This window comes from Plecotus auritus (genome assembly GCF_963455305.1).
Source record: "Plecotus auritus genome assembly, chromosome: 4".
NCBI classification, from domain to species: domain Eukaryota; kingdom Metazoa; phylum Chordata; class Mammalia; order Chiroptera; family Vespertilionidae; genus Plecotus; species Plecotus auritus.
The window spans coordinates 103,277,806-103,338,753 of record NC_137775.1 but is presented as its reverse complement, the minus strand read 5'-3'; the positions used below and the strand labels follow the sequence as shown (position 1 = coordinate 103,338,753).

The 60,948-nt window shown below is 50.6% G+C and overlaps 4 protein-coding genes and 3 long non-coding RNA genes across 10 annotated transcripts; 4 read left to right on the top strand and 3 right to left on the bottom strand.

The window, feature by feature from the left end:
- Positions 1–7,145: 7,145 nt before the first annotated feature.
- LOC308246756 (uncharacterized protein ZNRD1-AS1) lies at positions 7,146–14,447 on the bottom strand (the record flags this gene model as incomplete). The annotated part of the gene is made up of 3 exons (XM_080665135.1): positions 7,146–10,961; positions 11,355–11,430; positions 14,443–14,447. The coding sequence occupies 3 exons, from the start codon at positions 14,445–14,447 to the stop codon at positions 10,206–10,208; spliced, it is 837 nt and encodes a 278-aa protein (XP_080521261.1). The 3' UTR covers positions 7,146–10,205.
- A 455-nt stretch (positions 14,448–14,902) lies between these two features.
- On the top strand, positions 14,903–17,848 carry POLR1H (RNA polymerase I subunit H). 2 transcript variants are annotated; one of them, XM_080666263.1, is made up of 5 exons: positions 14,903–15,135; positions 15,263–15,418; positions 15,592–15,692; positions 15,822–15,931; positions 17,537–17,848. In XM_080666263.1, exons 2-5 carry the CDS (start codon positions 15,283–15,285, stop codon positions 17,559–17,561), a joined length of 372 nt encoding a protein of 123 aa, XP_080522389.1. In that variant the 5' UTR covers positions 14,903–15,135; positions 15,263–15,282; the 3' UTR covers positions 17,562–17,848. The 2 variants fall into 2 exon arrangements, with proteins under 2 accessions (XP_080522389.1, XP_080522388.1); XM_080666262.1 differs by having other exon boundaries at positions 14,908–15,418; positions 17,537–17,846.
- Positions 17,849–19,641: 1,793 nt separating this feature from the next.
- Positions 19,642–20,921, bottom strand: LOC308247309. Its single transcript, XR_013960484.1, has 2 exons — positions 20,752–20,921; positions 19,642–20,201 (listed from the first exon to the last, which is right to left on the bottom strand). It is a non-coding gene; the product is annotated as an uncharacterized lncRNA (long non-coding RNA).
- Positions 20,922–21,006: 85 nt separating this feature from the next.
- Positions 21,007–23,940, top strand: PPP1R11 (protein phosphatase 1 regulatory inhibitor subunit 11). The gene is made up of 3 exons (XM_080666261.1): positions 21,007–21,239; positions 22,173–22,281; positions 22,713–23,940. The coding sequence occupies exons 1-3, from the start codon at positions 21,171–21,173 to the stop codon at positions 22,913–22,915; spliced, it is 381 nt and encodes a 126-aa protein (XP_080522387.1). The 5' UTR covers positions 21,007–21,170; the 3' UTR covers positions 22,916–23,940.
- Positions 23,875–29,099, bottom strand: RNF39 (ring finger protein 39). Its single transcript, XM_080666260.1, has 4 exons — positions 28,449–29,099; positions 26,964–26,986; positions 26,663–26,754; positions 23,875–25,417 (listed from the first exon to the last, which is right to left on the bottom strand). The coding sequence occupies exons 1-4, from the start codon at positions 28,797–28,799 to the stop codon at positions 24,840–24,842; spliced, it is 1,044 nt and encodes a 347-aa protein (XP_080522386.1). The 5' UTR covers positions 28,800–29,099; the 3' UTR covers positions 23,875–24,839.
- A 7,694-nt stretch (positions 29,100–36,793) lies between these two features.
- On the top strand, positions 36,794–38,876 carry LOC308247311. Of its 2 annotated transcripts, XR_013960487.1 has the most exons (4): positions 36,794–36,975; positions 37,238–37,319; positions 38,204–38,318; positions 38,532–38,876. It is a non-coding gene; the product is annotated as an uncharacterized lncRNA (long non-coding RNA). The 2 variants fall into 2 exon arrangements; XR_013960488.1 differs by having other exon boundaries at positions 36,794–37,319.
- A 103-nt stretch (positions 38,877–38,979) lies between these two features.
- LOC308247310 lies at positions 38,980–43,461 on the top strand. 2 transcript variants are annotated; one of them, XR_013960485.1, is made up of 3 exons: positions 38,980–40,617; positions 40,951–41,065; positions 41,194–43,461. It is a non-coding gene; the product is annotated as an uncharacterized lncRNA (long non-coding RNA). The 2 variants fall into 2 exon arrangements; XR_013960486.1 differs by having other exon boundaries at positions 40,921–41,065.
- The last annotated feature ends 17,487 nt before the right edge of the window (positions 43,462–60,948 follow it).

The window sequence follows — 60,948 nt, the reverse complement described above, 5'->3', positions numbered from 1 at the left end:
AAGGAGATATATGTACTACTATTTATAATACTTTAAACAATTTAAAAAATCCTTAAAAAAAAAGATAAGAAAAACATCCATGTGAGAGCGAAACATCTATCAACCACCTCTTGACTTCCTGTATCAGGGAGGGGATGGAGCCACAACCTTTCTGTGCACAGAATGACACACAACTTAGCCTCAGGGGCGAGGGCCCTGTGTACCTTTTATTAAAATGTTCTTGGTCCCTCCTGTTGCGACAGGGAAGGATTCTGATTGGTGCCATTAGGGTCATATCCCAATCCCTGTAGCCAACCACTGGCTACACTGATGTTAATCATTATAGCTAAGAGAATAGGTGTTATGATTGGGTGGGACTTGCAGGGGGCAGGGAAGCAGTTCTCTAAAAGGAGGGTGAGGTTTGGTTTACCTGAAGAAGGGACTCTGGACAAGAACTATGGAATAAAACCACACTTACCGAGCACAGCTTTATGTATATAAAACACAAAAGAATATCCAGATACTTCACATCCATATCCCAGAAATTTTGAGAAATCCATTGGCTAAATTTCTTAATCCTTTCAATAGAATTTTCTGTCTGTATGGGAGACTTTAGACAATTCATTCTCAACTAAGTCAGGATATATTAATTTCCCTGGAACAAGATGTGTTGACGATTAAATGAGAAAATAAATGTCTTGACACATGGCAGACACTTATTTTACTTTCTTCCTCTATACCACTTCCTTTCTTTCTGCTACTGGGTCACCAACAAAAACGTGAATCATGCCCTGACTGGTTTGGCTCAGTGGATAGAGTGTCAACCCTTGGACTGAAGGGTCCCAGGTTCGATTCCTGGTCAGGGCACATGCCCAGGTTGCAGGCTCCATTCCTAGGAGGTAGCCAATCCATGATTCTCTCTCATCATGGATGTTTCTCTCTCTTCCTCTCCCTTCTTCTCTGGAATCAATAAAACATATATTAAAAACAAACAAAGAAAATGTGAGTCTTGACAGATGAGGTATGATTTATTCTCTATTTAAATTGACAGTAGGTAACAGGTAAATTTTATTTTAAATTTTAAATTATTTTTTATTGATGAGAGAGAGAGAGAGAGATGTGTTGTTCCACTTATTTATGCATCATTGGTTGGTTCTTATATGTGCCCTGACTGGAGATGGAACCCGCAGCCTTGGTGTATGGGGACGGGGCTCTAACCCACTGAGCTACCCAACCAGAGCCCCATAACTGGTGAACTTTAGAAAGCCTATACTATCATAGCATTGCAGACCTGCTTACCACCTACCTCCAGGGATAACATGTACTCTTGTTCAGCCTTATTGTATCATTTGTGATGCTAACATAATGAGGGACTTCATAATAGCGACTTTAAACAAAACACCAATCTTGTGCACCTTACATCCTGAGGCTGTTCTCAAGCACTTCAACTTTCATGGTTAAAATAATATCAGGCATGTCTTGATGACTTCAGTATTATCTTACACTAGACGCCCGTTGCACGAAGAGATTCGTGCAATAGGCCTTCCTTCCCTTGGCTTCCAGCACCGGTTTTCCTCCGGCACCGGGGACCCAGGCCTTCACTCCGACCGGAGTCTGCCGCCTTCGTCTTCGCTGTGGCCAGAGTGCCGCTCCTGTAGATCCCTTCCCCCCGCCCTTCCCCGTCCTCCCTCTCATAGCAGGCATCCTGCACCGCCCGGCCACTCCGCACCTGGAGCAGCTGGGCGGCTGCCATCTTTGTCCTTCTAATTTGTATATTCCCTCCTGATTGGCTGGTGAGTGTAGCGGAGATATGGTCAATTTACATGTTTGTCTATTATTAGGTAAGATACTTGATTTAGTACAAGGGTTATAGTAATTATCTTTGTCTCCTGTCCCTATAACCTGATAATGTTCCTGTTTTGGGCTTTCTTAACCCTCAACTGTTGGAACAGCTCAACCTAAGACTAAAACTTGTTCCATCCCTAGTGGAACCCAATTCAATAGCTCTATGGCCTGGTTTTGCCAGCATTTCTATTCCTAGTCTGGCTTTTCACCCTGAGTCCTATTGCTGCTTGCTCATCTTGTCTCCTTGGTACCTATTCCAGTTCCTTAAATGGGCTCCATGGTCCCCTCCTGACCTCCAGCTCTGCAGGACTATTGATTTCCTTGCCTTCTTGTTGTCCACGGACTGGGTGCTTATCCTTGAATCACATGTGATCCCTCTCCCATGCTGCCTTTGCTGACAATGCCTGACAGGTCTCCGGCCTGGCCTTCTTTCCCAGCCAACCCTAACTGTCCATTGGATTTAGCTACATGGAGCTCTTTGATGACTCAGTGAAAGGGGATTTGGTGAATTGATGGGCACTGAAGCCAGAATGCAGGCAGCTAGTAGAATTTCTAAGATACTTAACTTTGAAGGGATGCAAAGAAATAGCATGGTAGCTTATTTAAATGGGGAAAACTGCCCCAACTGGTTTGTTCAGTGGTTAGAGCGTCAGCCCGCAGACTAAAGGGTCCAGGGTTCAATTCCAATCAAGGGCACATACCTTGGTTGCAGGCTCAATCTCCAGCCCCAGTTGGGGCATGTGTGAGAGGCAGCCAATCGATGTTTCTCTCTCTCTCTCTCTCTGTTTCTCCCCTCCTTTCCACTTTCTCTAAAGAAAATCAATGGAAAAAAATATCCTCCGGTGAGCATTAAAAATAAAAATTAGTTGCAATGTGAAATCTAAAAAAAATAAAAATAAATAAATGGGAAAAACATGAGCATATTTATAGGTCAATAGGAATGATCCAGTTGAGAGGGAGCAGTGGCTATACTGCCGAGGGGGAAAGAACAGCCCATAGCACAAGGTTATGAGAAAGCAGAGAGGCTCCCATCCCCTGCCATGAGAACAAAGAGGCGGGGACGAGGGGGGAGCAGAAACAGAGAATGAGCAACACAAGGACAGCTGCAGAAAAGAACTGGGAGGAGTACTTACTGCTGGGTTCCAATCTCATGTGGGGCCCAACCATGTGCAATAGCGTAAGATACTGCCTCCTGATTTCCCCTTTTCTTTATGCTAGCCCAAGGCTTGCAAACAAGAAAAAATTTTTTAAATGTATTTTTATTGATTTCAGAGAGGAAGGGAGAGGAAGAGAGAGATAGAAACATCAATGATAAGAATCATGGATTGGCTGCCTCCTGCACACCCCCCACTGGGGATCAAGCCCACAACCCAGGAATGTGCCCCTGATTGGAATCGAACCCGGGCCTATGCTATATTCACTGAGCCAAGCCAGCCAGGGCAAGAAATTTTGACCATGATGTTACTGTATTTTAACTCATTGAACTTTTCAATGTTATTTTTAAAGGACAGGCTCTTGACTATACTATAAGAAATTCTAGCATCCTTAGAACATTTGGAACTGACCACTCAAGACTTGTTTTCCTCTCTCTAAACAGATGATACTAAAAAAGTAATAATAATAAGCCACTTCCTTCAAGATATACATAATCTTACTTCATGGGGATTTCTGCTACATTCCCATGGAAAAGTTTTCTGAGGATATATCAGCTGGGTGTGCGCCTCAAAGAACATGTTTCCTGGTTTTCTTAATCTTCCTAAGTTGTAACTACCAATCCATTTAATAGTTTGTAGGGCCTCTTTCATTTTGGATCAGGGTAGGGATCATCATGGTAAAAACATATTCAAATGGAAAAATCCCAGCAGTTTGCAACTGTGTAGATTTTGTACACAACCACGGAGATTGCTACCTGGGCTAAAGTTACCAAAATATTTGAAAACGCCAAACTCACAAATTACTTAGCAGCTCTCTCTGCAATTGCTTATAAAATCAGAAATCATTGAGCACATCTATTATAAGCTGCCTTAATATTTAAATCTATCAGTCTTCCTTGTTCCCCAAACAAAATATTTTAATTGAAATCGAGTTCAAATGAACATAAAAGTTATCCCTAAGGGACACCTCACAATGGCAGCAGGGTGGGGCATGTGAAGGGGACTGGTTATGAAACCAGACAACCAAGGGGTCCGGGCTGCCTGTCACTACCTGAGCCAATTCAGCAGAGACAGGGTCGAATCATATCTGAGGGTTTATTCCAATGTTGCTGGCAGCATGGAGAGCAGCAGGTCATCCACAAACATCTGCTCTGCCCTCCCTACCCCTCCCCCCCATAAGCCAGCTGCTTATATTGAGGACAAAGATCAGTAGGAAAGTAGGAATTACAGGCAGGGGAAGTGGACATGGGGTAATGGTTACAAGCAATGCGGCTGGGGGGAGTGGGGGTCACAAAGGCTGGGCAAAGGGCAGGGACTCCGGGACTAGATTATTTCAACAACAAGGTTGTTAATCTTGCCATGATGATAGGCAGCTCTCAGAAAAGGAGGATGCCCTCACCGGTTTGGCTCAGTGGATAGAGCATCAGCCTGCGGACTGAAGGGTCCCAGGTTCGATTCCGGTCAAGGGCATGTACCTGGGTTGCGGGCACATCCCCAGTAGGGGACGTGCAGGAGGCAGCTGATTGATGTCTCTCTCTCTCATCGATGTTTCTAACTATCCCTCTCCCTTCCTCTCTCTAAAAAATCAATAAAATATATTAAAAAAAAAAAAAAGAGGAGGATGGACTGACTACATTCCTAGGATAACTCCTCTGTCCTGGGCATGCTGGGGGGGGGGGGGGGAGGAGGGGGGGGGAGGAGGAGGGGGGGGCGTGCAGCTCCCAGCAAGGTGAGAATGTGCTTTCTCTATCAGAACAGAGCCATCACGGTTGACACAGCATGAGTAATCCTAATATATATAAAAACCCAGGGTCCACAATGACCGACCGAAGACTCGACTGAACACCGGAAGTCAGTCCTGCAGTCAGTGCTGGGTTGCCGTGGTGACCCAGCACTGACTGCCTCGGGTGCGGGCACAGCGACCCAGCACTGACTGCCGAGGGGGCTGCGGATCAGGCCCGGAGAGAGGCTCGAAGAGAGAGGCAGGGTCTGATCCACAGCCTCCGTAGCAGCTGTTGATCAGCCATTGCCTCTTTCTCTCCAGGCTTTGCCAGCAGCCACACCTCTGTTTCTCTCTGGGCCTCCACAGGGGCTGCTGATCAGCCCTGCCTCTCTGATCAGACCTGGAGATAGGCCCGGAGATGCTGACTGGCATAAAAACCGACCTATCAGAACCAAATCTAGGTGAACAGTGAGGAGCCAATGGCTGCCTAGGAGGCAGAGCTTTTGATGCTGCCTGGCATATAAACCAACCAATTAGAACCAAATTGGCCGGCAGAGGAGGGCAGTTGGGGGCGAGATCAGGCCTGCAGGGGAGGGCAGTTGGGGGGAGATCAGGCCTGCAGGGAGGGCAGTTAGGGGTGATCAGGCAGGCAGGCAGGTGAGTGGTTAGGAGCCAGTGGTCCCAGATTGCGAGAGGGCAGTCAGACATCCCCCAAGGGGTCCCCGACTGGAGAGGGTGCAGGCTGGGCTGAGGGAACCCCCCCTCTGTACATGAATTTCGTGCACCGGGCCACTAGTATTTCTTACAATTGTGGCTGGTCCCCAGTATTCTATTTCGGCCCCTAACAGGTAGGCTTCTCACATTAGATCCAGTTGCAGTGGGTTAGTGTCAGATATTTTGGTACTTATCCCTATAGGCTTGGGGGGAGGGGTGTGTGTGGCTATTTTCATCTTTTAAAAACTCAACTTTTTAGAATTCAGTTTCCAAACCTATTTTAATAGAGTTGATGCCAATGGTATGACAACAAACATTGAATTTTTACCTAAATGGAAGCTTCTAAATGCTATTTCATTAATCCAATAATTTCCATGTCCTTTTACCCACCAGTCTAACTCTCTGTCACTTGCAATAGCCTGAGTCAAACTGCTGCCACACAGGATTCCATTGGTTCTGACCCTGATAACTTTTCAGGGCTTCATCTACTGCCACTCCCTAGCCTTGACCCTCTGGGCCTGCTGTTCCCCAGGCCCAATTGTCCTTTCTCATCTGCTTATCAAATGCTCCACCCTTCAGTTTAAAAAGTGTCCATCTCTTCTCCAATGTTTCTCTGAGTTCTTTTTTTTTTTAAAATATATTTTATTGAATTTTTACAGAGAGGAAGGGAGAGGGATAGAGAGTTAGAAACATCGATGAGAGAGAAACATCGACCAGCCACCTCCTGCACAACCCCCACTGGGGATGTGCCCGCAACCAAGGTACATGCCCCTGACCGGAATTGAACCTGGGACCCTTCAGTCCGCAGGCCGACGCTCCATCCACTGAGCCAAACCGGTTTCGGCTTCTCTGAGTTCTTTAGCTTTATTCCAAAGGGTTGTGCATTCTTTCTCCATTGTTTCTGTAGCACTTAGATCATTTCTATTAGCTTTTCCTTCCTGTAATATATGTTTCTACTATATTTTGCTCTCATATATTTCCTTCCTGTAATATATGTTTCTACTAGATCCTGCCTTACCCCCGATGTTCCTGGCAAACAGCAGAGTGCCTAAGAGGATTCTGTATCTATGGAATGAATGAACAAACAGGCTTTATGTCTAAATACAATGTCTTCACCTCCTGGGTAAACACTTGCCATGGTCTCTATTTTGCCTACTCTGCCAGATTCTGCTTGCTATGGTATCTGGTGTCCAGGTATTTCAAACAAGTTTACATAATAAACACTTGACAAAACTTGCTTTATTATCAGCCTACATTTTCCACTCTGCTGTTTTTCCTTGTCTACAAACTGGCCTCTTTTCATTCATATCCTTATTTGTTTATTTTCAAATTTTATTAAATGTATTGGGTGACACTGGTTTATAAGATTACATAGGTTCCAAGTGCACAATTCTGTAACACATCACCTGTATATCGCATTGTGTTTACCACCCAGAGTTGTCTCCTCCCGTCATCACATATTTGATCTGAAACAATAAATTACATAGAAGAAAGCATAACTACTGAACCTATGGACTTTGCTCTTAAATAGGCTTTTGTTAACTTGACCCTGGATAACTTTTCATGGCTTCATCTACTACTACTCCCCAGCCCTGACCCTCTGGGCCTGCTGCTCCCCAGGTAAGTAACAGCAAAAATAAGTGAATGGGACTATATCAAACTAAAAAAATGCTGCACAGCCCAAGAAACCATCAATAAAACAAATAGCGACCAACCAAATAGAAAATATTTACAAACAACACCTCTGATAAGGGGCTAATATCCAAAATATATAAAGAACTCACACAACTCAACAACAAAAAACCGAACGTTTATTTTTCTTTAGCATTTTAAACTTGAATTATGGGGTTTCCATGCTTCTATTTGGGGAGGAATGTAGAGCACAGCATGAAAGTAGGGAAAGAAACCCGACAGTAGGGCAGCAATTCATATTGTGGCACTTTATGCGTATAAAGCACTATTTCTTACCTCATGGGAACAACTGGGTGAGGAAGGGTTTATTATCCCAATTGTGATTCTAGGGGTAAGGGCTTCCTCATAGCAGCCAGCCAATATAGGGCCCAAAACCAATCTCCCAATTCCAAGCTCAGCACTCCTCTGGGGCTGCCATAGCATGCTTGAGGGCTAAGAATGCCATGCGGCACCAATTAGGGGTTTGTTACCAAGTCCCTGAATCTCCAGGGACTTGAGCATTCTGGTATTAAATGGGGACTCCTGCCCTAGCCAGCTTGGCTCAGTGGATAGAGCGTCAGCCTGCGGACTGAAGGGTCCCAGGTTCGATTCCAGCCAGGGGCACATGCCTGGGTTGCGGGCTCGATTCCCAGTGGGGGGCGTGCAGGAGGCAGCCAACCAATGATTCTCTCTCATCACTGATGTTTCTCTCTCCTTCTCCCTTTCTCTCTGAAATCAATAAATATATTAAAAAAAATAAATAAATAAATGGGGACTCCCAGTACTCCCTCTCAGGGAACCCTTTTGTTCAGACTTGAATGAAGCTGTATGCTGCTGCCAGTGTCTTAAGAGGACATGTGGGTGACCTTGTCTAGAAGGCAGAGAAGAAAGACTCCTGGAAGAGGGGACAGAGGAAGAAACAAACCCTGAGTTTATTGGGTGAGTATTAAAAAACAAATTAAGTAAATATATTTTAGTGACTCAACTAAAATATAAAAACAACAGGAAAGGTTGACTATGACTGTGCACAGAAAAGGCTGTAAGAAGGAGGAAAGGTGTGTTGTCAACTGTTTCGTATTCTGGGCCTGGCTCTCTAGGGCGCAACCCTGCTTCCAGCATTTAACAAATATCCTTTTCTCCCCCAACAAATATTTACTAAGTGTAACATGTGCCAGACTCTACAGAACAAACCTATAGGTATAAAACCACAATGCAATAAAAATCTAACAAACTCCAGGACCAAGGCTGTAATAACAGATATACCACAACATGCATCCCCTGGAGAAACACTTGCACACCTGCACCGAAACATGTAAGAAGGAATGTTTACAGAAGTGCCATTTGTAGAAGAAAACAAAAACAAAAGCTGGAAACAACCCAGAAGACAGCAATAGCAGAAAAGGTCATGAAGCTGCAGCAGCATACTTTATGTCATGAAATGAACACCACCAGAAATATGCCTGTGGGTTATTGGTGGATCAGTGTATAGGTGATGGTAAAGGCAAAAGGCTCAGTGAGATGAATGAGAGCACGTGCAGAGAAGAGCTCTAAAGACAGCTCTGGAGCACTCCAACAGGCTGGGAAGAGAAGAAGGAAAAAGAACTACAGTGCCACACATCAATCAACATGAATGAACTAAAAGATGTTAACAAGCGAAGAAAGCAAATCAGATATAGTATATTTCCATTTATATAAAGTCCATAAACAGGCAACTATTAACCGTTATGTCAGTTAGGAATACAGTTGACCCATGAACAATATGGTTTTGAAGTGCATGGTCAACTTTTATGAGGATTTCTTTTCAATTAATACATACAGTACTGTAAATGTATTTTCCTTATGCTTTTAATAACATTTTCTTTTCTTTAGCTTGCTTTATTTTAAGAATAGAGTTTATACTACAAATAACATACAAAATACATGTGAATCAACTGTTTATGCTATTGGTGAGGCTTCTGGTCAACAATACACTATTAGAAGTTTTTGGGGAGTCAACAGTTAATGCAAATGTTCAACAGCTTGGGGGCGGGGGTCAGGACCCCAACCTCTGCATTAAGGGGCAACTGTACATGCCGAGGTGGTAAAGACTAAAAAGGTGACGTTACTACAAATTTCCGAATAGTGAGTGCCTCCAGGGATGAGGAGCGGCCGGGGAGGGGAGCACACAGGCTCCAGGCCTGAGCAGTGGGAACCTGGACATCTTCTACTGTCCTTCCAAGTGCACAGGTACATTTCCATTTGTATATTATATTTCACATGGAAAAGAAAGAAGAATATAGGACAAAAGAAAAGCATTTGTAAGTGCTATCATTTATAAATAGTACCTTGGAAAGGTCCTGCATACATGGGGGAAGTGACAAAATGTGGAGCTGGGAGAAAACTGAGAGACTACCACACTCCCTTCTCCGCCTCCCTGCTCACCCTGCTCACCTAGACCTGGGTGGGGCCCTCTTTTGTGCAACTCCTCTGCACACCTCCACCATAGCCTCACCACCTCACCATTCGCGTAGAGAGAGACCAATGCCACCAAGAGCAGGGACTTCTCTTTATTCACTCCCAGGAATGAGCACTGCTAGCACAAAAGAGGTTCTCAAAACTAAGTGTCTCATACAAGTGAAGTGCATGGTGCCAGCTAGGTTCTCAGGGCATGGCCACTGCTTCCCTGATAGAAGTACAACTGGGAAGTGAGAGGCCATCCACTTCCCTCTCGCAATCCAAGATAAACTCCCGGGGGTGGGAGCAGGGGGATGGGAGAAGCAGATCAGTACAGTTCTTTTTTCACCGTCACTGCCCAACCCAGGTCTCCCCATTGGGGAAACTAACATTTATGAAGTATCTAACATATGTTAGTGCTTCACAGAAATCACAATCTACCCATAAACACTGTAAAATATTAATCCCACTTCACAGATGAAAAAATTGAACATCAAAGAGAATAAAAGCAACTTGAATAAACTAAAAATAGCTAGGCTAGTTTTTAAGGCCAGAGCTCTCTGGCACTTCTGTAGCTGACACCCCTGGGACGTGATTCACCGAACTCTGGGATGGATGAGCTGGCATTAAAAACAAAAAGGTTCATTTAAGAGACATGATTTTACCAGAAAAGCATTGAAACTTGACTAATCTTTTATTTTTCTTATTTGACTTCTCAAAAAGGGTGGTAGAGTTAAAAATTTTCTTTGATAAGTTTTTAGAATTGTATCCTCTTCTTCTCTATTCTGAGACTTTTCCATAAGAACATTCACTTTAATCCGACTTCTGCGCGGCTGGAAAAGTGGATATGCAATAACACTTTCAAACTCTTTTATCTCTTTCTGTATTCTCTTGCGCTTCTCTGTGGTAGGCAGCTGGTTCTGGCTTTTTCTCAAGACTCTTGCCCTGAGCCTTTGTTCTATAAGTTCCCTCCCTTTAGTCATGCGTTCCTGGTGATCTTTAATTTGCATCTGTTCCCTCTCGTTTACCTGTTTTCTTCTCTGTGCATTCTGGACACCAGGCCCCTCGAACACAATTTTTGGGAGTGCTATTTCCGAAGGGGATTGCAGTAACTGTCGAAATGTTTTCTCTGTGAGTTCTCTGGCCTGTGCTGCCTGGTGCATTTGCCTCTCGATGTGTCTCATCTCTCTCTCAGGTACCAAGCACCACTGTTTCTGTCTCTCTGTGCTTTGCGTTGTCTTCCCCTCCCATTTCTTCTCGATCCCATTGCCTGTCTCTTGTTCTTTCATCATTCCCACCAATCCTTTACTATAATAAGACTCCACTCGGGCGAGCCAGTAGTCAAGGGAAAGGTCTTGCTCCCTATAGAGTGTTTGATACTCTTCTTGATTTTTTTGAGTTCTCAGTTGTCTTGCTGCTTTTGTATGCACACCACCTAAATTCTATCAGAGGGAAGGACAGAATTGTATAGGGTGACCATTTTTTACATTCAACGTAATTAAACAGGAGTTTACCCTAACTACTGACCCCAAGAAAAGATGAGTGGTTTATGATTTACTTTAGTTTAAGAACTTTGTTACTCCCATCATTTCTAGGTGAGCCTGTGAGCTCTGAAAGTTGAAGTACCTACCACCAAAATCAATAACTAGCTTTTTAAAAATATAGTGTTGGGAGTTTCCAAAATAATACTTTGTTTTTCAAGTATGGATATAGCTAGAAAACAGTTGCCAGTGTACACACACTACTTGAGGTGTCACTTCAGCAGAAAGGTTTTAAACCTAAGGTTCTTTCTCTTAGTAGTTCCAACCTGTATGATGTAAAGATAACTTATTTACCAATATTTTTTTCTCCAGTGGGGACTGCTGACCTGAAGCAATCCTAGGGTCTCTAGATGCTTTAACCCAGGCCAACCTGAAACACAAGAAAAGCAAAGGTAGATTAGAATGTGGGAGGTGTCAGAACATATCTCCCATACTGACTAAATCAAAACCCAACTGCCTTGGCCAAGGCCAAGGATATTCCACTTAGAAAGAGTAAACCTGCTAACAGACAAGACTGCACAGGGCCATTTCCCCCTGGAAACCACCACATTCCTAGGGTGGACAATAATAACATGAATGCTCTTTTAATAAGAGCATGTCATCCTTTCCTGTAAATTAAAAGCATACTTCTCTTGTGGACTCAACGCAAACCATTCTGAATCTTGTATCAGGGACTGGGAGAGGGGAGAGACAGATTCCTTGGTGAAGCGTGGCCCAAGCACATCTATGTCAGACTGCTCAGTCCCCCAGCCTCCCCTGTCTTCTGAGATAACTCTAGAATGAAGTGGTATGAGTTCATTCTCATTCTGCAGTTTCTTGATTCTGGCCCTCTCTGCCTCTATCAGCAAATATAGCATCTCTGCCCTCTAACCTTTTGTTGTGAAATTCTGTTCTTCCTTATACTGCCATTCATCCTTCACCTTAAATCCATTATGACACCATTCCCTGTTTATCCCTTATGATGGGAATTTGTGCTTACTCTGGTTTATTTATAGGACAGCCTGATGGCAACACAACTGGTGACTACCAACTTTCTATGCCATCCTTGGCCTCACCTAAGTTTACTGTGAGGTCACATTTAAGCCACCAAAGATGCCTGACATCTCATCTCTAAGCCCTTTTTAAAGAATATTACTGATGGCTAAGAGCATGGGCTCTGAAGCCTGACAGGGCTATGTGTGTGACACAAGGCAAGCAACTTCATCTCTCTCAACATCAGTTTCCACATCTATAGAATAGAGATACACAATAAAAACCTGTCTCTTGAGATAAGAAAGAACAAATGTGAACTAGATTGCAGAGCTTGGCATAATGCCTGAAATGTGCTAAGTTCTCCATTAAATACCAGGTGTCTACCCTCCACAAGGCAAGCCCCTAATTCTCTAAAGTCTTCCTGTTTTACTCTACCTAACAGTGATTCTGCCTTCTTCTGAACACTTACCATTTTTACTTTGACAACTCATTTGAAAATCAACCATGGTTTACATTATGGTATCTGTATTCATATATCACGTAAAAATTGACTGAAATTTAGACTCATAAAGGGTGGGAATTATATCTACAACTACAGTGATGTGTCTATATTATCAGAAAGTATCTTGATATCAAATATTGGACCTCGCTGACCTCTTAGGTACATTCATATCTCTTACTATGTGTATCTATTTTGAGATTTTAAAAAATGACCATCTTTTATTTAGTATATAGCATCTAGCACAATACTTAACATTAGAGTCTGTGATTCCAAGTTCTCATAATTAATGACTTGTTGATTGATGATTATCCGTATCATATATCTGAGCATCCTTCTCTCATGTTCCCCATAATACTATCTTTTAAAATATATATATATTTCTTTATTGATTTCAGAGAGGAAGGGGAAGGAGAGATAGAAACATCAATGATGAGAGAGAATCATTGATCAGCTGCCTCCTGCACACCCCTTACTGGGGATCAAGCCCACAACCCAGGCATGTGCCCTTGGCCGGAATCGAACCTGGGACCCTTCAGTTTGCAGGCTGACACTCTATCCACTGAGCCAAGCCGACTAGGGCTATATCTACTTTTTATTAAAACATTTACCAGTCTTTCTTGAAGTATATAGGCATATTTGTGTTATATGCCCGTCCTGGGTTCTCACATTTTGTCCTACCAGTATACTTTCATTGTATTTGAATTATTCATTTGTACTTTTTAAGGTCAGAGAACACAGTTTTCAACTTGGCAGCCCAGCCTCAGCTCAAAGACTGGCAAAGGTGCTAAATAAATACTAACTAAACAGATTGTGTGTTTCCATTGGGAAAAGGCCATCCTTATACACTCGTGTTCCTTTACTGCGTTAGGACAGTATTCCACGCATGGTGGACCTCCAATGAAAAGGGAAAGTTGCTCTAGCTGATTTGACTCAGTGGACAGCATTGACACCATTCCCTGTTTACCCCTTATGATGGGAATTTGTGCTTACTCAAATGTCAGCCTGCGGACTGAAGGGTCCCAGGTTCAATTCCAGTCAAGGCAATTCCAGGTTGCCGGCTCGATCCCCAATAGAGAGTGTGCAGGAGACAGCAGATCAATGATTCTCTCTCATCATTGATGTTTCTATCTCTCTCTCTCTCTCCCTCTCCCTTCCTCTATGAAATCAATAAAAATATATTTAAAAAAAAAGAAAAGGGAAAGTTGATGAGGGAAGAGCACTAATTTCAATTTCCATTTTCAAAGGACACACAGAGAGAAGTGAGAATAGAAATTGCCTACCATCATGGGTTCAGCAACAAACCTCCTTTTGTAAGACAGGAAACATGACACCCAGGTGCGTGAAATGACAGGGCCTGTCACTCTCGGATGGCTTGCTCCGTCTTAACCCCTCACTATTGTGTCTTTCCATTATAGCAGAGAAAGGAAGGCCAGAGTCTCCTCAAGAAGAGGCCACAGCTTGTCTCTTTCAGAGGAGAAATGAGGGATGGCTCCAGAACTTCTATATGTAGAGCTTAACACAGCTACCTGGTTGGGTGGGGATGGAAGAGCCGAGAGGGAACTAAAACTTCAGAAGCTGTCCCTTCAGGACAAGTTTCTACTTTAGATCGCACTTAACGGATGATTGCAAGTAGCAAGATTTTCTAAAACTATTTGTTCTCATGTTTTAGAAAAGATTTGGGAAATGTCAACTGTCTACCTAATGGATGATAATGATGATTTAGATAGAGTTGGTTGGACAGGAGGCGAGGGACGCGGTAAATGGAGGTAGGTGTGCAAATGAACACCAAACTTAACCTAAGTCTTAGTGAAATCCTACCCAAGGCTGCCCCCTTGCCTAGTGCTAGCGTCTAAGGAGGGGTGGTCAGCCGCAGGTTTCACCGCCTACAAAGTGCCGGGTCGTGCTCACGGCATCACTGCGTCCTTCCATTCCCAGGGACTAAGCATTCCTCCTCCGCTTCCACCCTCACCGCCCTCACCACTCGCTGCCTCGGGAGAAGCCGACTCACTCTTCCCGGAGGCCAGAAATAGCCCCCAAACCGCCCAGGTTGGGCTCTACAGAAAGCTCTTATTTGGCCCGGGAGGCCCAAGGAGCGCTAAAACTCTAACTCCCAACATGCTTAGCTTTGTTTATCTACCGCGCAGCCGCAGACGGGAAATACAGGCTCAAGAATGGCGGGAGTTGTAGTTCTCTATCCCTAAAATATTCGGTGAAGTTAGGATTTTCGCCCCGCACTGGGTTCCCTGTAAGACGCGAGACCAAGAAAATAAACATCCGAGATTTGAGTCCGAAGAGGAAAAGTAGCGGAGGCGCATCAATTACCCGTTTCCTTAGCCGAAGTCGCAGAACCAGGCTGGAGGCGACGCTGCACTCTCTTTTCCGAGAGGTTCCACTCCGCAGTCCTGCGATCGCCTTTGAGATGGTTATGACGTCACAGCCAATCGGGAGCCGGCAGCGGCGACGCTCTGGCCCGCTGCGTGCTTCCTGCCCCGCCGCCCGCGCCCAGCGGACGCTCTAGCCGGCGGCGTCGGCGGCTCTTTCGCCGGCCCGGGAAGCCCGCAAGCCCCGTGGGACCCGTGCTCGGGCTCCGCGGTCGCAGAGGCACGACACACGCGTGGGAGGGGGCTCGAGTTCCGTTTGCTGAGATCCAGGAACAGAATAGGAATGGCCCCTGAGTGGGGAAGAGTGCTCTCTGTCTTTTGTTAGTAACCTTCTCCTCCTTTCGCAGCCCTCGCCCACCCGTCCATCATGGACCTCGCCGGCAACTGCTCCAGCTTCCAGTCGGACCTGGATTTCTGTCCAGATTGCGGCTCAGTCCTGCCTCTGCCAGGGACTCAGGATGCAGTCACCTGTACTCGCTGTGGCTTCTCCATCCACGTGCGAGGTGAGGGCTCCAGGGCAGGATCCCGGCGGGGAAGGGTTGGAGGCACGAGGTCAGGCACGAGACTTGGTCTCGGGACGAAACCTGAGGGGGAGTCGGGCCGCCAGGTCTACCCGGGAGGGCTCGCGCGCGCCAGCTCCCCGCGCGTCGGCCCGAACCGTGCTCCTTCTGCGCAGACTTCGAGGGGAAGGTGGTGAGGACCGCAGTCGTGTTCCACAAGCTGGGCACAGCCATGCCCCTGTCGATGGAGGACGGCCCCGAGTTCCAAGGGCCCGTGGTGAGTGAATGACGTCAAGGACGGGCCCCACAGGGAGGGCGCGAAAGAAACGGAGGGCGATTGCGAAGATCTGGAGAGTTTTGTACCCAATTCCGATACAAAAGCCCCCTCACCCACCGTGGCTTCCAGGTGGACAGGCGCTGCGCCCGCTGCGGTCACGAGGGGATGGCTTATCGCACCCGGCAGATGCGCTCCGCCGACGAGGGCCAGACCGTCTTCTATACCTGCACCCGCTGCAAGTGCGTATCCTCTCCCTGGCCTCTGCCTTTCTCAGGCTGTTTGCTGACTAACAACTCCACTGATTTACTTTTTGTCCTGAATAAACAATTATTTCTTTTGGTCCCATCCATTTTTTTGTACAGTTCTGGTAGTAGGGAAATTTGTAGTCCTTTTATTTTTTAAAATTACACTTTCCTTATCCTTTTAATGCCAATGAACTAAACCTTTTAACATATTTAAGAGGAAATGAAAAATACAAAAGGCAAGTATGCTCAGTGGTCAGCAGTGATGCTGGCATCTCCCACTGCACCAAGGCAGTTGTGCTTTCCTGAGATGGTGAGTGAGTTAAAGAGCAGGCTTGCTGGGTGGCTTTAAGAGCTCCTCTTGGTCTCTGGTGCTCTGCAGTTGTACTGCAGTGTAGCAAAATGTGGCTTTTAAAAATCTTGTTTGGGATTTGTTGGACTTTTCAACATTGAGGATTGATGTTTCTCTTTTCCACATCAACCTTGGAAAATTATCAGCCATTATTTCATTGAATGTTGCTTTTCCCTATGTTCTCAATTCTCATATGCTGCAACTCTAATTAATTAGTTGTTTATTAGACTGTCTATCCTCCATTTCTCTCACCCTTGTTTTTCATACTTCCTATCTCTTTCTCTCTATGCTGCTTCTGGGTAATTTCTTCAGGTTTCTCCCTAGGTCACTAATTCTGTCTTCAGTTTATTTCAGCTATTATTTTTTATATAATTTTCTTTGTTTTGTAAAGTTCAGTTTTTTAGAATTTGAACTGTGGGAATTCTTTGAAGCATGAGATGAATGCTGTATCCTCAGCATTTGTGATTCCTGTTGAGGTCCCTTGAGGCACAAGCCAGAATCACTTTAACTAAACTTGGTTCCAGGTTTTTCTCAACTATGTAGGTAGTATGAATTTGGGCTGCAAGTCTATGCAAGGGCCAGCTATGGTTAGAAAATCTCAGAGGAGATTTTTCTTCCTCTACCTAGTGACACAAATTCCCTTCTGCAGAGTTAGATTTTTTTCTTGTTTACTTTTACACAGAGGGGTAGACCCGTGGGGGTCCCAAATTTATGCCAAGTACCTCCAATCATACATTGTAGTTCTGTCTCAGTTCCTTCATATGGCTGTCAGAACAGCAAGAGGGCCATGGTAGCAGGGGTTTCAGTTTTCACTTACCTGTTTAGTTTCCTGGTTTTACATCATTTACTCAATATGAATTGCCTTTACTTTCTTGCCATCTCATCAATGGATTAAAAATATTGATTGTTAGATATATCTTTTGAGAGTATTTCCCCCAGTCTTATCTATTTATTTTCTTAACTTTTTTAAAAATGAACAGAAGTTTTAAATTTGTATTAGGTCCAGTTTATCCTTTTTTTTCCCTCTCTTTTATGGCTAGTGCTTTTTGCATTCCAAGAAATATCTGCATACTTCTTGGTCATAATTCTTTAGATATGTTTTTAATCCCAGCATTTTTAGTTGGCTCGAAGTTAGAGGATTATTTATGGGAGGTAGCTTTCCAGTGTCATAATTTGAGTATGTCATCTTACACTGTTAGAACCTCTTCCTTCAGTCCAATATAACAAAGAAATCCTTTCTTTCTCAATAGGTTCCAGGAGAAGGAAGACTCTTGATTTTCCTTTTTTTTTTTTTTTTTTTTTTCTGGGCAACTCAACAATCCCTCCCCTCCCCTCTTCCTTGGGAGGTGAAGGATATTGGTTCCTAGATCCTTGTCCATCCCCTGGTTGCAATATTTGCTCCCCAAGAAGCAAATCACCATGTGGAGATTACTGTTGTCTCCAAGTTGCTCCTATTCCTAGTTGAGTTTTTCTATTAAAGCTATATTTTTCAATAAGACAAATATGTGTATGTTATCTATAATCTGTTTTGTTCCAAATGGAATTAAAATGAGTTCATAGATATATGTTTGTTCTTTTAACACATGTATCAACTACAAAAAGAGTATACATTAGTAAATGAGAAAGAAAAAGAAAAAGCCAAGAAATTGAAGCCAGCAATGAGGCTAATATAAAAAAAGCAATTATAACTATTTTCTCACTATCTAAATCTATTTGGTTCCCGAGTTTAGGGAAACAAAAAGTGGGGTTTGGATAGTGAGAGATTCAACAGAAAATTTAACAAGATCTATTTGCTATGTAAGTTTGCACAACAAAAAATCTGATACTAAGGGATACCAGTGTGCACTTACTACAGGTGAACATTTTGGAAATTGTTTTTTTATTGCTCTTGAGCTAAATGTAGTATACACTGAGTGGCCAGATTATTATGATCTCTGAACGCATAATAATCTGGCCACTCAGTATGTATATGTATATGTATATGTATATGTATATGTATATGTATATTAGAAGCTCAGTGCATGAATTTGTGCATGGGTGGGGTCCAGCCAGCCTGGCCAGGGGGAGAGGACATGGGCAGTTGGCCGGCCTACCTGCTGGTCAGCCTGCTGGTCGAACCCCTGGTCGAGGGGACAATTTGCATTTTAGCCTTTTATTATATAGGATATACACTGAGTGGCCAGATTATTATGCATTCAGAGATCATAATAATCTGGCCACTCAGTGTATATTGTAATAGATTGATATATAGAAAGAAAAAAGTAAAGACTACAAGGAATCCCAATCCACAGAGATACTTGTTTTCTTAATGGGTATACTGTACATACTGAGTTGTATCTTGCTTTTTTCAGGTTGAACCATAAACTTCAAAGGCAAAAAAATACACAATCCAGGCACAATAAACATTCATATTGCAGTCTGGGAATCAGTATTCCTACATTCCTTGGCTTAAATGGTGATCAAGGGGTGAAAGTAATAATGATTATCTCGTAATTGTGTGACCTTTTGTGTATTCAGAGCTCTCAAACATACCGTATCTTGTTTGACCTCCTCAGCAACTTTGAGGGATGGGCAGGGCAGTCTTCTGCATTGTACATTTGAACTGTTCTGGCAGTTGACTTCCTTGCCTGCTGTAATCTGAAACAAATCTGTTCACGCTTCTACCCTACGTTAAGCCTTTCCTTGCCCCATAACTGACTAGATAAAGTCCAAGTTTCCTAGAAAAGCATACAGGGCCTCCCATATAACTGAGCCTACTTGTCAAGCCTCGTTGGCACTCCCTTTATATCCCACCTTTGTACATCCCAACTGCATGTCCTTCTGTACATATCTATGACTCTCTAAGCTGCTCTTTGTACCTAAAAAAAATCCCCACACATCCTTTTGTCTGCCTTTGTGGTCCCTTTTCACCACTCTTGCTCCCTAAGAAACATGCACATATTTTTATCATAGCATAAATTGTTCTGTATTATAATTTATGACCATTTCTCTGCTTACTCTTACTCATTACCCCAGAGAAAATATTGGCTGTATACAGCTAAATTATTCTTCACAGATGAGATTTACATATACATTAATATCCCAATGTCTTATATTTTTGTTAGTGCTAAGCATGCCAATCTTTCCTACTAGTCTGGGAGCTAAAGGCAGGATCAGTGTTTCATGCACCTCTATCTCCAAGGCCTGGTGCCATCACAGGAAAGTGTCCCAGCCAAACGTGCATGCGGGCCTGCTCGGGCACTTCCAGGCAGAGGACAGGTCCTAGAACCCAGATTCTTTGTTTTTCTTTTTTTGTTAATCCTCACTGAATGGTTAAAGTTGGTGGTGCATGGGCAGGCTAAATAGCAATCTCAGGTGGTGAATAAAGAAAAATTGAATTTATTTAAAGAAAAGGAGATGGGGATATACAAAGAGAAGGGCTACACAGCACTAGGTTGATGATGGCAGCAAAAATATACTTAGGACAGTGAAACAAGTAAGATGCATGGAAAAAGTAACAGGAGAGCCTAGGCGGGGCTGTTCTGGGTCACCGAGAAGTCAGAGAAAAGGGGGCCTTGGAGACAGGTTTGGGGGTGAGCCTGGGACAAGCTACGCTCCCCATTCTCCCCTGGTTGCAAGTCTCGTGGTCCCTTAGGGGGAAGTAGGGGCAAGGGACCGGCCCAGGAGTGCTCCCGGGAGGAGAGCTCTCAATGGGGATGGGTCCTTCATCCTCATCGTATTTCTTGCAGTTGGAAATCTTAGGGGAGGTCTCAGGAAAGGGTCTCAATAGAATATTCATCAGTTTTCCAGGGGTGCTCTTTCAGGGTTGTGGTCTCCACTGATTAGTGCCAGGGCAGGGGGTCATTAGTCATTGCAGCTGGTCCTGAGGCAGCCACTTGTCACTTGTCTGGTTTTGCTGCTTTTCTGGGCCTGGAGCTGAAATACAACTGATGTTATCTTTAGGGAAGAAAAGGTCAGGGGTCCAAACAACATGACCAGTGAGGGAGACCGGTTTGCACTTAATACAGGTGCTAGGGAGGGAGGTTGCCCTGGGGACAAGGTTCTGTTTTCCCAGTTTTGCCCCTTGCCAGGCATCTGGGGCTTTCTGCGGTGGTGAGTTTCTGTACCTGGTCCATCATCCTTGTTCTGCTCATGTCTGTGAAACACCCTATTTTTTCCATTGATTTTTTGAGAGTGTAAGGGCGCGGAAGGGGAGAGAGAGAGGTAGAGAAAGAGAGAAAAAGAGAGAAGCATCCATGTGAGAGAGACACATCTATTGGCTGCCGCCGCATGCCAGGAGTCTGGCGGGGATAAACCTGCAACACAGGTATGGGAATGGAACCCGCGACCCTTCCTTGCGCGGCTCTAACCACTGAGTATACTGGCCGGGGCTAGAACCCAGATTCTTAAGTGTGTTTCCACTGCTCCTAGGTCCCCTTTCTGTAATTCCCACACGAAACAATAAGGAAACAGAATGGGCCATTACCTTTGCTCCTTAGTTTCCCGCCCACTCAGGGATGGAGGCGGCGGGGTCGGGGCGCCTCTCCGGCTCCCCCTTCGGACCGCCCTCCTACCTGACCTGCGCGCGTGGCCGCCCTCCGTGACTCCTCCTCCCGCGGGGCCGCGCAGTGCCTGCGCACTGCTACTCGACCGACGGCAGCGCTGCTCCGGCCGCGCCTGCGCTGCGTGCAGTTAGTGCCGGGCGGGACCACAGACGGCGTCACACCCGGAAGCGGGGGGCCGGAAGTGGGGTTGCACAGGCTGTCCCCAGGGGTGGGGAAGTGGGCCCAGGAGGAGGGGAAAAGAAGGTGGAGGGTTCTGGCTGCCACTCTGAGTCCGATTTAGGTCCCCGGAGACGCAGAGCAAGGGAAGGGTGTCTCCTCCCTCCCCGCCTCAGCCCGAGCCATGGCCGAGGCAGGGCCCGGGCTGAGTGAGACCGTCACTGAGACAACGGTTACCGTGACAACCGAGCCCGTGAGAAAGGCGGAGGGCGGTGCTGTTTAGGGGTCTGGGAGGTACCGGGGAGGGCGGGGATAGGGCTCTGGAGAGTTGCTGGACGGCCTGGGCTGGGGAATATGGGAGGAGTGGGGTTGGGAGAAGCGCCCGGACTTGGGATATTTGTAGTGGCAGAGATGGAGCAGGTTGGTCAAGTAACATGTTAGGATGTAGGGATGCTGCTTGGGGTGGTGGTGTGTGTAAGGAAGAACGGGAACCTGAGGGTTATGGAGCGCGGGAAGTGCTGGGGAAAACGAAGGGCTGAGTAAGAAAGCATGGTTGGAGGCCAGCTGCAGGGAACTTGGAAGCATGCATATCAATAACTATTTGTCGAAGGGGTGAATGTAAAAGGAAGCTGAGAGGAGGGAACAAAAGAAAAGGAGATGAAGATAATATTTGGAAAAATCAGAAATGTAAATAGAGAAAAAGGTAGCATTTTTGCAAAAATAGGTTAGGTCGTTTTCAAAGGGAGAAGGATGTATTGGGCTTAATAACACCTGGGTTAAGGGAGTTTAGAATAATGGTTACCAGAGATGCTAGGAAATCGGTGAATAAGAGGTAGGGAGGGCTCTGAAAAAAAGAGATCATAGATTAGGCTTTGAGACTGAGAAACTAAATACCACCAAGGATAAGTTGGGGAAGAAAATGGAGAAACAGTGAGGGTTATATTTTCCTTTGAAGATTTTCTGGGACCTTCTCTAGGTTAGGAATTGTGACTTCTTTGTATACTAGTGGTTATCAAGAACAGGAAATACTACTTCATGGTTCCTGAAGGCGTCATAGGCCTGTTCTAGTTCATCTCCCACCACTCGGCTCTTCTGGTGCTGTCTGTGTACTCGGGAGGCCCCTGGGAGGGAGTGGGATGGTCCATAGGAGGGAACTACATGGGTATGCCCATCTCTATCAACCTAGGAGAACCGGAGCCTAACCATCAAACTGCGGAAACGGAAGCCAGAGAAAAAAGTGGAATGGACGAGTGACACTGTGGACAACGAACACATGGGGCGCCGCTCATCAAAATGTGAGTGATTGCTGGCCCACAGTAACCCTGGAGTTCTCACTCCCGTCCGCATGCTTCTACCTCCTCGCATCCACTGGCCGTCCTGAAGCCCCCAGGTGCCCCAATCCTGTTGTTGCCTTGGTGGTTCTCTGGCATCAGGGAGAGGAGGTTAAAATGAGAGGTACGAAAGGGCTCAAATTGGGATGGGATGTCCCAAGGCTTGAAGGCAAGTGGTATCAGAGATAAGTGTAGCGTTGGACTCCTGGCTCTCTCAGAGGATTATGGGGTTGAGTGTCTGAGTGCCAGGGGGTGACCCTGGGGAAGCTGGATCCTGGAAGGTAGTAGGAGTCCATAGTGGAAGTAGGAATTCTTCCTGAGATCCAATGGGAATGTAACTGACTCTACATCTTAATCTTCCTCCTTTTTAACGGGGCTCCTCCTCCCAAATCCAGGCTGCTGTATTTATGAGAAACCTCGGGCCTTTGGTGAGAGCTCTACGGAGAGTGATGAGGAGGAAGAGGAAGGCTGTGGTCATACACACTGTGTACGGGGCCACCGCAAAGGACGGAGCCGTGTAACCCCCGGACCGAGCCCCACCACCCCTTCCCAGCCCCCTGACCCATCTCAGCCCCCTCCAGGGCCAATGCAGCACTAAATTCCTCTCTCCCCCACCATTTCTGTGTCTGTCTGGCCCTGACTATATTCATGTTGCTACCTGGGGACTAAACCCATGGTTTGATCATTCTCCAGCCCCCACCCACCTCTCTGTCTGAAGGAGGGAAGGAGAGGAGGGTGGACAGAGATCCTGGAATTCTGATTTGCTGCTATTCTAGAACCCAGGCTTATGGGTTGCCCAGCCCTCATTGTTTTTGTGTTCCTCCCCCTCAGTACCGATCCTCCTCCCCTCAGGGATCTAGGCATCTTGGTCCCAGTCTCTTCCCTTTGCTCCCACTGCCAAATTGCCTGCCCTGGGATCCAGCTCTCTCGGCTCCCTGCATTCTACTTGAGTCCCAAATGCTTAGATTGGGTTTCCAATAGCCCCAGCTTTCACTGCCAGGGTCCCGGTCAGGTCCAGGCAATCTTGCCCCAGCTGCGCTTCTTAGTCCTGGCTTAGAGCTCTTCCACTAAGGCATTTGTATTTCTATAGTCCGAGCGCCTAGTCCTTGCTTGTGGTGTGAGGGGTCATGGAGAGCTCCCAGCCCTTCTGTTCCACTCCTGCCCACTCTCATGCCCTCAGGAGGAGTTGGGGGAGAGAAAGGTCTTTGTCATTCTCACCTTTAATGGGAAATGGAAGAAGAAACAGACATGTCCTCTTTCCTCACCCTTCACGTGTGATCTAGGGTTTCTGACAAAGCTGGCTTTGAAAGGGGTCACTTAGGGCCAGCTGTCTCCTCAGTGTGGTCTTCCAGCTTCAGAGACAGGTCCCACATCGTCGCAGGGAGAGGACGGAAGAGAGCAAAGAGATGAGGGCATGTCCCCTACACCCCACTCTCACCCCTTCCTTCCTGGGCTTTGATGTCTGCCAGGCCAGGTGTCCAGCTCCCTTGCTCTCCTTGGGATCTGAATGTCCTGTCCACGCGCTTGCCACGCACACTTGCAGAGATCAGTCAGATCTACACCACCATGGAGATCTTGTTTATTGCCACAGATGCACAAAATAAATAACCCAACATCTCAAATGTGTTAAATATGGGCCCATTTATACATGAGGGGGAAGATAGATGTGAGGCTACACAAGGATGCCTTAGGGTGTCTGGGCCAACCCCAGGTTGAGGAAAGGAGAGGTAGTACTGTCGGTTTCTTTTTAAAAACAAAAAATTTTTTTTCCGGAGAGGGAGAGGGAGAGAGAGATTGAAACATCAGTGATGAAAGAGAATCATTGATCGGCTGCCTCCTACACATCCTCTACTGGGGATCAAGTCCACAACCCGAACATGTGACCTTGGCGGGAATTGAACCTGGGACCCTTCAGTTCGCAGGCCAAAGCTCTCCAGAGCCACACCGGCTAGGGCCTTGCTGGCGGTTTCTCACTGGAGCAGTGCAGGGGGTAGTTTAGAGAAGGTTCGTCATGGGAAAAGACTGAACGTGGGAAGCAGTCACCGTGGAGTAGCCTCCCCCCCCCAAAAAAAAGAAACCAACTTTGACATTAAGCTTCCTAGAGAACCCTAAGGCCAGAGCCCAGCCTCTGGCTTCCAGGAGGAGGTCTTGCTTCCCTTGAAAAGCCTGAGAATGGACCGGGAGGAAAGCCTGAGGGAGGCTGGGCCTTTGGTTGAGACCAGCAAAGGCGGAAGTGGAGGGGAAATAATTTGAAGCGCCTGGAGCAGCCTAGATGGGGGGAGGGGCAGGTGGGGAGTCCTGGGGCGGCTGGTGGGGAGAAGCTCCCAAGAAGAAGGGTGCAATGGATTGGGCCTTGGGAGTGATGTGGAAACGAGGCCAGTTGAGTCTATGTGGGAAAAAAGATACAATGGAGGTGGGCAGGGTGCTCATCGGAACTGTGGCTGCCGGCCGGCGGGCGGGCGGGGACAGGTCCCTGGCAGGAGGGCCTCCGAGCCCCAGGGCAGGTGGGGCCAGAAGGAGGCTCAGCCCTCCGCAGGCACGATGCGCAGCGGAGTGCGAGGGTCTCGCGTGCAGAGCAGAGGGAAGACCCGCTGCCCCAGGGGGCCGGGGGCCTGGAAGGCGAACAGCAGGTCCAGCGAGCGGCCGTCGTAGAAGGCCACGCGGCCCCGCTCCCAGTCCAAGTCCACGCGGATCCGCCGTGGCGGGGGCCCGGCGCCGCCCAGCGGGGTGGGCTCAGGTGCCGTGAGTGCCCACAGGCGGCCACCGCGGCCCTCGACGGCCCACACAGAGCCCACAGGGCACAGCCCTACACGGCCCTTGCGTTGCACCGACTCCCCAGCCGCACCTAAGGCGTAGTGACTCTCCATATCCTCGTCTTCCCGAGGAGGGGCTCCGCCTGAGGCGGGGTCCGCGGTCTCCACCTCCCAGCAATGGCGGCCCGCCCCGAAGCCCTGCTCGCCCAGCACCGCAGGGAGCTGATCAAAGCGCTCTGGGCTGTCAGGGGGCTCTGGTGTCCCTGGGGGTGCCAGCCGGACGCTTCGGCGGTCAGCGGAGATGAGCAGGCGGCGGTGGGCAGTGCTAGGGTCCAGGGTCAGGTCGGCTGTGGAGCACAAGACAAGAAGGGGCCGAGAGAGAGGGGTTGCTGAGTCAGGGGGCGCAGGACCAGCGTTCACAGTGGAGGGCACCTAGAGGCCCCAGGCAGCTGCAAGGGGCTGTGGACTGAGGAGGTGAAGACCTATGAAGGATAGGTCTAAGCAGGCCCAGCCTGCGCACGGATGGCCCTTTCTATAGAACTGGCCTTGGGCAGGAGAGAGCACCAGGGCTGGGGTGGGGGAGAGAGGCTGGCCTGATGGAGGAATGAGGCCTGACACCTCCATCTGCAGAATCTGGGGTGGGGTTGGGAGCTGGGCCAGCAGGATGGGGAAGGTGGATCTAGAGACAGAGTGATACCAGATACCGGAACCCCAAGTGTCAGAGGGGAGGGGCACAGGGAGGAATTCTAGGTATCTGGAGAAACCAGCCCACTCACCCACAGGAATATGTGGGAGTGGACAGGCCTACTTTTACAGGGAGAGTGGGGCAGAGTTGGACAATCTGGTGATAGCCAAAGGGGCCAGAGCAATCGTTATTGGCCTTGAGTGTACGGGGTGCCTTGAGAAAAGATTTCTGGATTCGGGGTATAAGAAGCAATCTGGTGGGCAGGGTGGTGGGTGACCAGGAGGTGGAGGCAGGGACTCCCAGCGGCTGCAGAGGCGGCCTAGCCTCCCGGGTGGAAGTGCAGGAGAGGAGTGAGCGGAAGCAGGGGCTCCTGAGAGGCCACTGACCTTCAGGGGTCTGTTGTCTGAGTGTTTGAATAGGTAAGAGGGAAGAATGGCTGGAATATGAGGACTTAAGGGTAGACATTGTTATGGGTTGAATCTGTTTCCTCCCCCAGTACCTTAGAATGTGACCTTATTTGGGAATAGTCTTTACAGAGGAAACCAAGTTAAAATGAGGTCAGTAGGGTGGAGCCTAGTCCAATATGAGTGGTGTCCTTATAAAAAGGGGAAGTTTGGGCCTAGAGACAAATGGGTCCAGAGGGAACACTATGTGAAGACATGGGGAGAACAGCACCTACAGGCCTAGGGCCGGCAGGGGCCCCAAAGGCGAGGAGAGTCAGGACCAACTCAGCCCTCAGCAGGCACCGCGGCCAGCACTGTGAGAATGAGCTTCTGGCGCTTGGGCCACTCTGTGAGACTATGTCACAGCGTCCCTAGGACACCGACACACACATCCAAAGGGGCTTGGTGGTTTTTGAGATAGAAGGGAGCAGACCGGAAACAGCCTCCTCTCCCCGCGCCCTTACCCGCCAGCCTGTGCAGCATGTTTCTGACCACCGGGTAGTCCTCGGGGAGCTCGTCCTCGGAGTGGGATGACTTGGGTGTGGGGGCACCAAGTCTGGACAAATGAGGGAGAAAGGTCAGGAAACCAGTAGACACCCTCTGCCTTCTGTTGCCCCCTCTCCTACCATATGGCACCTCTGGAGCAGGGAGGGGTAAGGCACCCCAGAAACCCTGTCTGAGTGGGTACAAAGGAGTGGGCCCAGTGAGAAGGTGATGGGTGGGCAGCTGGGGGTGGAAAGGAAGGAACAGTGAAGGGGGACTCACCTTCTCCATGTCTCCCTCATGTCCTGGGGGCAGAGGAAAACGTGGATGTGAGCTGAGCTTTATACTGTGGGGAGCCCTCCCCGCCTCCCGGCTCACAGCGGGTCAGAGGTGTGAGCCCCCATCTCTCAGCACATCTCCCCTTTGCCCCTGTGCTCCCGATTCCCGTCTCCTCTCGCCACCTCTCGCCACCCCTCGCCACCCCTCGCCACCCGCTCATCACACCCCATTTCCTACCACCACCAGGCACTGTCCTGCCCCGTCCCCAAGGCCTCAGTGCCCCGCCTCATCCATGTCCTTTTTTTTTTTTAAATATATTTTATTGATATTTCACAGAGAGGAAGGGAGGGGGATAGAGAGCTAGAAACATCGATGAGAGAGAAACATCGATCAGCTGCCTCCTGCACACCCCCCACTGGGGATGTGCCCGCAACCAATGTACATGCCCTTGACGGGAATCGAACCCGGTACCTTTCAGTCCGCAGGCCGACGCTCTATCCACTGAGCCAAACCGGTTTCGGCTCCATGCCCTTTTCTTGCTCCCCTCCCCCAGTCCTTGCCTCTGAGCCTGTCCTCCCCACTTCCTGAGGGTGTAACCCTTTACATCAATCACACAGACCAGACATACTCAGAGCCTTTGGGGAAGGGGTTCATGCTTTAAAGCCTCACAATAAAGCTGCTTCACTTCTTGCCATAAAAGCCCAGTGGCGTTTATTGGGCCCTTTGCTTTGTGGTCTCTCTCTGGCCAGGGAGGCTGCCGGACTTGTGTCCCACGATGCTCGACAGGACACCAGGGGAGCCGCCTGGAGGCCGATACCGCCCCTCCACGACGGGGTTCCTCCTCCCCTCCCCAGGCCCCGGAGCACGACTGGAGCAGGCGAATACGGTAGAGAGGAAAGGCTTTGCCTAATTATGCCAACTACACCTCAACCAAGAAGTTCTACTCTGCGTAGACTTCAAAGAGGGGGAGCAAGGCCCGAGACGGCTTAGCTGCTGGGGAGAAGTGGGTCGGGAATCCCCAAAACCGGGGCTCTCGCAAGGGGATGGGGTTGATTGCCGACCCAGGAGGGGCGCGGCCGCGGGTGGGTGACAAGGCTGGGAAGTAGAGGAGCCAAGGCCCCACGGGCAGTTCTTCCAGATCCCGCCGCCCTGCCCGCGGCCTGGGAGGAGTCGCGGCAACAACAACAAACAACCCGTCCCCCCGGCGGCGGCGGGGCTTTCGGATCTGCACATTCTCCACCCTCCCTCGGGCTCCCCGCCCTCCGCCCAGGTCCCCCCCTCGCCTCCCCAGGCGGCCCCTCACTCCGCCCGATCCCCTAGGACTCGGGCCCGCGCCCCCCTCCCCCCCGCGGCCCCGCGCGGGAGTGGCGCCCAGCCCCCGCCCTGCCTTTCTGCCTTTCTCAGCTCCATCCTTTGCCTCGGCGCCACCCCCGCCCGGGCGCCCGAGGAGCTCCCTCCGCCGACCGCAGCGGCCGCGTCCCGCCTCACCTCTCCCGGCGGGTCCAGGCTGCCCATGGTGGGGATGCGGCGCCTCCGGGCGCGGGCCCCCGTTTCAGCCAGCCGCTCGCGCAGCCCGCGGCTGATGCGCACCTCCACGGCCAGGCGCACGTGGGACCGCAGGCTGCGGCGTGGGCAGGGCTGGCCGCAGCGGGGGCAGGCGGGGGGCGCCTCGGGGCCAGGCGCCGGCGGGGCCCCCCAGCGGCGGGCCAGGCACGCGCGGCAGAAGCTGTGCTCGCAGGCCAGCAGCACAGGGTCCTCGAAGGGGCCCCCGCACAGCGGACACGTCGCCAGCTGCGCCAGGCGCTCCACCAGCCCGGGGCCCGGCGCGGGCGACTCCATGGGAAGCCGGTTCTGCGCGCCGTCCCCGCCGTACTCGCTGACGCCTCTGCCCCTCTCCTGGGATGGCCTCTCCGTCCCAGGCTGCAGCCTCGCCTCCACGGCCGGTTTTATAGGGAGGGAGGAGGCCCGCGGGAGGTAAACAGCAGCCTTGCGTAACTCCTCTTCTGGTTCTCCCGCGTCCCGGCCAAGTTGGGGAGGAGGGCAAGCGGAAAGGACACCTGGGTCCTCCAACCAGAGGGGAGTCACCAGGGGCGCGCTGGGGGCAAGGTGGCCGATTATGGGGAGGGGTAGTCCCCTCTACCTGCCCCCCCCCAACCCAAATCTCACCTTCCCCTCGGCCTGTGGTGTGCGGTGGGCAGGGTGCCCACATCGCCGGGGAGTGAGTCATTCCAGGTGGCTGGCACACCTACTCCTGGGGGCGGGGCCGGAAGCAGGGATCCGGGTTCGTGTGGCTTTGAGTGTTGGTGTGTGGCTGTCATTCCAGGTGCCTCCAGCTTCCTGCCTCAGCTCTTAAGGGCTTTAGGAACTGAAGCTCTGGGGTAAGCGGTGGGGAGCAGGCGCCCACACTTCCGCCTCGAGGAGTCAGGATCAGCTGTACTTCTGGCGGGTTCCCAGGTCCTCTCGCCTTACTTTCTTCCTGTGTCTCTAGTTCTTCTATTTTTCCCTGTGTATGATTTTATTTCTACTTTTTTTCTCTCCTTCATTGAGATGTGTCCAAGGGTTATCTATTTCAAATCTTTTGGTAAACTGAGGCTGAGAGCTGGCACTGTCAAGGTCCCAGAAGCAGAGCCATACCCAGATCTTCTCATTTGTGTCCTTTCTGTGAAATTTTTCATTTCAGGTTCCTAGAACTCCTTTCTGCTTCCTGATTTATCCTTATCTTTCCTTGTGCCCTCTTTCCTCACCTCCATCTCTGTCTCTTTCCTCCTCCCCCTCCCCTCCCCCTCTTCGCCCTTCTCTCTGCTCCCTCTTCCTCCCAGCTCCTCCACCTGTCTCCAGCTAGGCCCTTCTGCCTGGATACCCTCCAGGGTTGTGAATAAGTAAACATGCAGATGCCTGCAACTGTGGTCACACACACACACTGTACAAACATGCATGTGCATCCACCAATGTCCAAATGTCTCCAAGTGCAGACTGACAGACAGTACCTTCACATGATGCAGACCTCACAGAGACACCAATAGTCTCTCACACACTGACTATCACAGGGACACACAGCAGGCATTACTCAGGGACAGACAGGCTGCTCAGAGAGCGCAGGGGGTGTGGGGGGTGTGGGGGGCTGTCATTAGCGTTACTGTTGATGAGAACAGCACAGTGTCTTCGGAGCAGCAGCCCTCCAGGCACCCTTCTGCCCCACTGAAGCCTCAGGGAGGCATTCAGATACACACCCAATAAACACACTAACAAATAAACACAGCACACTCATCTTGAAACAAACCTCCAGCTCAGTGCTCAGCTACCCAAGTGAAAGACTACATATATGATCAAATCTGTTCTGTAAAAGATGGACTTCTCTGTTCTGTCAGGTAGAATAATGGTCCCCCGAAGATGTCCACATCCTAATTTCCGGACATGTGAATATGTGAGCTTACATGGATAGCTAGGGGAATTAAGTTTGCAGATGGAGCCTAGCCAATGTGGCTCAGAGGTTGAGCGTCGACCTATGACCCAGGAGATCACGGTTGATTCTGGGTCAGGGCACATGCCTGGGTTATGGGCTCAATCCCGATTGATGATTCTCTCTCATCATTGATGTTTCTATCTCCTCTCCCTTCCTCTCTGAAATCAAGAAAAATATATTTTTAAAAAAGTTTGTAGATGGAATTAAGGTTGCTAATTAGTTAAATTTGAATAGGGAGATCATTTCAGATTAACCCAGTGGGTCTAATATAATCAAAGATCCTAAAAACTGGAGGACAAAACCAGAAGAGGACAAGCAAAGGGACTGAGCATGAGAAGGACTTTGATGCTTTGAAGGCCAAAGAAGGGGCAGGAGCAGAGGGGCCGAGGCCTCTTGGTGCTGTGAAGAGTGAGGGGAAGGGCTCTCCACCGCCTCTGTGCTCCTTGCTTCCCCGCCCTGCTGACACCTTGACTTAGACTCTGAGACCCATTTCAGACTTCTGACCTCCAGAGCTGTAAGAAAATAAATGTGCCGTTTCACACATTTCAAACGTGTGTGACCACTTTTGACAGCAGTAAATAGGAGACCAGTGCCCGCGTTCTCCCTCCCGCGGTCCGGCTCCGGGGCCCTCTGCTCTTGTTTGCCCCTTCCAGTTGTCTGGATTTCTCTGAATGTCTTTGCCTCTCTCGGTCTTCTTGCCCGTCCTCTTTTGCTCTTTTTCTTTGTATTGCTTTATTTTCTTGGCTCCACCCCCACCCCAAGGCCTCTTAGACATTGGGTTCCTGCTGGATCGGGGCCCACGGTATTGGGGACCTGCCTCTGGGTCCCCGCGTGTTCTCTGAGCGGCCTGTCTGTCCTGAATCATGCCCGTGTTCGTCCCTGTGATACTCAGTGTGTGTGAGACTATTGGGGTGTCTCTGTGAGGTTTGCATTATGTGGATGTACTGTCTATAAGTCTGTGCACTTTGGGGCACTGAGACATTCAACCAGATTAGCCAAACAACCCTCCTGCCTAGAGGCATGACCCAGGTCATAGGCATGCCATCTCCACGGCCTGGACTTGCGTGTGACCCTGTGTAACCGCATGAGCCCGGAGCCCAGCCACTGCAGCGAGGGCTCTAGGACTCCCTCAGGCACCCCGAAGGTCAGGTCGGAGGCAGGGCCAGGGCTGAACATTTGGCTATTTCCCTTGCAGGTGACGTCCTCTCTCCTCTCCTCTCCTCCTGTCCCCCATCAGCCTCCTGTCCCCTGTCAGCCTCCTGTCCCCTGTCAGCCTCTGTCCCGCTCACTGTAAAGTCCTGCTGAGCCGGCAGCTTGGGGGGGTGGGGGGTGGGGCGGAGCGGTGCAGTTGCCCGGATGCTCTCCTCTCTCCTTCTGGCACTGGCGCTGATTTCCCTTTACCCGCCTTGGTTTTCTATGTTTTAGAGACTGTTTATTTCTGTCACCCTCACTGCCATGCCATTTCAGAGTCTGTGGAAGAACCGCTCAGGACCACTCGGCTGGTGGGAAAGTGCGACGGGGCAGAGGGCACCTGTCCCCGCGCCTCTGCGACCTCCGCTGGGCAGCAGCGGCCTGTTCACCAGGAGCTCCTCCTGGGCCACAGCCTTTCCGCCCGCCTGGCTTCCCTCTCCATCTCCAGCGTCTCAGGCATGGCCTCCCACGGCGGCCACGGACGATGGTGCCAGGCGGACGCAGCACTCCCGGCCGGTGCCCTGAGGGAGTGCCCTGTGGCCGCGGGGCTGGCACTGCCCCAGGCGCGGCGGGGAGCCCGCCACAGAGCACAGCGCAGGCCAACACAGATGCCCCGCCAGCTGGGGGCCAGTCCTGGGGTCAGTGGCCACCGGAGGCTTCGGCTCGGGGAGGCGGCCTGGGTCTGGCTGGTGAGGGGCCCAGGGCGAAGCAGTGGCCACGCGGCGCCAGCGGCAGCGGGAACCTCCCGCCCGCTACGACTGCGGTTCCCGGTGCCGCGCCTGAGCCAGCGGGGCTCTCAGGGCAGAAGGCATGAGCCTCCAGCAGAAGCCTCTCCCGGCTCCCCTCAGCTTTGCGGTGTAGCCGCCATCACTCCTCCTTTTGTGGGTGCGCTGTTCCATTTGGCGCCAAGGCGGGTGCCCCCTCAGTGGGTCCTGCTGCCGGAATTTGAGGACACCCCCTCTTCCATTTGCAGGACAGCAAGGGCTCCCGAGAATACTGCCGTGCTACTAACTGTTCTCTTCAGAGCACCCGGGGCCTTCCCACTGCTCCCCCTTCCACTGCTCCCCCTTCCCACTGCTCCCCCTTCCCAGTGCTCCCCCTTCCACTGCTCCCCCTTCCACTGCTCCCCCTTCCCAGTGCTCCCCCTTCCCACTGCTCCCCATTCCACTGCTCTCCCTTCCCACTGCTCCCCCTTCCCACTGCTCCCCCTTCCACTGCTCCCCCTTCCCACTGCTCCCCCTTCCACTGCTCCCCCTTCCACTGCTCCCCTTCCCACTGCTCCCCCTTCCCACTGCTCCCCCTTCCACTGCTCCCCCTTCCACTGCTCCCCTTCCCACTGCTCCCCCTTCCCACTGCTTCCCCTTCCACTGCTCCCCCTTCCCAGTGCTCCCCCTTCCACTGCTCCCCCTTCCCACTGCTCCCCCTTCCCAGTGCTCCCCCTTCCCACTGCTCCCCCTTCCCACTGCTCCCCCTTCCCAGTGCTCCCCCTTCCCAGTGCTCCCCCTTCCACTGCTCCCCCTTCCCAGTGCTCCCCCTTCCACTGCTCCCCCTTCCCAGTGCTCCCCCTTCCACTGCTCCCCCTTCCCACTGCTCCCCCTTCCACTGCTCCCCCTTCCACTGCTCCCCCTTCCCAGTGCTCCCCCTTCCCAGTGCTCCCCCTTCCACTGCTCCCCCTTCCCACTGCTCCCCCTTCCACTGCTCCCCCTTCCCAATGCTCCCCCTTCCACTGCTCCCCCTTCCCAATGCTCCCCCTTCCCAGTGCTCCCCCTTCCACTGCTCCCCCTTCCCACTGCTCCCCCTTCCACTGCTCCCCCTTCCCACTGCTCCCCCTTCCACTGCTCCCCCTTCCACTGCTCCCCCTTCCCAGTGCTCCCCCTTCCACTGCTCCCCCTTCCCAATGCTCCCCCTTCCACTGCTCCCCCTTCCCAATGCTCCCCCTTCCACTGCTCCCCCTTCCCACTGCTCCCCCTTCCCAGTGCTCCCCCTTCCACTGCTCCCCCTTCCCAATGCTCCCCCTTCCACTGCTCCCCCTTCCCAATGCTCCCCCTTCCCACTGCTCCCCCTTCCACTGCTCCCCCTTCCACTGCTCCCCCTTCCCAGTGCTCCCCCTTCCCACTGCTCCCCCTTCCACTGCTCCCCCTTCCCAGTGCTCCCCCTTCCACTGCTCCCCCTTCCCACTGCTTCCCCTTCCACTGCTCCCCCTTCCCAATGCTCCCCCTTCCACTGCTCCCCCTTCCCAGTGCTCCCCCTTCCACTGCTCCCCCTTCCCAGTGCTCCCCCTTCCACTGCTCCCCCTTCCCAATGCTCCCCCTTCCACTGCTCCCCCTTCCCACTGCTCCCCCTTCCCAGTGCTCCCCCTTCCCAGTGCTCCCCCTTCCACTGCTCCCCCTTCCCAGTGCTCCCCCTTCCACTGCTCCCCCTTCCCAGTGCTCCCCCTTCCACTGCTCCCCCTTCCACTGCTCCCCCTTCCACTGCTCCCCCTTCCCAATGCTCCCCCTTCCCAGTGCTCCCCCTTCCACTGCTCCCCCTTCCACTGCTCCCCCTTCCCAGTGCTCCCCCTTCCCAGTGCTCCCCCTTCCCAGTGCTCCCCCTTCCACTGCTCCCCCTTCCACTGCTCCCCCTTCCCAATGCTCCCCCTTCCCAGTGCTCCCCCTTCCACTGCTCCCCCTTCCACTGCTCCCCCTTCCACTGCTCCCCCTTCCCAATGCTCCCCCTTCCCAGTGCTCCCCCTTCCACTGCTCCCCCTTCCACTGCTCCCCCTTCCCAGTGCTCCCCCTTCCCAGTGCTCCCCCTTCCACTGCTCCCCCTTCCCACTGCTCCCCCTTCCACTGCTCCCCCTTCCCAATGCTCCCCCTTCCACTGCTCCCCCTTCCCAATGCTCCCCCTTCCCACTGCTCCCCCTTCCACTGCTCCCCCTTCCACTGCTCCCCCTTCCCAGTGCTCCCCCTTCCCACTGCTCCCCCTTCCACTGCTCCCCCTTCCCAGTGCTCCCCCTTCCACTGCTCCCCCTTCCCAGTGCTCCCCCTTCCCACTGCTTCCCCTTCCACTGCTCCCCCTTCCCAATGCTCCCCCTTCCACTGCTCCCCCTTCCCAGTGCTCCCCCTTCCACTGCTCCCCCTTCCCAATGCTCCCCCTTCCACTGCTCCCCCTTCCCACTGCTCCCCCTTCCCAGTGCTCCCCCTTCCCACTGCTCCCCCTTCCCACTGCTCCCCCTTCCACTGCTCCCCCTTCCCAGTGCTCCCCCTTCCCACTGCTCCCCCTTCCCACTGCTCCCCCTTCCACTGCTCCCCCTTCCCACTGCTCCCCCTTCCACTGCTCCCCCTTCCACTGCTCCCCCTTCCCACTGCTCCCCCTTCCCAGTGCTCCCCCTTCCACTGCTCCCCCTTCCCAGTGCTCCCCCTTCCACTGCTCCCCCTTCCCACTGCTCCCCCTTCCACTGCTCCCCCTTCCACTGCTCCCCCTTCCCAGTGCTCCCCCTTCCCACTGCTCCCCCTTCCCACTGCTCCCCCTTCCACTGCTCCCCCTTCCCAGTGCTCCCCCTTCCAACTGCTCCCCCTTCCCACTGCTCCCCCTTCCCACTGCTTCCCCTTCCACTGCTCCCCCTTCCCACTGCTCCCCCTTCCCACTGCTTCCCCTTCCACTGCTTCCCCTTCCACTGCTCCCCCTTCCCACTGCTCCCCCTTCCCACTGCTCCCCCTTCCACTGCTCCCCCTTCCCACTGCTCCCCCTTCCCAGTGCTCCCCCTTCCCACTGCTCCCCCTTCCCACTGCTCCCCCTTCCCAGTGCTCCCCCTTCCACTGCTCCCCCTTCCACTGCTCCCCCTTCCACTGCTCCCCCTTCCCAGTGCTCCCCCTTCCCAGTGCTCCCCCTTCCCAGTGCTCCCCCTTCCCAGGGCTCCTGCGGAGCCAGGCTTTCACTCATCCATTCGCTCAACAACTATCTACGCATCATGTGGAGCACTGTCCTGGGAGCTAGGGTACAGCCATGTGCCCTTATCTCCCGGCCATTTAGGTTCTGCTGGTGAAGACTAACAATAAGCAGAGACAATTCTAGATGTGACAAGTGCTTTGAAGAATATAAAGGGCGTTCTATAGGAAGAGTTCACTGGGGAGGTGTGCACTACTTGCAAATGGGTGTTAGGAAAGCTTCTCTGAGGACGTTACTTTAAAAAATGTCACCTTTTAAAAACTATTTTTAGAGACAGAGAGACAAAGAGAGAGAGAGAGAGAGACATCAATGTGAGAGCAAAACACCTTGTATGCCCCCTACAGGGAATGGAGTCACAACCTGGCACCAGGAATAGACCCTGCCACCTTTCAGCGCAGGGGACGGCCTCAGCCAGCCGAGCCCGGCCAGGGCAGAGTGTGACCTTTGAGCTGGGCTGACTGGTAAGAGGGAGCAGCTGTGACAAGAACTAGGGGACAGTATTCCAGCGTAGGAGCAGCAGAGGCAAAGCCCCGAGGGGGAAGGTCTTGATAAGGCGCAAGGCGAGGAGATGGTTGGGTGTGAGGCTGAAGAGGCTGCGCAGGCCCTGAGGAACCAGGATGAGGAGTTTTGTCCTTCGAGCAGTGGAATGCCACCGAGGGACTTCAGCAGGAATTTCCATGGTCTCATTTCTGCATTGGGGCACTCACTTCCTCCTGCCAGTCCCTTCTCTCCTCTTCCTTCCTAACTTTTGTCCCCTTTGCATATTCACCTTCAAGACAGCATCCATTTCCATGCCCCTCTCCCTGGGAGAGAGGAGTCTTCCAAACAAATCACTATTCACCTGCGCACCAAAACGTAGCTGCCTCCCAGTTCCCATCTCACAGAGAGGCCCCAGTATTGTGGATTTGTAGAATATTAGCATTGAAGGGACGTTACCGACATGTGATCTAATCCTTACATTATAGATAACAAAGGAGGCCTACAGGGGTGACCTAGCTTCTGAAGGTAACCTCTAGGTTAAGTGGAGTTACCCCTCAGGATACAGGAGCAGGTTGGTTCCTGTCTCATAAACACTTGTTTCAATTTGAAAAGGTATTAACTGAGCACTTACAATGTGCCCAGAACCAGGGCCCAGCTCCACAGGAACAGAAGGAGCAAAATGACGAGGTCCATGCCCAGCAACACTGAGTATGTTGGTGAGCGGAACAGCCCCTGCCCTCCAGCCACTTAGACTTTCTGGGCAGGAGAGACCCTGGGCATGGCAGTGCCACAGCCTGTGCTGTGGAGGGACGTGCAGGGCGCTGAGGACTGTCAGGTGGCCTCAGTGCAGGAAGCAGAAACCACTCCAGATGTTTTAAGCAGCAAGAGAACCAGACCATAAGAAAGTCGCTCAAAGGCCCGGAGAATCCGGAGTCAGAGGGTCCGGAGTCAGAGGTCAGTTGGCATAATCAGAAAAGCCACAGCTGCTGCTCGCGCGTCGGCCGCCTGCCCCGCCCACCCGCTGCCCCGCGCGCAGGGCCTCCTGTTGTGGGAGCTTGTCCACCTGTTCATTAGAGGAAAAGGGCCTCCACCTCACTTCTCCTTTCACATCTCACAGCACATCTCGTTAGCAGACCTTAATTCCTCTCCACAGCCTTGCTGCAAACGTTTCTGAGAAATAGATGGGTTTTTTGTTTTGTTTTGTTTTACTTTCCAGCTTCTCCAAGAGGAATAAAATCCATCCATATATCTACAGTTGCCAGATAAAATACAGATGCCCAGTTAAATTTGAATTTCAGGTAAACAACAATTTTTTAGCATAACTATCTCCCTAAAATTGTATGGAACATACTTTTACTAAGAAATTAATTCATTCTTTATTTTAAATTTAAATAGGTGCCCTGTGTTTTCATTTGTTAAATCTGGCAACCCTACAGAAATCCAGCACAGAGACTGATTAATAGCAGGGTGCTCTAGGTTAGCTTGGGTAACCCAAGAGATGAGCAAGAGAGGAGGGAAGTGCATTCCAGGCAGAGGGAACAGCTTTGCAAAGACTGAAGCAAGAGCTGTTTGGGCTCATTTAAACAAAGCTGGCACATGGTGAGTGCAGGTGACAGTGGTACAAGGTAGGTGAAGGCTGAGGCAGAGACCAGATCCTGCAAGGCCTTGAGTTTTGAGAAGTGGAGTAAGACAAGTGCAAAATGGGAGGGACCCAGAGCCCCTACCTGCTAATGGCATCCCGCGTTTGTGCAGGATGGTCGCCCTGAAGAGAGAAGATGATTCCAGTGATGGAGGTGGAGGTAATGATGGCTAAGCCAGGTGGGGCCAGTGCAGCTGAGAGTGAGCAGGCCAATTGGAAGTGTATTTGGTAGAGAACTGACCAGTGTTGGCGTGGCCACTAGGAGGAGAGGGTGAGGAAAATCAAGGTGAAGCTCTAGTTCTAGTTCCCGGAGTGGATGACTGGGCTGGCAGTGCTATTACCAAAGGGGAAGCGCTCGCCGAGCGCTGGGTATTGCATTGGGATCACAGAGCGGGCAGGGCAGGACCAGGTGCGGGGCAGCTGGATGCAGTGAGCGGCCTCCCTCTCGTGTGCCTCACCTGCTGCTCCTTCTGGCCCTCCCTCCAGCTTTTCCTCCTCCATCCTCCTCACTTCCTGGTTCTCCTTTCCTTATTTGCCCCACAGTTATTCCATTTCCTGGGCAGAATCAGAGGCTCAGCCAATGAGGTGGATGAAGGGTAGGAAGCTAGAAGTGGATGGGCTTGCTGGGATTCTGTGGCGCAGTTTCCCGGTGGCCCTGGTAAGCCATTTAGCATCTCTTCCCCGGGCCCAGGGAGGGAGTCTGGAGGAGGGAGAAGAACTTAGAGGGCATCATGCTCTAGAGAGGGGCTCCACTGTCGGGGACACCCTTCTAAGTGAGGGAAGAGCCTGACTGGAACACACACCCCACTTGGAAAATGAGCTTCCAATTCTTGTTAGTTTTGTGACTATAAGGTATTTATTTACTCAACAGATGGCTTAAGCACCGACTATGTGCCAGGCACTGTGTTCGGAACTGAGAACCCAGCAGACAGAACCGGCCCTCACTGGAATGCCATTCGAATGAGAAAACAGGTCGCAACGCAGGCACCACCAAGCAGCGAGCGCCCGCCCGGAGGGAGGCAGGGGCGCTGGATGGGCCGTGGGTAAGGCTTGAGCAAGGATGTGAAGGTGAAGGCACCAGCTGCTGACCTGGGACGAGTGTTCCTTGGAGGGCAGGCCTGGGCCCCAGGCAGAAGCTGCTGCGTGCGATTAGCAGGTGAGCACGTAGGCCGAGCGGCTGCAGCCCAACCGGCAGCAAGGGGCTGGACTGCAAAGGACCTGGAGGCCACTGTGCACTGTTGAGGTGAGGCGGGGGTGGCGGTGGGGTGGGGGTAGGGGTAGGCGTGGGAAGGGAGGCCGGGCGCTGGTGGGCTGGACTGGAAAGTGAGGTGTGAGGTGAGAACCGTCAGGAAGCCCCAGGGTTCGGCCCGAGCCCCAGGGCAAGGGGCGGAGGGGGAGCCGGGAGGGACCGGGCGGCGGGAGGCGTGGGCCGCGCAGCCCTCGCAGCCTGTGCCGCTCTCAGTGCGCAATTGCCGGACCAAAGGGATCAAGACTAGGTCACATTCACAGCAATTCATAATCCTCAGAGCCGCCTCCTCCTATTTTTTAAGTTTCACTAACTGCTCCGGAGAGTGGGCGGCACCAGGCGGGCTCCCGGGACACAGCGGAGGGGCGGGCTGAGTCGGAGAAACCGAGTGCAAAGGAGCCGGCGCGGGGCCCGGGGCCTGGGGAGCTGCGGGGGCGCAGCCAAGGAGCGCGGGGCCTCTCCCACGGGACAGGCTCCACGACCCTCCCTCCTCCTCCCCGTTACCCGTCACCCCAGCTTCCTCGGCGGCAGCCCCGCCGTTGGGGAGCGGGGAGGGCCCTCCGCCCCCGGAGGAGAAAGGGGGAGGCTGCTGATAGGAGGAGGCGGCAGAGCAGGGCCCCCCAAGTTAGATGGAGGGGCGGGAGGGAGAGACCCCCCCAGAGACCGCCCTTGGTTGAAGTAGAAATCCTGACCCCATTTTACAGACCCCAGCAGGGCGTGGCGGGGGGGCGGCGAAGACAAAAGAGGGTGAGAGGGGACTGGGTGGATGGAGAGCAGCGATGTTTGATTCCTGGCCTATTTATTTTTACTTTTTAGTATATTTTTATTGATTTCAGAGAGGAAGGGAGAGGGCGAGACAGAAACGATGAGAGATAATCGATCAGCTGCCTCCCGCGCGCCCCCTACTTGGGACCCAGCTCGCAATCCAGGAATGTGCCCTTGACGGAATGGAACCGGGGACCCTTCAGTCGGAAGTCGGCTCTCTATCCACTGAGCCACACCAGCTAGGGCTCCCCGCAGCCTGTTTGAAACCGCTGCAGGGGGCCGAGCAGGGGTCTTACCGCGCCGGGGTTACCTGGTAATAAGGGTGTCTCCGGGCTGGGTAATGGGAACGGCAGCGAAGTGAGCGAACACCATGGAGCCTGCACAGGGTTTCCAGCACACGCTGCAGCTTACTCCGTGTGGCAGCTGGAGGCTGAGCAGAGCCTGGGAAGGACGTGAGGGCTCAAGACCAGGGGCTGGAGGAAAGTGCCTGGGAGCATTCCGCGCAGGAGTTGCAATCCATAATAAAGAAACTCAGGAGGGACTGGGTGGGAGGCCCGGCAGCAAGTGAGCCAGAGGCAACAGGTGTGTCTGGAGAAGGACGGGCAGTTCACCTGGAGGGGTTCCCAGCCTGAGGATGGTGGGCTGTGCCGGGGTCTTGTATGCTAATGTGGGCAGTTAGACAGACGTGGGCAGAGCAAGGATGATGGGCCAGGCACAGGTCACAGGAGGAACGCCCAGGTGCCTGGTGATGGACAGTTGGGGGTGGGGCGGACCTCGCCCCAGGGTGACCTTCCTCCCTTAGCATCCGCTGGTCATGCTGTTTGGACCCCTGACCTTCCCTCCCAGAGATAACACGAGGCCTCAGTTGTATTTCAGCTGCAGGCCCAGAAAAGCAGCAAAACCAGACCAGTGACCCCTCAGCTGACGTCAGGACCAGCTGCACTGGGTAAGGGCCTGCCCTGGCACTGACCAAACAGTGGAGACCTAGACCCAGGGAGGGGGGGGGGGAAGTGCTGAATATTCTAGTGAGCTCTGCCCCTGGGACCTTCCCTAACAGCTCCCCCTTAAAGCCCTTAGGGCAGAGGGCCCAGGGAGCCCCCCACCCCTTTCCCTTCTTTCCCTTCCCTCTCTGCCTGCCTCCCCCGCCCCTTACATTACTACTACCTTCCTCCCTCCCAACTCCAAGGTCCTTCCTTTGCCTCCGCCCATTTCTTCTGGGACTCTTTACCAAATGAATGCTCTCTTACAGTTGGAGTCTTGGCTCTGAATTATTTTCTAGCCAGAACCCCAGCACCGAGGGTGCTGGGCCCAGGTCCAGTCCCACTGCCGGTCAGACTCCTGGTGCCCTTCCCGCCCCTGCGACACAGAGGACTTAGTCGACCCGATTCTCCTAGGTGAGTCTCAGAAGAGCATTTTTTTTCAAATTTAAATCATTTTGTATTTAAGCACTGATGTTACAAAATGTGATATAAAGGTGAACTATATTTAGTGCTTAATTTGTTCATGTAAATCCCCCCCAAAGTGCATCACACCTAAGATGTGCACAAGGTTGTACATGCATCTTGAAAGAAATCACAGAGAAGCAGCTGCATTGTCAATCAACTTGGCCAGTGTCCGTTGGCCGCAGCCAGGGCGAGTGGACGGGCCCGCTGTGGGCGCGGGACCTGCGGGCAGCGGTCCGTCTCTGCTTGGAGAGCCACTCGGGCCGGAAAGCCAAAGGCCTGACTAGGACTTTTGAAGGAGAACTCTTTGGAGATGGCATCTCTCTCTCTTAATTTCAACCATCCTGCTGCTCTACGGTCGAGTATGACTTGGTTCCTCTGTCAGCAAGTGAGCATCTGCCAACCTGGCCGCGGGGCTGGGGCTCCAACAAGCGCCGCCTGGCAGAGCCGAGGGCTGCCCGGCTCACTCCAGAAGAGCATTTTTAAGTGAAGAAACACTCTGATTAAACATGCCACAGCCATGCTCTGCCTGCAGGCAGAGAACAGACGGGAGGGCAGGAGACCCCAGGGTTGCACAGGCTGGGCCCCGGACCTGGACCGGGACAGAGAAGAGGGTGGAGGTGCAAATGGTCAGAGGGAAGGGGTGCGGAGCACATCTCACATGGCTGATGGGGAAAAGGGACCAAAATCCTGTGTCCAGGATTGGGATGAAGTTATACATACATAAAAAGCCCAGCAATTAGATGAGTTAATGAGAAAAATTAGAGGCCCCACCCCCTTCACTGCTTAGGATCTTTCAGCTGATTTCCTTTCTGGCATTTGTGTGCTTATCTGTCAACACTAAGATTGCATTATTACCGCGTGCTCTTTCAGGCACTAGGCAATAATTTGCTTTTGTGAAAGATACCTTTTTTTAACCACCAATCTCACTTGATCCACAAACAGATATTCTCACCATCCTTACTTTGTAACTATTTCAAAAATGCATACGCCCACACCACATATACGCGTCCCGAAGGACCACATCCGAGGAGGGTTCAGGGGGCGCTGGCTCAAGGAGCATTTCCTTCTATCTGTCTGCTTCAACTTCTTTACAAATGAATGTGTACATTAATTGCTTCGTAATAAAAACAAAACAAGACAAAACGGATCCACACAACAAAAGGGTAATCATCATTACCCACAATTTACAGGTGTGAAAACTGAAGCCAGAGATGTAGGGAATTTGTTTAAGGTCTCACAGCAAGCAAGCACACCTGGTAAAAACTGCACTTGAACCTAAAGGACGAGAAGGGACAAGCATGCGGCAGGACAAAAGGGAGTGAGACAGAAAGCCAGGCATTGGGCGTGGGGACAATGAGGAGCCTTTACCTGGAGGGCTGTCGCCTCTGGCAGAAAGGGACAAAGAAGGCAGAAGGGAAAAGGGCAGAAGGTGGAAGCACTAGAGCTGCTGGCTTGAAGGAGTTGTGAGGTGCTATGGAGGAAGGGACTCAGTCAGAGAGGCTCTGGCCTGAAGGGAAAGGCCATGGCCCCACTACCGACCGGAGCGAGCACCCCAGAGAGCTCAGATGCCAGGCACCTGCAAAGTCACTGGATCTCAGAAACTGGTGGCAAAAGTGAGGCCATCACCCCAAAAGGCAGGGAGCATTGACAAGAAGGCGCTTGAGGTCCAGGGAGCTTAATGCATCTGGTCTGAGGCCTCTGCCACAAAACCAGCAAAGAATCTATATCTGATAGGTTCTCCTCAAGGCCCAAGGAAAGGCGTGGGAGTCTCTGGAAGCAGGTGGTGCCCGCAGGATGACTCACAACAGCCGGCCAAGCAAACAAGCTGCAGGCTCCTTCCTGACAGTAGGAATGCCTGGGGAGCAGCTGGGAGAGGTCAAGGCCAAGGCCACCAAGACATCTGGCTCCTCCCTAATCACAACTGGCTGCACTAGTGCTCAGGGGCACCTGTCCCCTCCCAGGGCCACAGGGTGGTGACTGTCAGGGCTGGAAGCAGCAGCCCTGTAGCCTGGGATAATATGACTAGGTTGGGAGTTGGACACTGGAGATAAACTGGAGACTTGCTGTATTTGAAAAGTGGTAATTTTCATTTAGAATTGAGGGTCAGATAAAGAGCTTCACAGACAAGAAAAAGTTAAAGGAGTTCATCACCACCAAACCAGAATTACATGAAACCGAAGGGTATTCTTTAAGTAGGAGGAGAAGGAGAAGAATTAGAAGAAGACAATAAAAGATATGAACAATAAAATGGCAATAAATGTATATCTATCAACAATTGAATCTAAAAATAAATAAGGAATGTAATGAACAAAATAAACATGAATAAAATAGAAGCAGAAGCATGGAAAGACTGAGGAATCTCAGAGGGAAGGGGGTGTGGGGCTGGGAAGATATCAACCAAAGATCTTACAGGCACATATGCATCACCTATGGGCACAGACAATAGGGTGGTGAAGGCCTGGGGCAGGGCGGGACCCAGGTAGAGGGGTCAATGGGAGAAAAATGGGGACATCTGTAATACTCTCAACCATAAAGATTTAAAACAAATAAAAATAGAAAATAAATAAAAAGAAAAGTGAGTTTTGTACAGATATACACACATACCCCAATCCTCCCAATTCATCCTTTCCCCCACCCCCCCACCTAAACCACTGGGAGGAGAAAAAGAGCAGCCTTGGACATTCAGAAGCTGGCCTCACACTCAGCATCTAAACTAGGCCATTCCCTGGCCATTCCACAGAACACCAAGACTGTGATAAGTGAGGCAAAGTAAGTCTAGTTTATAACTTGTGTGAACACAGACAAAAACAGGTCACCCTGCCACCCACAAAATATCAAACATCTTTTCTCATGGTCAAAAGCAATGACTGCTACTTAAAAGGCAAAAGAACAATTACAGCTTTATTTCATTCTAGTTTCCCTACCTATAGTATAGGTAGGATTGATTGTCATATAATTGTCTCCGCTTTCTGACAGTATTCAATCTGGAGCAAATCCCTACTTTCTTACACTCTGCCCCAAATCCCCAAACCAAAGCCCAAATCTTATAGCCGGTATTTTCCCTCACACTCTTCCTGAGATGTCCCGAAGTTCTGTGTAGTATGCACCCACTCTTGCTGCAAAGAACAATAAACCCAACTTGTTCAGCTGCAGGTGTGTTTCTGGGGGTCTTTGGCTAGAGGACATTGATAACATCCAGTGTTTGTCTTTTTTAAAAAATACATTTTTATTGATTTCAGGGAGGAAGGGAGAGAGAGAAAAACAGCTTCAATCGGCTGCCCCACGCTGGGGATTGAGCCATGACCTCCTGGTTCATAGGTCGATGCTCAACCACTGAGTCACACTGGCTGGGCGTGTTGGCCTTTTTTTATTCTTACCCCTTGGGATCTACATTGAGAGTCTGGAATCAGGTTGTGTGGGAAAAGATGTTTCAAAGGCAGGAGGTGTTGTCAGAAGGGACAAAACCAGTCACGCATTCACTCAGCAAATATTTATTGGGCAACCACAGGTGCCACAGATTGTTCTAGGTGCCAAGGACAATAGACAAATAAAGCAGGACCCATGATTATCAGGAAGCTGTCAGCGAGCAGCACGAGTGGGTAGATACCTGAACAGGTCACTGTGACTCGTGGAGGTAAGTGCAGTGAGTAAGGTGCGCCCTGGGGACTGTTTCATCCACACTAGTGAGTAATGGAGGCAGCAGAGGTGAGCGCATCAAGAAAGGCTTTCTGGGAGTGGGTACTTGAGGCCCCACAGGCTGAGGACAAGATCATGAGAATGGACAAGAACAGGTCAGGGAGATGATAAATGAGGTGGTGAATGAAGGATTTTACATGCAATAGGTGTTATTAGAGTGAAAAATAGGAGGCCGGTTCGGGGGGTGGTCAGGCTGGAGGCACTTACAAATCATGATATGAAGTTTGGGCTTTATCCTTTAGCGAGAGTGGGCATCATTGGAAGCCCATTGAAAGCTCAGTAAGCCCTGCCATCATATTATGTTTTAAATGTTTATTTTTTATCACAGTTCCCATGCGATATTGTTTCTGGTGCACAGCGCAGAGCCTAGACATGTATACACTTTATGATGTGACCCCCCAATAGGAATGGTCCCCACTGGGCACAGGCTTAGTTATTACAGTGTTATTAACTGTATTCCTGATGCTGTACTTTACATCCCCATGGCTATTCTGTAGCTACCACTTAGTACTTCTTAATCCCTTCACCTTTTCCACCAGTCCCCCAAGCCCCCTCCCCTCTGGCAACCATCAGTGTGTTTCTGTATCTCAGTCTGTTTCTCTTTTGTTTATTCTGTTCTTTGGATTACACATAGAAGTGAAATAAATTTGTATTGTATCTTTCTCTGACTTATTTCACTTAGCATAATACCCTCTGGTCCAGATGGTAAGATTTCATTCTTTTATATAGCTGAGTAATATTCCATTGTCTATATGTACCACCTCTGCTTTATCCAATCATCTATTTAAGGCCTCTGTTTCCTTGTTGATTTTCTGCCTGGATGATCTGTTCTTTGATTTCATGGTGTGTTAAAATATCCTACTGTGACTGTATAGCTGTCAATCTCTTTCTTTACATCCATCAACATCTGCTTTATGTATTTAGGTTCTTATTGTAACTGAACCCCAGGCCTGTGGCCTGCCCCAAAGAAAGCCAAACTCCTGAGATGGCTGCTGAGGAGGAAAGAGGTTATTCCAGTGCCGCCCCACCTGATAAGATGGGGGACGTTGTCCCAAAGCCTGTCTCCACTTCTGGGTGCAGGCAGAGGTTTTCATAAGTGAAGGGAAAGCAAAGCAAAGAGACCAAGGTGAGGGGACTGCAAAATTCTCTACCTGCACATGAGCACAGTCCATTCTGATAAGGATCTTGAACCTGTCAAGTGCTGGCCTAGTGTGAGTCATCCTGGCTTCATGTCATCTTGGTTTTACAGTTGAAAGCCAGCAAATCTCCCAGAGCTGGGACGATTGAAGGTCAGAGTCATACCCTTTTCCTTCCCTTTACTTTCAGTCTGAGTGTGTTTCTCATTCTGAGGTGAGTCTCTTGTACACAGCATATGTATGGGTCTTATTTTCTTACCATTCAGCTACCCTCTGTCTTTTGATTGGAGCATTTAATCCATTTACATTTAAAGTAATTATTGATAGATATGTATTTATTGCCATTTTATTCTTTACTAGAGGCCCATTGCACGAAGAAATTCGTGCAATAGGCCTTCCTTCCCTTGTCTTCCAGCACCAATTTTCCTCCGGCACCCAGGACCCAGGCCTTCGATCTGGACAGAGTCTGCCTTCTTCGTCTTTGCTGCAGACTCTGGAGTCTGTAGTCTTATCTTCGCTGTGGCACTCTGCTCCTGTAGATCCCTTCGCCCTCCCCGCCCTCCCTCTTATAGTAGGCGTCCTGCCCCTCCCGGCCACTCCACGCCTGGAGCAGCTGGGCGGTTGCCATCTTTGGCCTTCTAATTTGCATACTCACACTGATTGGCTGGTGGGTGTAGCGGAGGTACGGTCAATTTACATGTTTGTCTATTATTAGGTAAGATAACTATGCTCCTCTCTCTTTTTATTCTTCCTCTTCTTAAAGAAGAGCCTTTAACATTTCTTGTAATACTGGCTTGGTGTTAATAAACTCCTTTCGTGGTTTTTAAAAAATTGACACTATTGCCCTAACCGGTTTGGCTCAGTCGATAGGGCGTTGGCCTGAGGACTGAAGGGTCCCAGGTTGGATTCCAGTCAAGGGCATGTACCTTGGTTGCGGGCATATCCCCAGTACGGGGTGTGCAGGAGGTAGCTGATCGATGTTTCTAACTCTCTATCCCTCTCCCTTCCTCTCTGTAAAAAAATAAATAAAATATATTTTTAAAAATTGACACTATTATAGTTGTCCCCATCTTTCCCCCCTTTGCCCACCTCCACTCAGCCCCGCCCCCACTTCCCTCTGGCCATTAGCGCACTGTTGTCTGTGTCTATGGGTTATACACATATGTTCTTTGGCTCATTCCTTCACCTTCTTTCATCCAGTCCCCCCAACCTACCTCCCCCGACAGTTGTCTGTTCCATGTATTCATGTCTCTGTTTCTATTGTGTTCATCAGTTTATTTTTTTTGGTAAATATTTTTTATTGATTTAGAGAGGAAGGGAGGGAGAGAGAGAGAGAGAGAGAGAAACATCAATGAGAAAGAGACATTGATCGGCTGCCTCCTGCATGCCCTCTAGGTAGGATTGAGCCCATAACTCGGGCTTGTGTCCTGATTGGGAATCCAACTGGTGGTCTTTTGGTGCATGGGACAACGCTCAGCCAACAGCTACACTGGCCAGGGTATTCATCAGTTTATTTTGTTCATTAGATTCCAAATATGTGGAATCATGAGGTATTTATCTTTCTCTCACTGGCTTATTTCACTTAGCATAATAATCTGCAGGTCTATCCATGCTGTCACAAAAGGTAAGACTTCTTTGTTTTTTAAAATTTGGGTGTTTTCTGTTTCTTAAAAAAACATTTTTATTGATTTTTAGAGCAAGAGAAAGGGAGAGGGAGAGAGAGAGAGACATCAATGATGAGAGAGAATCGTTGATCAGCTGCCTCCTGCACATCCTCACTGGGGACCAAGCCCACAACCCAGGCATGTGCCCTGACCAGGAATTGAACTGTGACTTCCTTGTCCATAGGTCGATGCTCAACCTCTGAGCCACGCTGGATGGGCTATTTTTTGTTTGTTTGTGGGTTTTTTTTTCTAATTTAACTTTTTTTTAAAATTTAATAAATCTTTATTGTTCAGATTATTACAATTGTTCCTCTTTCCCCCCCCCCCTATAGCTCCCCTCCACCCGGTTCCCACCCCACTCTCTGCCCTTACCTCCCCCCCACTGTCCTCATCCATAGGTGTACCCTTTTTGTCCAGTCTCTTCCCGCACCCCCCACTCCCCCTTTCCCCCAAGAATTGTCAGTCCACTCCCTTTCTATGCCCCTGATTCTATTATATTCACTAGTTAATACTGTTCATCAGATTTTTTTATTCACTTGATTTTTAGATTCACTTGTTGATAGATATGTGTTGTTCATAATTTTTATCTTTACCTTTTTCTTCTTCTTCCTCTTCTTAAAGAATACCGTTCAGCATTTCATATAATTGGTGATGAACTCTTTTAGCTTTTTCTTATCGGTGAAGCTCTTTATCTGACCTTCAATTCTGAATGATAGCTTTGCTGGGTAGAGTAATCTTGGTTGTAGTTTCTTGCTATTCATCACTTTGAAAATTTCTTGCCATTCCCGTCTGGCCTGCATAGTTTCTGCTGAGAAATCAACTGACAATCATATGGGTGCTCCCTTGTAGGTAACTAACTGTTTTTCTCTTGCTGCTTTTAATATTCTCTCTTTGTCTTTTGCTCTTGGCATTTTAATTATGATGTGTCTTGGTGTGGTCCTCTTTGGATTCCTTTTGTTTGGGGTTCTGTGCACTTCCTGGACTTTTAAGTCTATTTCTTTCACCAGGTGGGGGAAGTTTTCAGTCACTATTTCTTCAAATAGGTTTTCAGTATCTTGCTCTCTCTCTTCTTCTGGCACCCCCATAATTCTGATGTTGGTATGTTTGAAGTTGTCCCAGAGGCTTCTTACACTATCTTCAACTTTTTGGATTATTTTTTCTTTTTGCTTTTTCGGTTGAGTGTTTTTTGCTTCTTTGTATTCCAAATCTTTGACTTGGTTCTTGCAATCCTCTAGTCTGCTTTTAGGTCTCTGTATAATATTTTTTTATTTCAGTCAGTGTATGCTTAATTTCTAGTTGGTCCTTTTTCATATTCTCGAGGGTCTCGTTAAATTTATCGGCCTTTTCTAGGAAATTTTTGAAAAACCTTATAACTGTGGTTTTGAACTCTATATCCGGTCATTTACTTTCCTCCATTTCCTTCATTTGTGACCTGCCTCTTTGTCTCCGCATTTTGGCTGCTTCCCTGAGTTGACGGAGTGGCTTTGTGTGCTAGGTGTCCAATAGGGCCCAGTGGCTCAGCCTCCCCAGTTACCTGAGGTTGACACTCTTGGTGGGCCCCTTTGTGGGCTGTGTGTGCAGTCTTGTTGTAGTTAAGCTTAGATTGTTGTTGGTATCACTGGGGGGAGTTGACCTCCAGGCCAACTGGCTGTGAGGATCAGCTGTGTCTATGCTGGGAGAGCTTCTGTGCTCAGCTTAAATGGGGTGGAGTCTCAGGGTGGAGCAGACAGCCTTGGTTTCCCATTAGCCCTGCCCTACAAGGCCCCTGTGTCTCAGTGTCCCGGGGCAATGGCTGTGCACACCTCTGAGAGAAGGCTGCCCTCGAGTTTTGCCTGCTGCCAGACAGTCCACTTTCTCCCCGAATGAGTCTGGGTACCCAAAGTCTCACCCGGAACTGGATTTCAGTGCAGTAGGGAGGTTTTGTTTCCCTCCCAAACGAGAAAGCTAGCCGCGTGCTTGCTGCCCACCCTCTCTGTGCACCGCGAGTAAGCCAGCCGCGTATTCAGCTGCCCGCCCTTTCCGTGCACAGGTCTCCGCACCTCTGTCCTCCACAGCTCCTCTGGGTTTCAGTGTCCTTTTATCTTTCCTTCTAGTTTTATAATTTCCACTCAGCCAGCTTTCTGGTGGTTCTGGATGATGTCCGCTCTGTCTTCCAGTTGCAGTTTTGAAATTGTTGTGCAAGGCAGCCGTATAGGTGTTTACCTATGCCGCCATCTTGGTTTCTACCTATTTTTTTTATATATATATTTTATTGATATTTCACAGAGAGGAAGGGAGAGGGATAGAGAGCTAGAAACATTGATGAGAGAGAAACATCGATCAGCTGCCTCCTGCACACCTCCCACTGAGGATGTGCCCGCAACCAAGGTACATGGCCTTGACCGGAATCGAACCCGGGACCCTTCAGTCCGCAGGCCGACGCTCTATCCACTGAGCCAAACCAGTTTCGGCATCTACCTATTTTTTTGTTTGTTTTTAATCCTCACTCGAGGATATTTTTTTCCCATTGATTTTTAGAGAGTGGAAGAGAGGGGAGAGACAGTGAGAGAGAAACATCAATGTGAGGGAGACACATGGATTAGTTGCCTCCTGCACGCACCCCTGACCAGGGCCAGGGTTCAAACCTGCAACCTAGGTACATGCCCTTGATCATAATTGAACCCACAACACTTTAGTCCACTGACCAACACTCTAATCACTGAGCCAAACCAGCTAGGGCCACTTCTTTTTTAAAAATTTGTTTTTATGGATTTCAGAAAGAGGAAGGAAAAAGGAGAGAGAGAGAAACATTAACAAAAGAGGGTGGGAAGAGATTAACCAAAGAACTTTATACATACTAGAGGCCCAGTGCATGTAATTCGTGCAAGGGGCTTGGCCCTTGCAGCCACGGCAGCTTGCCTCAGCCCTCGCAGCCCCGCTTTGTCTGGAAGGTCATCTGTAAGGACATCTGGAACGTTGTTCAGCTGTCCGGTCTAATTAGCATATTACATTTTTATTATTATAGACTAGAGGCCCAGTGCACAAAATTCGTGCATTGGGGGCGGGGTCCCTCAGCCCAGCCTGCACCCTCTCCAATCTGGGACCCCTTGGGCATCCCTCTCACAATCTGGGACTACTGGCTCCCAACGGCTCACCTGCCTGCCTGATTGCCCCTAACCACTTCTGCCTGCCAGCCTGATCACCCCCTAACCCAGGGGTCCTCAAACTTTTTAAACAGGGGGCCAGTTCACTGTCCCTCAGACTGTTGGAGGGCCGGACTATAGTTTAAAAAAAAAACTATGAACAAATTTCTATGCGCACTGCAGGCCCAGGACGAGTTGGCTGCTAAGCAGGACAGGCAGCGGCACCTGGCGGGCCAGATTAATGTCCTCGGCAGGCCACATGTGGCCCGTGGGCCGTAGTTTGAGGACACCTGCCCTGACCACTCCTCTGCAAGCCTGATCAACGCCTAACTACAAGCCTGATTGCCCCCAACTGCCCTCCCCTGCTGGCCCAGTTGCCCCAACTGCCCTCCTTTGCCAGCCTGGTTGCCCCCAACTGCCCTCTCCTGTCAGCCTGGTCCCCCACAGCTGCCCTCCCCTGCCAACCTGGTTGCCCCTAACTGCCCTCCTCTGCAGGCCTGGTCGCCCTCAACTGCCCTCCCCTGCAGGCCCGGTCTCCCCCAACTGCCCTCCCCTGCTGGCCCGGTCACCCCCAACTGCCCTCCCCTGCAGGCCTGGTCACCCCCAATGGCCCTCCTCTGCTGGCCATCTTATGGCGGCCATCTTGTGACCACATGGGGGTGGCCACCTTGTGACCACATGGGGGTGGCCATCTTTGTGCGAGGGCATGACAGTCAATTTGCATATTACCTCTTTATTATATAGGATGTGCATAACCCATGGACACAGACAATAATGTGGTGAAGGCCTGGAGAGGGGGTGGGAGTGGGAGGAGGGGCTCATTGGGGGAAAAAAGGAGACAGCTGTAAACTTTCAACAATAAAGATAAGTTTTTTAGAGAAGAAAAGAAACATCAATGAGAGAAATATGGTTTGGCTGCCTCCTGCACACCTCCTACTGGGGATCAAGCCTGCAACCTGGGCATGTGCCCTGACCAGGAATCAAATCGGGACCTCCTGGTGCATGGGACTGCACTCAGCCATTGAGCCCCAATGGCAGGGCTGTAGTTTTCATTTCTGACTAGTTCTTTTTTATAGTTTTGATGTACTCATTATTCCTTTGTTAAAGTTCTAAGTTCATTGAGCATCCTTATAACCCGTGCTTCAAAGTCTGCATCTGTTAGATTGCTTGTCTCTATTACATGTAGTTTTTTTTCTGGAGATTTCTCCTGTTCTTCCAAATGGGACATGCTTATTTGTCTCCTTTTGGCTGCCTCTCTGTTTGTTTCTGTGTGTTGGGTAGAGCTGCTCCGTCTCCCAGTTTTGGTGGGGTGGCCTTCTGTCGCAGGTGTTCTGCAGCACAGGCTTCCCATGACCCAAGCCAGGTGTGCTAGGGGTGTCCCTGTGTACGTGTGTGCCCCCCTGTTGTAGGTGAGCCTGTTGCTGCGGGGGTCTCCATGAGTGGGGTGCCCCTCAGGTGGACTGGCTGTGAGGACTGGCCATGACCACAGGTGTGGGCTGCGGTGCGCAGCTGAGCCCACAGAGCAGGATTAGATCCCACAGTCCTGGTACCTGCCACGACAGCCCTGTGGACGTGCCACTTGTGGAGGTCATTGTGCGGTGCTCTGCTGTGGTCTGCAGCCGCCACCAGGGGTGCTGGTTCTGGGGCCTCTTGGTTAGATTTCTGATGCAGGTCGAGGTCAGACATTGCCTGGGCCCCACTCAGCACTACCGGGAGCGCTCCAAGGCCATCCCAGGTGGCAGCTGCCAGTGCTGAGCTGGAGCAGGCGGAGAGGACACACTGTAAAGTGACACTCCCATGCCGGGCCTGGGGCACCCGAGGCGCTGCCTGGGACAGCTGTGGGTAGCTGAGGCCAGTCTCCGGGATCTCCGGGGATGGGTTGGGGGGGGGCAGTGGTGTTCACCAGGCTGATGCCAATTCAGATCCACAGCCAGTGCTGAGTAGGGCCCCTTGCAAATGTGTTAGCACACGCCTCTCACAGCAAACCACACCTCTCAGCGCACACCACACCTCTCAGCACACACCTCTCCATGCACACCACACCTCTCAGTTCACACCACACCTCTCAGTTCACACCACACCTCTAGGCTCACACCACACCTCTCAGCTCACACCTCTCAGCTCACACCACACCTCTCTGTACACACCACACCTCTCAGCATACACAACACCTCTCAGCACACACCACACCTCTCAGCTCACACCTCTCAGCTCACACCACACCTCTCTGTACACACCACACCTCTCAGCATACACAACACCTCTCAGCACACACCACACCTCTCAGCTCACACCTCTCAGCTCACACCTCTCAGCTCACATCTCTCAGCTCACACCACACCTCTCTGTACACACCACACCTCTCAGTATACACAACACCTCTCAGCACACACCACACCTCTCAGCTCACACCTCTCAGCTCACACCACACCTCTAGGCTCACACCACACCTCTCAGCTCACACCACACCTCTCTGTACACACCACACCTCTCAGCATACACCACACCTCTCAGCACACACCACACCTCTCAGCTCACACCTCTAAGCTCACACCACACCTCTCTGTACACACCACACCTCTCGGCGCACACCTCTCAGTGCACACCACACCTCTCGGTGCACACCACACCTCTCAGCTCATGCCACACCTCTCAGCGCACACCACACCTCTCTGTACACACCACACCTCTCGGCGCACACCACACCTCTCGGCGCACACCACACCTCTCAGCTCACACCTCTCAGCTCACACCACACCTCTAGGCTCACACCACACCTCTCAGCTCACACCACACCTCTCTGTACACACCACACCTCTCAGCATACACCACACCTCTCAGCACACACCACACCTCTCAGCTCACACCTCTCAGCTCACACCACACCTCTCTGTACACACCACACCTCTCGGCGCACACCACACCTCTCAGCACACACCACACCTCTCAGCTCACACCTCTCAGTGCACACCACACCTCTCGGCGCACACCACACCTCTCAGCTCACACCTCTCAGCTCACACCACACCTCTAGGCTCACACCACACCTCTCAGCTCACACCACACCGCTCTGTACACATCACACCTCTCAGCATACACCACACCTCTCAGCACACACCACACCTCTCAGCTCACACCTCTCAGCTCACACCACACCTCTCTGCATACACAACACCTCTCAGCACACACCACACCTCTCAGATCACACCTCTCAGCTCACACCTCTCAGCTCACACCACACCTCTCTGTACACACCACACCTCTCAGTATACACAACACCTCTCAGCACACACCACACCTCTCAGCTCACACCTCTCAGCTCACACCACACCTCTAGGCTCACACCACACCTCTCAGCTCACACCACACCTCTCAGCTCACACCACACCTCTCTGTACACACCACACCTCTCAGCATACACCACACCTCTCAGCACACACCACACCTCTCAGCTCACACCACACCTCTCTGTACACACCACACCTCTCAGCATACACCACACCTCTCAGCACACACCACACCTCTCAGCTCACACCTCTCAGCTCACACCACACCTCTCTGTACACACCACACCTCTCGGCGCACACCTCTCAGTGCACACCACACCTCTCGGCGCACACCACACCTCTCAGCTCATGCCACACCTCTCAGCGCACACCACACCTCTCAGCACACACCACACCTCTCTGTACACACCACACCTCTCGGCGCACACCACACCTCTCAGCTCACACCTCTCAGCTCACACCACACCTCTAGGCTCACACCACACCTCTCAGCTCACACCTCTCAGCTCACACCACACCTCTCTGTACACACCACACCTCTCAGCATACACCACACCTCTCAGCACACACCACACCTCTCAGCTCACACCTCTCAGCTCACACCACACCTCTCTGTACACACCACACCTCTCGGCGCACACCTCTCAGTGCACACCACACCTCTCGGCGCACACCACACCTCTCAGCTCATGCCACACCTCTCGGCGCACACCACACCTCTCAGCTCACACCTCTCAGCTCACACCACACCTCTAGGCTCACACCACACCTCTCGGCGCACACCACACCTCTCAGATCACACCTCTCCATGCACACCACACCTCTCAGTTCACACCACACCTCTCAGTTCACACCACACCTCTCAGCATACACCACACCTCTCAGCACACACCACACCTCTCAGCTCACACCTCTCAGCTCACACCACACCTCTCAGCTCACACCACACCTCTCAGCTCACACCTCTCAGCTCACACCACACCTCTCAGTGCACACCACACCTCTAGGCTCACACCACACCTCTCAGCGCACACCACACCTCTCAGCTCATACCACACCTCTCAGCGCACACACCTCTCAGTGCATACCACACCTCTCAGCTCACACCACACCTCTCGGCTTGCACCACACCTCTCAGTGCACACCACACCTCTCGGCTCACACCACACCTCTCAGTGCACACCACACCTCTCAGCGCACACACCTCTCAGCACACACCACACCTCTCGGCTCACACCACACCTCTCAGCTCACACCACACTTCTCAGCTCACACCACACCTCTCAGTGCACACCACACCTCTAGGCTCACACCACACCTCTCAGCGCACACCACACCTCTCAGCTCATACCACACCTCTCAGCGCACACACCCCTCAGAGCACACCACACCTCTCGGCTCACACCACACCTCTCAGCGCACACACCTCTCAGTGCACACCACACCTCTCGGCTCACACCACACCTCTCAGTGCACACCACACCTCTCAGCGCACACACCTCTCAGCACACACCACACCTCTCGGCTCACACCACACCTCTCAGCTCACACCTCTCAGTGCACACCACACCTCTCGGCTCACACCACACCTCTCAGCGCACACACCTCTCAGCACACACCACACCTCTCGGCTCACACCACACCTCTCAGCTCACACCTCTCAGCACACACCACACCTCTCGGCTCACACCATACCTCTCGGCTCACACCACACCTCTCGGCTCACACCACACCTCTCAGCTCACACATCTCAGCACACACCACACCTCTCAGCTCACACCACACCTCTCAGCTCACACCTCTCAGCACACACCATACCTCTCAGTGCACACCACACCTCTCAGCACATACCACACCTCACAGTGGACACCAAGGCCAGCTCACCGGTGGCAGTGACTCACTGCAAAGTCTTTCTCAGGGGCTGTTGTGGTTGAGTGAGTAGAAGGCACCAGACTAACGTAGACCCAGACTGGGTCCTGTGTGGAAAGCTCATACCGGGGCAGTGCGGGTGCCCTCAGCCCTGGCCCTGAAGCCACACACTGAGTTTCTCCCTGTCTCTGCCCCCCAAATCCCAGCCAAGGCGGTGTCTGTGCGAGCGCCTGTGAGCGGCGCTTCAGGAGGATGCTTGGGGAGGACAGACTCCCTCTCGTTTTCACCACCATGTGTTTTGTGGGCTCCGCAGGGGACCCCCAGGTTCTCAAGTGCCACAGTGGGTGAGGGCCTATCGGTTAATGTCTCCGCCCCTCTGACCAGGCTCCACGTGGCTCCTTCTTCATGTCTAGTTACAGGGCTTCTGTTCAGCTGGTCTTCACGTGGCTCTCCAGGTGATTGTTCTGTAATTTAACAACAAGTGTGACTGGTCCTGGGAGAAGGCAGGTGCCAACCTGCTTCACCATCTTAACCAGAACTTCCATCACATTCTGTTTTTAAAAATCACAGATTGTCTTCACTTATTTAAAAATGCATAAAATTATAAGATAGGGTCGTGCCTGGATAAAGGGAAGGACAGATGGAAACATTTGATAAAGCAATTATAGTAAAATGCAAATAATAGAATCTGGGTGGGATTTGGGTAATTACTGTAAAATTCTTTCAACTCTTTTGTGTAAAAATTTTCATAATAAAATTTTGGGGAAAAAGTTTAGTTTAGCCTCAGTAGTGGAGGATGGACTGGACAGGATAAGTCCAGCGGCAGGGAGAGGAGGGAAGCAGCTGGCGGCATACTCTAGATGAGGTCAACAAAACAAATGACTGAATGGAGGAAACTGTTTGCTAGTGATGCATCCAATAAGGGGTTAATATGCAAACTGTATAAAGAAATCATACAACTTCACACCAACATTACCAGCCATCTGATTAAAAATGGGCAAAGGGCCTGAATAGACACTTCTCCACAGAGAACATAGAGGAGGCCAGTAGGCATATGAAAAAATGCTAAAAATCACTAATCATCAGGGAGATGCAAATTAAAAGCACAATGCAATATTCCCTCACCCATGTCAGAGTCAGTAATAAATCAACAAACAACAAGTGCTGGTGAGGCTGAGGAGGGAGGGGTGCCCCCTCGTGCACTGCTGGTGAGATTCTGAATTGGAGCAGCCACTATGAAGAACAATGTGGAGGTTCCTCAAAAATGAAAAATAGAACTACCATATGATCCAGCAATCCCACTTTGGGGTTTTCATTCAAAGAAACCCAAAATACTAGTTTGAAAAGACACACGCACTCCTATGTTCACTGCAGCATTATTTACAAGAGCCATGATATGGAAGCAACCTAAGCGTCCATCGATACACAAATGGATAGAGAATGTGGTACATATGTACAATGGAATATTACTCAGCCATAAAAAGATAAAGCCCTGACTGGTTTGGCTCAGTGGATAGAGCGTCAGCCTGCAAGCTCAAGGGTCCCAGGTTCGATTCCAGTCAAGGGCATGTACCTTGGTTGCGGGCACATCCCCAGTAGGGGGTGTGCAGGAGGCAGCTGATTGATGTTTCTCTCTCATAGATGTTTCTAACTTTCTCCCCCTCTCCCTTCCTTTCTGTAAAAAAATCAATAAAATATATTTTTTAAAAAAAAGATAAAATATTACTATTTGTGACAACATGGATGGACATAGAGCATATTATGCTCAGTGAAATAATTCAGTCAGAGAAAGAAATACCATATGATTTCATTAATATGTACAATCTAAAAACCAAATAAATGAACAGAAAAACAGGAACAAATTCATAGATACAGAGGATATTTTGATGGTTACCAGATGGAAGGGGGATTAGAGGATGAGTGAAAAGGGGGGAGAGATTAAGAAGTACAAACTGCAGTTATAAGAACAGTCATGGGATGTACGTGCAGTAGAGGGAATAAAGGAATAATATAACTATGTAAGGTGTCAGTGGGTACCAGACTTATCGGGTTGATCACTTAGTAAATTAATCACTATGTTGCACACCTGAAACTAATATAATGTTATGTCTACTGTAACTGACAAAAATTAATTAAAGAAATGAGATAACTATAAGAAGAAAAAAACAAAAGTCCAGATGAGGGCTGATGGCCTCCGTGAGGCAGGGCAGGACGAAGGGCTGAGAGTGAGGAAGAAGGAGCTGAGGGGTACACCAGGGGAGGGAGCCTGGGTAGAGGATGGTGGCATCAGATGAGCAAAGCACAGGGCAGTGGGGACAGATCTGGGTGTGGGTACAATACCACGATGTAGAGAGCGCCTGGGAAGGCACATGGGCATTATATATATATTTGATTTTTCACAGAGAGGAAGTGAGAGGGATAGAGAGTTAGAAACATCAATGAGAGAGAAACATCAATCAGCTGCCTCCTGCACATCCGTGATGTGCCCACAACCAAGGTACATGCCCTTGACCAGAATCGAACCTGGGACCTTTCAGTCCGCAGGCCGACGCTCTATCCACTGAGCCAAACCGGCTAGGGCCATTCTTTAATTATTGTCAACTGAACCCAGTGGTGTTGTCAAAGCCATGCATGCCCTGGGAACACGCTTTGCCAAAAAGGCAAGGGTGTTATCAGCTTGACCTTCATTTCAGCCCAGGTGTGGGTTTTTGATATGTAAATCCAGTCAAGCACCAGGAATGCTCGGGCCTACTTAAGAATGCAAATAAGGCCGAAACCAGTTTGGCTCAGTGGATAGAGCATCGGCCTGCAGACTGAAGGGTCCCAGGTTCGATTCTGGTCAAGGGCATGTACCTTGGTTGTGGGCACATCCCCAGTGGGGGGTGTGCAGGAGGTAGCTGATTGATGTTTCTAACTCTCTATCCCTCTCCCTTCCTCTCTGTAAAAAATCAATAAAATATATTTTTAAAAAAAAAGAATGCAAATAAGCTCCTTTGTCTTGACTTTTGGTGAAACTTCCTGGTATGTTGGGGTATAAAATAAACATGCTGTATCGGCTCTGGGTCACTGTCTCTCCAGCAGGAGAGGGCAGCGGTCCCACCCAGTTCCCAGCTTTTTCCTTCCATTTTGTGTCTGTCTCTTTCTTTTATTTCTCAATCCCCAGCTCTTCTACTCAGGAACTGGACCCGCCCTCTAGCCACACTGGACGCGGAAAAGAGAGAAATATTTTTACATCACCACAAGGATCTGAAGTGTCTGCAGGAATGTGCTTGGGACTCAGATTCCTGGTCCTTCAAGGGGGCCTGTTTGTGGTGGTGTTGTAGTGTACCTCCATCTTCCAAAGGATGCCTCAAGAAGTCGAATTATGGAGTCATTTATTAAAAGCCGGCGGCATACGAGGGAGCAAAAGCGCTCCAGACCTTGCAGCCCTGAACAGCTTGCCACTTCTGGCTTATATGCAGAATATCACAAAAGTATCAATTATATCTTTGGGTCTGGAATGAGGAACCTGGTTCAGTTACAGAAGCGAAATTGAGCAAGTTATCTAAAGTATCCACAAATCACTGAATCAACAGAAACACATTATCTGGGACCACCGGGGCAATTTAGAATAATTGTGCTGTCCAGTTTCCGGGACCACTGTGTCAACTGGAATGCATTATCTGTAGCTACTGAGACAATTTGGGATAATTGAGCTGTCCTGGTTCCCAGAAGAATGTTCTTCAGTAACCAGTGAGATCACAATCAATGGGATATTCAAACCATCATCAATGGAGTATTGGGATAGCATACATTGTTATGCCCAGATTTCGTGATCCCCAAAGACCACCAGGGAGCCGAGTCCGATGCAAAAGCAAAGAGCCTTTATTCCAGCTAGCTTGAGCTCCCCGTCCACCACATTCGCTGACACAGCGGCAGGAGGCAGAGGGAGAGCCCCAGGCCCCAAACGCGCTGATTTAAAGGGGGCCTGGGGGAGGTAGGAGGGGTGAGGTAGTGTGGCCTCTGCTGATTGGTCGGGGTCAGGTTGCACATGGGGGCAGGGCGCGGCTTACTTTCCTCTTGCATTTCTATTGGCTAATTCAAAAGTGTGGGTTGGGCTCTTGGAGAGGTTCTAGGGTGGGAACCTGACTCCACAAGGTGGAGGACATGGAACAAAGGGAACATGGAGTCGGTCTCTCCCCGCCCTTTCAACATAAGTTCAGAAAATCAAAATAACTTCCTATTGTTTTAGCAAACACATAAGTACAGAACACGAACAGCAGTTTCTACCTGAGGTGATTGCTACCATGCTTCAGTGGAAGGAGGCTCAGCACTGGGGCTTCCTTCTCTTGACACTTCCCCAGCTTTAGAAGGACTTCCCTGAGGGTGGGGTGGCTCTTGCTCACTCTCCTGCTCTCGGGAGCAGCTCTGCTGCCCTCCTAGTGCCTCCTCAACTCCATTACATGGTTTCCTTTTCCACCATTTGAGTCTCTCTCCCCTTCCTCCAGTTCCCCAGATGCTCAAACCTGACTCTTTCTGGGGAATTTGTGCTCTCTCCACAATGACCTTGTCTTCCTTTCTCTTCATCTTCACCTTCTTCGAATCTGTGCATGGCCCTGGCCTGCAGCTCACTTGGTTAGAGCATTGTCCTGATAAGCCAAGGCTGTAGGTTTAATGCCTGGTCAGGCCACATGGGTGGAGCAGCAAATTAATGTTCCTCTCTCTCCCTCTCCCTTCATCTCTCTAAAATCAATAATTAAAAAAAAAAGCCCAGCTGGTGTGGCTCAGTGGTTGAGCATCAACCTATAAACCAGGTGGTTAAGGTTCAATTCCCAGTCAGGGCACATGCCCAGTAGGGTGCATGCAGGAGGCAGCCAATTAATGATTCTCTCTCATCATTGATGTTTCTATCTCTCTCTCCCTCTCTCTTCCTCTCTTTGAAATCAACAAATTATATATACACACACACATACATACATACATATATTTATAAGCATTGCCCTGATACACAAAGGCATATCAGATATATATATCATATATATTATATCAGATATATCTATATATATATCTATATATAGA

Excerpts from the sequence above, each read along its gene's own strand:
- POLR1H (XM_080666263.1), top strand. The coding sequence starts at position 15,283 with ATGGACCTCGCCGGCAACTGCTCCAGCTTCCAGTCGGACCTGGATTTC. Across the intron at positions 15,693-15,821 it reads CCGAGTTCCAAGGGCCCGTG|GTGGACAGGCGCTGCGCCCG; the intron begins GTGAGTGAATGA and ends CGTGGCTTCCAG. Across the intron at positions 15,932-17,536 it reads TATACCTGCACCCGCTGCAA|GTTCCAGGAGAAGGAAGACT; the intron begins GTGCGTATCCTC and ends CTTTCTCAATAG.
- PPP1R11 (XM_080666261.1), top strand. The coding sequence starts at position 21,171 with ATGGCCGAGGCAGGGCCCGGGCTGAGTGAGACCGTCACTGAGACAACG. Across the intron at positions 21,240-22,172 it reads TTACCGTGACAACCGAGCCC|GAGAACCGGAGCCTAACCAT; the intron begins GTGAGAAAGGCG and ends CTATCAACCTAG. Across the intron at positions 22,282-22,712 it reads GGGGCGCCGCTCATCAAAAT|GCTGCTGTATTTATGAGAAA; the intron begins GTGAGTGATTGC and ends TCCCAAATCCAG.
- RNF39 (XM_080666260.1), bottom strand. The coding sequence starts at position 28,799 with ATGGAGTCGCCCGCGCCGGGCCCCGGGCTGGTGGAGCGCCTGGCGCAG. Across the intron at positions 26,987-28,448 it reads GCCTGGACCCGCCGGGAGAG|GACATGAGGGAGACATGGAG; the intron begins GTGAGGCGGGAC and ends CTCTGCCCCCAG. Across the intron at positions 25,418-26,662 it reads CATGCTGCACAGGCTGGCGG|CCGACCTGACCCTGGACCCT; the intron begins GTAAGGGCGCGG and ends TGTGCTCCACAG.